Consider the following 72,089-nt stretch of genomic DNA (forward strand, 5'->3'; position numbering starts at 1 on the left):
TTCGCATCACCTACTTTTCTACTTTGATGAATCCTACTCATATGATGGAAACATTGAAACATGCCCTCGTATTAACACTTATTGTGGTCAACATGTATCGAAAAAATATGATGTCCATCTACAATGATGATGAAGACAATGATATTTGTGAGATGGAAATGTGTGTTTAGTCATCATCAATGCCTTCCTTATCTTTTAAACACATGGACTATACTCATTGGTATGCATGCATGATTCTAATCATTTAGGCAATTCAAGCACTGATTTTGGAAATATGATAAATGTTTCCTCCCTTGGATATTTATGTGAAACCTTACTCTATTGATTACTGGAACCTCTGTATCTATGCCACAACATGAGATTATGCACGATTCAGGGAGGTTTTCCACTTTCCAATCTCTTTGTTCATGTGCCTCTCAAACATGATGCACGCACATCCAAAACAAGGGGATATTCCACAATCACTATGGACTATTTGTGGTAGAGTTATTTTTTTCAAGAAAATGGTGGCTATTGCTATACTTTGCCTTGCAAGAGTGGAACAAGGTATATAGAGATTAGTGAACACTTTGGGGTTGGGAAATCCACGTTCTCTAAGACTATGTGCAAGTTTGTTGATGTTTTGTTACATAGATCATGTTCATACAATGCCATGTGATGCTGATAGCATTGATAGAGTCAAGGATGGGTTCGTGCTACACAAGGGATTTGCCAAATTGTTTGGGGGATAAGGATGTGACACATGTGAATATGGATAAGCCCAGAGGTCTTACTACATTCAATTGGTTTGTTAGGAATAAGAACTACTCAATGTTAGTACAGTGAATTGTGGACATAGACTTGCGCTTCTTGGATGTCTATGTTGGATGGCTTGGTTCAATGCATGATAGTCACATTTTCTGCAACTTGGGGTTCTATGCATGTGCACTTAGTGTTCAATACCTTCTGCAACTTGGGGTTGTGTATGAGGCTAGGCCAATGCCTGCACCGGCAAGAGCTTGTAGTGTAGAGATACAAAGAGATTGTTTGGCTCAATATCTTGGTCAACATCATGCTTGAGATAACTCATCTTCCCTACATTTCATTGGCCATTTAAACATTTCATGTTCCATCCACAATATTGGTTCCTAGCCAACTAATTCATTATTTAATCTTTACTTATTTGTGTCATATGAAGGAAGAAGTGTTAATATCATTTCATGTTTTCATTTTGTGATAAACTCATATCTCAATAACTATTCACATATGTCTTTACAATCCATTAACATATGGGTAAACTTTTAAATTTACAATACAAATAATTATAACAGACATTTGCAAGCAATAACACAATTTCAAAATGACTAGTGAGGAACAATATTTCATATGGCACTCAACTTAATTTGATCACAAAAAAAGAACAATCATAGAAATTAACACAATTTTGGTCAATTTAGAAAACTTTCAAGTCCTGTTTTTTATTATTTAAGAACATTGGGACTCAAATTAAGACGCCTTCAAGTCCCCCAAAGCTATATCTAATACATAATTGGAAACCTTATGAAAAATGGAATCTATTGAGCTATTGAACACTAAATTCGGAGCCATGATGTGAGAGTTATAGCATAGAGAGAGTTTTTTGACCATGAGTCCTAAACTTGTGGAAAAGTCCCAAATTCACTAATGGCATGTAAAATTCATTGTGCAATGCTTAGAATTGGAGCCTTATGATGATGCAATGCAAACTGGAAGGGTACTGTGTATTTCTGTGATTGGAAGAAGTGGTAGCCTTGTAAAGAAGACAAATAGAAGCTACAAGCTCATGCATGACTTCATTCGCATCTCTCTCATTCTGTCTATGGGCCCTGTCATTCTCAATCTAATGATTCAGCCTATTTCTTTGTATTTCCAAGGTTGCATCTAAGGACTCTCGCTGACTAGTCAAGGTGGCCTACACTACCTCCTGCTCCCACGCAGCTCACCTATCCTTTATCTCTGAGAGGCACTCCATTATTTTCCTTGTAGTTTCCTCTAGATCCCTTCCTAGTGTTTTTCAATTTGGTTTGTGGTGCTTATGAATACATGTCATAGAATTATTGGTAGCAATTTCCTCCTCTATAGTGGCACCTCCTCCTTCTTGTAACACGACAAAAGCATTCCTCATGTTGTTCTACATCTCCTGTGTTCTTCAAGGCCCTACAAAAATCAATGCACAAGGAAAGGACTTTCAAATTATATTGGTAAAATAATGTAGCCATGGACCAAAGATTTCTTGTGCAAAATGTAAATAATCCCTAACCACATTAGAATATTATCTAAACTTTGTAAGTTTCACCTGGAATATTTGATGGCATGTCCACAAAATCCTCTCCGAAGTCCACTACACAATGCCTTCCACATCGACTCTCTGTGGCATTGTAATCTCTAAGTCAAAAGTTGTTGGAAACTTCCTTGTCTTCTTTTCCTTGCTTGACATGTTCCAATATAAAGGATGGCCTGACCGAGATCTATGGCTCATAGTCAAATATAGGCTTCCATTCCATGTTCACCCAATTCCAATGGGTTTTGCACTACTTTACACACCACATAGGGGTAATATTCAAGGTTACATTTTGTTATTGTGATTTTTTTGAATGATTTTCATAAATGATAGCAACATTGGACCAAAGTTGAAAATCAAAATGTGTGATGCTATTTCATGGAGTGTTGCAATTCATGCACACAAATCATTTAGATGCAAAGGTAGGGTTGAAAGGAACATGTCTCTGACTGTTGCAAATTTTGTATGGTGCCAATGTTTGTGACCTTTGGAGACATCTTGGAAATTGTAGGAGGGTGCAAGTCAAGCCTACATTATTAGGTAATATCACCAATGTCATAATTTCATTTTTATTAATGATTGATAAATGACACTTGGCATGCATCTGTTTTTCTCCCAAATCCATCACACTAATGTGCGGCTCAAATGTACATTATAGAAATGCATTATACTATGTATTTTCTTGTTTCCACTTCCATATTTCATGTGACATTAACACTCCTTGCTTGCACATCCATGAACCTGGGATCGACATATGAAAATCAAGAAAATAATCACAAAGCAAGGGCATATCTTGGGGAGCAATACAAGCATGCATGCATGTAATGCATTGCATCAATCAACTATCAAAAGTGCAAGCAATAGGTGTGCATATCATGTGTCATCACATAAGCTATTTAAAATTCATATCACTCATGTTTGACCTTCATAGTTAGTGTCTTGGCATTCCCATATTTCCCAAAACATCGGCCCTCCTTTTCTTTGAGCATGTTACACTCTAAACCAAGCATTAGTATGTGTTTCAGTTCTCAGAATATATGGAATGCATGTCCAAGTTACATTTATCTAGCCACTCCAAATGTGGTTCATTGTTTGTATCATTTCATACCATTTTCCATGCCATTCAAGAATGACCAATTTGCATTGTCCAACATGAAAATAGTGATAAATGTTTAGGAATTTGGCCTACCATTCAAGAATGACTAGTTTGCATATGCCTTGGAATTTAGTGCTAAATGTTTATTCATCATAATGTTTATTGAGTGATAAATCGTTTCATCATAAAGTTACACCTGTCTAACCATGGCAAATGTAGCATCGTTTCATACCATTTGTCCTACCATTCAGGAATGACCAATTTGCATTGTCCAACCTAGAATTCAATGATAAATGTTTATGCATTTGTCCTACCATTCAAGAATGACCAATTTTCATCTACCTTGGAATTCAGTGGTAAACATTTATGAATCATAATGTTTATTCAGTTATAAATAATTGCATCTGCCTTGGAATTCAGTGATCAATGTTTATGCAGCATAATGTGTAGGAGCAATATATAATGCAAGTGAGAAGGCATTCGAATTCTAACAATTCAATTATACAAGTCCAATACCATTCTTTTGATAAATTGATGATAATGGGTATAAAGCATCTTATGTTTAGATGATATCTATCTAAATGTCAAGTATTTGCACAATCATCACATCAATATTTGCACAAATATTAAATGAGCTGGGAATTCTTATCAAAGCATCGGTTACCAAAAAAATGTTGCCAAAAATTGATCTACCAAAAGGTAATAATTACATACTACTTTAAAAATTGACTTTTTCTATATGTGTACAATGGATAGTGTAATGGTTGAAAGTTTGTTGCTCTTTATAAGAGATTACATGTTCAAACACTCCAAATCTTGAACTTCTCTCTCCGTTTAAATTTTAGTTTTTTTTATTTCTCCCTATAATTTTTAATGTTTAACCCTTGTCTTTTTTAAGTTTACATTTTTGTTTTAAGCCCCTCTTCCAAGCTTTCGAAGCCCAAACTTAAGGAAATAACTTATAGGGAGAAACAAAATTCTAAGAAGAAACAGAAAATTACTAAAGAGAGAAGTTTAAATATTATTTTAAAAATAACCTTCAAAACACTATATTAGGGAATTTGGGATTTCTCATATAGTTTTGGGATTTTCCAATATATTTAATATTTGGCTACATGATCAAATCTTGTCCCCTTACTTGAAAGTGGAGTCTACCCTAATTACTATATAAGTTGTCTTTCCAAGTCCCGATTTGAAGCATGGGTTAAGATTGAGCCATATGGCCAAAGCTTTACCCCTTATTTGAAAGTGAGACTTGGGAGATTCCCAAATTCTCTAATATGGTGTTCTAGGGAGAGATGAAAGTTCCAAGGAAATAACTTGTAGGAAGAAACAAAAACTATAAGGAGAAACAAAAGATTACGAAAGAGAGAAGTTTAAAGATATAAAATTCGGCAAGATTTGAACCTATAACCTCTCAAAAACAAGGCAAATCTTCAATTGTTACACTATCCATTATACACATGTTAGAATCAGCAAGTTTTGATGTATTATATAGTAATTACCTTCTGGCAAATTAGTTTCTGATCCATTTCTGGCAACAGCTCTTTTGGTAATCACTTTTCAGTGGGTTGGGTTTATTTTCATGGTTGGGTTTGCTTTATCAAAGAGTGCAGGCTGGGTTTACTTTTTCAAAAAATAGCGGGATTTGAACCTATAACCTCTCAAAAACAAGGCAAATCTTCAATTGTTACACTATCCATTATACACATGTTAGAATCGGCAAGTTTTGATGTATTATATAGTAATTACCTTTTGTCATATTAGTTTCTAGCCCATTTCTAGCAGCAATTTTTATGTAATCACTTTTTAGTGGGTTGGGTTTGCTTTATCAAAGAGCGCAAGTTGGGTTTACTTTTTCAAAAAATAACGGGTACTATTGCTCATGTGTATCAATGCAATTTGGGCCCTAGAGATCCCAACTCTTTAGGGTCTTTAAGACCCCATGATGAGAGATAGTGCTATGGTTGTGCCACCCTCAAATGGAGAACATGGTATCGACACATGACAAGCATTGCTAGACTACATGCCATCATCCAATCACACGATACTAGCATTCCCGTCCTAGCTGGGAACTCACTTGTGCTGGTGGGTATTCCCATGACAAGTAACATTGTGGAAACAGCTTCATTTAGGTCTTTGGCATGAAGCCATGTTGTGGAAAACCAACATAGGTACTATAATTTTTATAGAATGGGCTATAACAACTTCCATTTGTTGAAGTCTAAAATAGAGCCATTTCTACCGTCCACAAAGACAACACATTTTGCAAGAAGCCCAATTCTCAGCAACTTGGCACTTACGTGCATCTTATGGTGCTTTGCACACGGTCTGTTGAAGTCTGAAATAGAGCCATTTCTACCGTCCACAAAGACAACACATTTTGCAAGAAGCCCAATTCTCAACAACTTGGCACTTACGTGCATCTTATGGTGCTTTGCACACGGTCACTTAGCTATAGAGCTAGAGCAATCACAAAAATCTTTGTGTTGGGTTATAGCACAATCAAAAAGTATACTAAGGCCATTGTGGATATTCTTTGTTCTAAAAGAATGTTAGCTAGGCATGGGCTTGCAATTCCCTCGGGTGATCATTTACATAGAATTACCTTAGAATTTGAAGCTTTGATGTATTTACCAAACATATGTAGTGCAATAGATGGGTCTGACATTAGGTTGCAACATCAATTGGATGAACATAAAACCCCTTTGCATTAATATGCAGACATGGTTTTCCCAGTGTGTTGACACAAGGCATTGTTGACTCAAGGAAGACATTTTGGAGTGTTGCATGTAGTGCCCCTATAGGTGTGCATGATTCAACACACTTCAAGGATTAGGAAAGAGATATTGCAAGAGCTAGTGATCAAATTGCAAGGTGAATATATTCAACATTATACTGTTGCAAACTCTACATATAAGATTGAATCATTTGTACTAAAGGAATTTAGAGCAAAGGGTGGATCATATTTGGATGAGAAAATGGTTTTTGATCATCAAGTTAGTAAATCAGCCAATTTTTTCCTTCGAGCATGTGAGGCCAGTAGAAGTTTTGGTTGGTCCAAAAGAAAACCACCTTGTTGTTTTCAGATAAAAAGGACTCACATCGAATTCTGCCACCTCATGTGAACCCAACCTCTTTCATCCTATGGGATGGAGGGGGGGCTTTGCCTCAGTGTAACCCATGAGTATCTATATATGGGATGGGGGAGGGGCTAGCCTTATTGTAGCCATGTGACTGTGGGGGAAATCCGTAATCTTCAAATGCATGCATACGTTTTGACAAAAGTACCCTTGTTACATGAAGGATACCACTCTACTAGTAGAAGATAGCTTATATAAAGTATGGAATGAATATGGATGGCTCATATATTGCAATATCATGGTTTGGACACCCTTGATGGTTTGCAAACCACGGTTCTTGCTAGTTGTAGTAGTTGTTGTAGTTAATTAGAAGATCACCCACAATTCTAAAAGGAAAATCAATTTTTGGTGCATAGATAAATAGAGAATCATTTAAAGGGACTAGAAATTTCCATAAGATCCCAAACATCATAAGAGCCTTTAAAAAATGTAACACAATAGTAGGTAGCTCACTTCAAATACGAGAGAAGGACGTAGTGGCTCACATGAAAACCCAAGTGAAGGAGGTAGTAACTCAAATCAAGCAAAAGAAACTTGTCTAATTACAAATTAAGCTCAATTATTTAACATATATTTTCATCTTTAATGCAACTACCAATATTATCAACTCTAATGCAACTACAATGTGTTTAGCTATGATATGAGTATAAACACATTTAACAATATATTGTATAGCCTGAACATACTTTGTAATATAGCTATCATGGGATCTTTGGTAAGCTTACATTGTTTAAATGTTTTGGTGGAAACTAGTCTTCAAGCATGTTTGTTAGTTTCTCTTAATACGTATAGTGCTTGAAATCACTATGTGTAGAGTGCTTAAAATTGTTGCTTTCAAACATTCACTACTATCAAAGTTATTTACATGGTGCTTTCAAGGACCATGGACTAAGCTATGCATCGATTCCTCACAAGCATTACATCATACCATATAGAAAAATGCATACCATTTAGAATTTTTTTAACTTAAGCATGCAATGAGCACTGTTTGGAGTGCTTTTAAGCACTTTGTGCACTTTCTTAAAGCACTCTATACGATGCTTCTAATCAATGTGGAGCATTGTGCTTTTTTGGAGCAAGATCTTGCAAAGTTGGTTATAAATGAAGTTCAAAGCCTTTGGGAAATAATTAACCTTTTAAACAAATAATAGACACTAGTATAGAGCTAAAGTAAAAGGATTCTAACCTTTGCTTGTTGACATTCCAAAACCACTATGCCCAAAGTGATTGTAAACTGAATTTTTTGTCACATTGTATTGCCAATAGACCTAGAGAGTGAAATAAGGAGGAACACTAACTGTGCGACTCTTTCATTTCCATATATATTTTGCTCATGAAAGTGTGCATATCAAATGTTTTATAAAGCTACAATGAGAATGTTTATATAGTTGTGCATATGTATATGTAACTTTAGATGATAAATGAGCTTTGGTTGCCACATTTAGTAGATAAGTTAGCAAGTTTTCTTAAATTGGCTCTAGAAAAAACCACACTATCATAATGGAGATTACTTGAAAGCATTGTATCATGCCTTAAACATCCATATGGAACACTTTGTGCAATGCTTTTAGCACTTTATGTGTTGCTTAAAAGCACTCTACGTAAATGTAAAATGGTTTATCTAAGGCTTAAAATCATTATGTCACACTTTGAATAAAACTTTAGCATGTGTGTGGTGCACTCTATGCAATGCATGAGAGGCGCGAAACAAGTACACTTTAAAAGGATGCACCACTTTTGAAGTTAAAACGATGTTTTAGATGAAACGATTCAGACATTTTAGATAACATCTAAAGGTTCCGTGGAGGGTTTTGTAGCTCTTACTAAATGAGAATAGATGTACGTATTAGGATTATGAGAATAAATAAAAGAAAGTGGAAGCCGTTTTTAACTTAAGTGTATACACAATGCACGCACTTTATGTCATAGTTTACACTATCATGTGTAGACATTGTGAGGGATGCTACGATAATCCTTGCGAAACTTGAGTTGTGTAGCCAATGTCATGGTATTATAATTGACTCATACACATTTGATGAAAGGGTGTATATATTTTGGACATTATCCTAGGTTCATGGAGAACTTGATAATTTTCACTAGTTGAAAACTTAGAAAAAGACCACGTTGTAGGTCTAGGTAATGTATTTCACCCTCTTTACTTTCCCACACTAAAATCCTTGGACAATATGTAAGTTTCTAGCAATAACTTTTCCATGTTCCTCTCTTCAATTACTTTTTTGGCAATCTCTTTAGTAGTTGTTCATTTAAGTGTATGAAGTTTGAAGTCTCTCATTGCCCACTTTAGCATTAATAGCAAAGTTATCTTTCACATCAAGAATGTTTCTAAATTAATCATGAGGAATGTATAGGTGGATGCATCCTCTTCCTATTTACAGGAAATATTATTATCAATAGGTTCCCAAAAGTGTGACCTAGTGAAATTATACAAGTTGTATATGGATTTTATGGAATTAACTTTCTACATATGTTTTGATTAACAACTCACCACAACTTATATATACTCCATCAGTGTAGGTAGATCAAAAGGTATTCGAGCAATTTTTTCTAGCGCCTCAATCAATCTATTTGTACCTCTATATCAAAAATAATAAATTTGAGAAAACAAAATTTCAAATGATCAATGAGGCCCTAGATTATTTAACTTACATCTTCACCTTTCCATGGGTTCCCTTTAATGAATTAATGAGATAACATTGTTTGTCAAAGTATAGTCTATCAAGCTCCAATGAGCCCTGAAAATAGTCATATATTAATAGTATAGTTTCCAAAAGAAAAAAATCTTATAGAATGAGATAGAATAGAAAAGGACTTACTCCTCATTGTATGGATCCAAAAGAAACTCTAAAGTCCTGAAGTCAATTGCATTCAACCAATGATCAAGTCCACTTGCATTTATATCATTCCTCCTTATATAATGGGAGTTTTGAAGAATCAAGCAATTGAATTTTTTACTATATATGGAAAGGGAATTCATGCAGTATTTTTGTCTCTCCTTTTATCCTTGAGGATCTGAATACACTCTAAGTCAAAGGTAATAATATATGCTCTCTTGCCTATGTCACAAGGCAAGAAACAATACACATTGAACTCTTCTAGATCAAGAGTTTCAAGGAGGTCAAATAGCTCATCTTCTAGTGATTTTACTTGCTCTTCTTCTTTTTCTCATGCCTTTTTCATCTTGCACTCCCTCCATTTCTCTACTTGTTTTTCTATAGCCTTTTCATGCAATCTTGTATCTTTTTCATGTGTAGTATCCTCAATCTTAGGATCCATATTTAGCTTTTTTTTCCTATATGATGGCACATTTAAAATATTATATATATTCTCATCTATAAGAGATACTTCTAAAATCTTAGAGAATTTGTATATTAGCCTTCTAAGGATGATCATATCCTTTTCCATGAGTGTCAATCTATGTGCATGGGTAGCATAGATGTAAGCATCCTAAAGAAACCCAATCAAAAAATCTTCGATAGCCTCCTAGATGTAGTTAAGAGCTAATCTTATCCAAGTAAAACTAATCACACTATGGTTATTGCAAATCTCCTTAACATGTCTTTTGAATGGTGTACCACATTGTTGAGAGCTTTCACCCTTCCTAATATCCCTTAGACATATACCTTACATTTATGTATTGATTCAATTATGGAGTATGAAAAGAAAGGTGTCTATAGAACACAAATCCATAGAGGTTCAAAAAAGAATTGGTATTGAAAACATGGGATATGAAGACAAACTAAAGCCTCCATTAAAGGAGAAGACAAAAAAACTCAATGAATCTTTATTACAACAAGAGCCTTTTTGAAGAAGTTGAAAACTCCAAGGTATGGAAGATATTTTCAGGATTTTTAGTAGGCTTAATACTAGAGTCTTATTGTGCTTAATAGATAGGTGATATAATATTTTTATATATTGACACCTTCAATTATTTTTGTTATCATGCAAATTTAAATTGAAGGTCCCCCACAATATTCTTAGAAAAGTCAAGGTCTCTAGACCATTGAAGCTTAGCAAAAGTCAAGGCCTTAGCCACTACAGTGATTGGATATGTTTTCAACAAAAGAACAAAGAATATAATTTTGGTGGAGAAGGAAGAAGCTATAAGAGTGTTTGGTTACATGCTTGGATACATGGATCTAGAGCTGGATACTTTGGAGTTCTTAGCTCTTATTTACTCTCCCACGTGAGAGATGCAAATGATTTGAAGCTCCTCCAAGGCTACAAAAAATAAGAGTTTTTGAAATATAGAGGCATTATTAAGTGGGATGAAACCAAAGATTCCTTTAAAAAGAATCACATTGAAATATATCAAAGAGTCAAGGGTTTCTTAAAACTCATTATTTACCCTCTGTTTTCTTAATTTGTAGCCATTATAAACATCTTTGCTTTGCATAAGAGTGCAAATATCCCTCTTTCTTCTTTTGGGTAACCATTTGTATAGGTTTTGTCAAAGATACTATATTACATTATGTGGTTGTGCTATTAAGCTTGATTTTGTGCCAAATTTATCTATAGCACCATTGAAACACATCTAACAAACTATTTGCTTCGATTCTTCTTGTGTATCTAAAGTATTTTGCCCTTGCTTGTTGATAATGTGATTTTTCCATGCCATGGATTGATCAAATAGATCTTCCATATTTTTTAATGAAATATGGGGCATGATTGTACAAAATGATCTACATAATCATAGAAAGCTAATTAAAAATCTTGTATAAGTTAGACAATGAAGACACATAAAAGTGCAAACTTCTTGCCATATAGTGAGTGAAGTACTAATTACCCCAAGCTTCTGTCATTGCCTTTTTTAAAAGGTTCAAATGGTCCTTGAAGTCCTTAAGATCATCATCTTTCCATTCACTTTTAGCACAATAAAGAAATATTTATTCTAGTATTTTTCAAACTTTAGCTTTTCTATTCTGAGCTTGTCCATTAGTAGCATGATCCTTAACTACATTATGCAGGGATTTCCATTAATTGTATTTGATGGTTGAGCCACTTTAAGTTTATCTTGCCAAGTCTTCATGGAAAACCCAAGAACCTTCTAATCTTCACCCCACCAATAGATGGATTTTTGAAAACGCAATTTTCATCCTTGGATCGACTTCTGAGGATCTAGTTTAGATAAAACTTGCTTCATCTTCATTATAGCATCATCTTTAGCTAATAAGGGCTTTAGCTTCCAATCAAAGCCTACGTAATATAAACAAGCTTTTAAATTATTATGCAAAGTGTATGAAGTGTATAAATGTGAGCATTGGTCGAAGGAAAGTATAAAGCTTGCTTGAAGTATGGGTCTTTGATGTGCCTCGAGGGAGCTCTATTTTAGTTGCTTGAGTTCAACTCTACAGCTAGAGACATGCAATACAAGAAAAGATATCTAGAGTTTGATCTTGTTTGCACATTGTACATGCATTTGAGTGTCTTCAAGTCACCAATTGTGTTCAAATTGAACACTAAATAATATTGAATCATTGTAATTACTTGATGAAAGTAATCTATTCATTAAGCTAATAAAGATGCTCTTTAATTTTGTACACTTCAAAATCTCAATTTTATCAAGTTTAATCACAAACATGGCTGCTCCTTGAGTCTCTTCTAGAGATAAATCATAGAATTTGATCATTAAAAATTGTAGGATGGGCAAGTCAAGAAAAATTTTATCAAATTCATTATATAGAATCTCTTTTTTCTTGCTCTTGAACCTACCTTTGATATGAAAATGCTCACCCAAAACTTCTATTACTTTACCACTAACTATTTATGTAATAGTATTCACTAGAGATATCCATGGAAGTAAATTGTGTACCTAACCCTATTTCATATTTGATTGCATTAGCTGAAAATTTTGGGTATATGCATCTCAATTAATACCGATACTATCCAAAGTCTTTTACACTAACTTACTATCTAAAGTATGATGCTTAATGAAAGAATCCAAGCATTGTCTTTTGCTTTTATATTTCTTCCTCTCAAGAATATGATTTGGGATTAAGAAAGGCAAAAGATGATAACAAAATTGAGATGCCTTTGAAGCATCTCTCTCACTTACATTTGGCTAAAGAAGAGACCTAAACAATATCAATATCACAAATCAAATACAATAATAAACAAAGTCATAATTAATATTTTCGAAGTAAACGGTGTACCTTACTACTTGGATTCTTTTGCTAGAGCCACCTCCTTCTTCTTTGAGATTCTCAATATTTCTAAGTTCATTATTGGTTTCGAAGGTCTAAAAGAGTTTATTTTCATTTATATGCTTTGATACATTTCTCTAAAAAGAAGGGATCTTCTATTTACAATCCTATAGTGTTTGCAACAACTCATCTCTATGCTTTGTTAATGAATTATGCTTCAATCTAAGAATATTTTTCTATACAACAAGATTAAGTGCATAACCTAAAAATCCATTGTGAGCTATTATAGAAAGGAGGAGTGTTATTTTTTATGGGATCTTTGGGAATAACCTTCCATCCAACCAAAGATTAAGATTTTTCTTTCCTTCAAAACTAACCACATGTTTCATGGATGCTAAAAATTGTTGGGTTTTTTTCTTTTCTTGATTGGTTATACTCACTTTCTGTCTCAAAGTGAAGATGATAGAAAGTACTGTTGAAACATTTGTATGTGCATATGCAAAAAGAAGAATCCCAAGGAATGCTACCACTTTAGAAGGAAAGGACACATCAGCACAAAGTGCATATTGAAACACCTATATAAATGCAATCATTGTAAGAAGATTGGACATCATGAAGATGAATGCAGATTCAAAAAGTAATCAAACTTCATGGAGGAAACTAGCCAAGACAAAAAGACAAAAGGGCACCATTTTTTAAGACAAGAAGACCCAAATACCTAAAGACAAAGAGCTTGACCACCCACTAGCAGTAGCCATAGAATGCACTTACTGAGGGGGATACAATCAATCATCCAATGTAACTAATATACTCATCCACCTGACCACCTTGTAGTAGCCGAATAAGGCACCAATGGAGGTGTTGAAATATTTATATGTGCATATGCAAAAGTTGTGCCTTCTTTGTATGCAACATAATATGAACTGAACCTCAAAGTGTGGAGAGATGAGGATGTTGAGTTGGATGGATATGGATATGAGGTGGCAAGCCAAATTGAACTCAATACAATGTATCAAATGTTCTCATGTGCCTATTTAAAGAGACAAGCTCTATACAATGGAATATGTGGTTTTCTTTGCTCTCTCAAATCGATGGCCTATCTTGTCTATGAGCCTCCATGAATCTCTTCTCCTTTCAAGTTCTTTTACCATTGCAACAAAGATCATTGGATGATTGATCCATAGCTATCTGAAGCTTTGAATGGAAAATTTTTGAGAAATTGAAAATGAAGAAAAATGTGGAAGAAACTAATAAGGAAGAGGAGAATAAGGATGGAGAAAGATAATTGAATGTCGAAAAACAATTCAAATTGAATCTTCTCTTTCACTTTTATGAGGAGAAGGTAGGATCTTCATTAAGTAAATTATTGTCACTTTATTGTAGCCTAGATTTCTAGGCTTGATGTAAGACACAAAAACATTATAATATTAATTTTTAATATTTTTAGATATTTGTATTTATCAAAATATAAAAATTTTAAAAACCATAAAATGATTTTTATACCCTAAAATATTTTCTCTCTCTAGGATCTCTTACAAGGCATTTTCGAGACCTCAAATCTCCCCTTATGATTTCTCCAAATCTCAAGGTGAATTGACTAGTTGACTTTACTAATAGTAGGTGTTTCCATGTCTTCATTTTGTGATCTACAAATTTCCTCAAACACCTTTTCCAAAATTCCAACTTTTCTACACCACAAGTATTATAAGTTAGCATTTGTATTGGTGGAAGGTGCTACCTACCACTAGTTTTGAGACACTATCTAACCACCCACATTATGTTGATAATTGCTTGAGAAGCCTTTAGTCCCCTTTAATTCATAGCTCATAATCACAATTCAACATATACAATGTCAAATTTCACCATGAAGACAAAATTATTGAAGATGCAAACTACTCAATGCATATTGAGAAAGATCACTTGGATATTCGGATGCAACAAGTATATCTTTCCTTTAGCTTACACAACAGACAGTTATGGATACTCTTAAGAGTTTTTGAATGTTTATATTTGGGTGGGCATCCTTGAATCTTTTCAAGAGCTCAACCTAGGTTATCATAACAATTGTCAAGAATAAGTTGGAAACTTGCGCTCATGTACAAGCATTTGGTGATATTTCATGTATAGGTGTGCCCCCCCCCCCCTTCTTCTTTTTTTCTACGCATTCCTCATTTTCATGCATAGATGTATCCTTTTTTTTTCTATGCATTCATCATTTTCATAAAGCACGCACACAATGGTCCTAGAGAGTGGCAAGAAATCATTGAATCAATAAATGCAATTCATACTACTACAAATTGCAACACTGCCAACTAAAAAGTATTGCATACTTTAGAAAATTCTCTATAATGATTTTAAGCAGTACTTAGTATATAATATGAAGAAACTCACATATCCCTCTTCAAAGATGAGTGTGGAAGAAGTTATGGAAGAGTCTCTCTTCTTATGATTGAGTTCATTCCTCTAGTTTGTAGATCAAAATCAGTTATCACATCTTTGCAAATGTTGATTTTCGTTTTCTCATCAACAATAGGGTTTTCATCTTGCATAAAACATGCATGACTCTTTGGTTGCTCCTTTTTTCTTAAACCTTGAATTCCTTGATGGTATTCTTTGGTGCTATTAGTTGTACAAGCTACACATCCATCTCTTGACTAAGATATATCTTATAGGTGCAACTGCATTGCCACCAATCCACATGATTTATGCTACATCTCCATGAACTTGAAATTGCCCTCCAAGGTTCAATTGCATGTCCTCCATAATGCTCTATAGGTTACGATGAATGTCTTTAAGACTTGTGAGGACCATAGAGTTATCCCCTTAAGAATAAAATTTCATTTTGATACTCCAAAACAATATCTAGAAAACAAAGCCAATAGCAGATGCCACATTCTCTCTCTCTCTCTCTCTCTCTCTCTCTCTCTCTCTCTCTCTCTCTCTCTCTCTCTCTCTCTCTCTCTCTCTCTCTCTCTCTCTCTCTCTCTCTCTCTCATATTACATGAAAACATGAAAATTTGTCAAATTTTCACTTATTTTGTAGCTAAGAAACCATACTAAATAGTGATATCCACCTTAACATGTTTTCCATCAAAGTGCCATCCAATTCCTTGGGTGTTCCATGGTAAGTTGGTACAAATATAAGGATATTTGTTATAAACCGACGGTTAATGATACCTTTGGAAAATTTATATATTATAGATTTATCACACAAAATAGATAAATAAAAGAAAGCTATCAACGAAAAGCTAGATCTCGCTAGGTTGGTACATTTAATAGACAAAGAACTTCCAACAAGTTTATTTAATATCTAAGTCTATACAAGACATGTTATCCAAGGAAATAACTTGCTAGCATTGCAAGCATGTGTACCTTATGCCTCATACTTGGGTAACAAGAGTGCAACAATTGGATAGACCAAGGATATATCAAGCATCCAAGATTGAGAGACTCCAAGGCTTATTTTCAAGAGAGCAAACCAAGATGTTGAAGACACGAGCTAAGATGAATTTTCAAATTTTTTGTTGAAATTTTTCACATTCTTTGTTAAGTTCAATCTTTGTTTGCTTGAATTCTTGGATTGGAGTGGAGTGGGCAAAGAAAGTGAGAGAGTAGGGGGTAAACCAACCTAGATGAGAGGTAGCTTAACCAAGAGAGTAAAATCTCTTTAAGGAATAAGTTCATCAAGCTCTCTCCGTTAAGCGTGGATGCATCAACACCACTCATTACATGTCATTTGAAAGGTAAATTGGCACATCAAAGTTTTTTATCCATGTTTCAACTATCTTAACAAATCATAAATGGTTACTCCCATCTCATTATTCTCCTCTAGCAAAATCTCGACTAAGTTTTAATAACAAGCTGCCAAAGCTTCCCTCTCCTCATCAGTGCAAATTCCACAAAATTGTGAACACATCTCACAATAAACAATGTCTTGGTATTATTGAGCCATATAGACCATTGAGCTCCTTAATTCCTCCAATTATCACTTGTCTAGACACTCCAACCATATTTAGACTACCTTTCACACTAAAAATTCATCCTAGGAATTAAAAGTTATCATTACATGGCCATGTTAAAAGCATCTCTAATGTATATGTAACAAATCCTCATGTTGCATGTCCAACATGCTGTTTCTTATGACCTAACCTTGAAATTCAAAGAATATATGATTTACTTACATGTCCATTTACGTTCTATAACACTCATATCTAAGACATGTACTACTTTATGTAATATAACTTTCTTAGATCCTAACATCTGAATTACTACCATTGGATTAGAATCCTAGGCATAGACAGTATCACAAGCTTGTATTTGAATTGAAACTTCAAAGAGAAACATAACCTCCACCGATTAATTTTTTTCAAAAAAATGAGCACGCTCAATTTAAGATTTTTATACACAGGTGTTTACATGTTCTAAGCCTCATCATTTGTATGGAGATTTTACTCTCCTTTTGGAGGTAAATTGTAACCAGAACCAAACGTATGGATAAATATGAAATTCATCTACCCATATAAAATTATATGGCTCTCGGTCAAGAACTGGGACTATTATGGTTATAACTGGCTACATACACTTCAAAACCCATATCTTAACGGTGGTAGTGCAATGTTATACCTGTGAGCATGAGATAGGCATATACTTGCGATATGAAATCATATCTCAGCTGTTTTTTTGTGTTTGAACCTTACATCTTCATATGCTGCAAAATTCTTTTCTATGTTTTAGTTATGAACAATTAAAAGTTCAAATTATAAGGTTACAAAAAGTAAGCTTTCCTGAGTACATAGCTTTGGGTAGACCTCAGATAGAGATGATACATATACGTACTTTCAATTTTAGAGTAGCAGCTTAGCTGTGGCAAATTTGTTATCTACTAACACGGCTAATAAGATTTGTATCATTTAGAAAATGAGCCAACAAAGAACAACCATTTAGTTCCACAGACTCTTCAGTCTCCTTGAATGGGCTCAACTCTTTAGAGAATCAAACAAAAGAGCTTGTTTATAGCCCTATTTTGATGGAAAATCTTAGAGCTCATTCATAACTATTTTGATGGAAAATCCTTTTTCCCCTCCACAGAAGCAGCCTTTTTGGTGCACATGCAGTACATCAATGTGACGAAACCATGGTACCATATTGAAAATCATACCATGGTATCAATCTTTGCAATATATTGCAGTGAATGCAAACAAATAAGTGACAAAATAGGACTTGACATTAATCATGCTTCATTGACCATTTTCAGTTCATACATTTACATCTGGAACAGAAGGAATAAGCTTGCTTCCAGTTAGATCTTAATCAGCTGCATTCAAGCTGCCCTTATTACTTTCTTCTTGCGCCTGTTTTCAAGTGGCCACTCAGCTTTTCGAGGTGTATTCCTCATCTTGTCTGCCTAAGACCAATCAATCTCGAACTTCTCGCAACATTTCTAAGGTCTCTTTTTTACACAACAGCAGCATCAGGAAAAACTGCAGGTCACCAAATGACATTGGCTTGCTTCTTGGGCATTTGTATGCTCCAAATCTCAGCTTCAACCACATTTTTTTCATGAAGTCATCTCACTGGTTAAGAAACTAATCAGGGCCAGTGTCATCTTTAGAGAGAGAGAAAGACAAAAGCAAGCTTCACAAGACACACTAAAAATAAGAGGTTGACTCACTTTCACTCCTCAGACATTGGAGCCTTCCCTTTGGAGTCTGCCTCTGATGGAACACCTCCATCAGCAGATTCCCTTTCTTTATGATCGCCCTTTTCCAGGTTTATCTGACTCTGTAGATCAACCACCTTCTTTAGCCTGCGTTCTAACATCTGCATGCATCCAAAGATAAGAGGGTGGTAGGAGCATCTAGTTATTCCCTTACAGTAATGTTACTTAAAAAACCCCAAACAGCTCAATCTCCAAAAGAGCAAACAATCAGTTGACTTACAGCTATGCTTTCCTGCAGTTGTTTTTGCTGAATTTCCAATGATGTCAGCATCGATGGTTGACTAGATGAAGCTTCAGCTTTTGGGTTCTGTTCGGCACCGGCTTGTTCAAACATGACAGGACTGTAAGCGCCATTCAACAGCCCAGGCATGATGGCATATGGTAGGACATAAGGACCTTGCTGAAATCTTTGGGCACTAGTTGAACCTCCATTCTCTTGCCCAAGAGGATCTGAATGGCCAGCCTCCCTTTCACCTTCAGCATTCAGCCTGTGTCCAAGAAATGGTGCCAGATATGCTTGTGGCACAAAGTACACATACATAGGATACCTGAAGAAAAACAAACACATCGAGCTAGTAAGATGCAGGTATATTCCCCAACTTTCATGCAACAAACAGATGGAACTTGCAAGGAAAATACAGTTGAGAACACCTGCTACCAACATGAGATTACATACCCAAAGTATTCTCTCCCATTCATAGCAGGGTACACGTATGATGAATTGTACTGTGAAGCAGCAGCTGCTGCAGCTTGCCACCAAGCCTCTGACATATTATAGAATCCCCCAGATATGGTGCCTCTAGACACTTGGCCCTGTTGGTGGTGTTGCATATTCATGCCATGTAAATGAGATGTACCATCCTGCCCTGCTTGCAATAAATTAGCCATAAAAAGCAAGAAACTCACTACCTTAGTTGGGTAATAATTGCTAATCAAGAGTACACATAGCTAAGTATTCTTCCTCACTACCTTAGTTGAGTAAGAATTGCTAATCAAGAGTACACATAGCTCAGTAAAATTAAGTACCAGGTAGCAAAGGGGGCGGCTGTAGCTGTTGCTGCTGAGGCTGCTGCTGAGGTTGTAATGGAGCTGCTGCAACCTCCCCACCAGCTGCAGCTTGGCTGCCTTCAGGTACGAGAACTGGAGATCTACATGTGGGGCAGGTTTGTTGCCTTTCCAACCAAGATCGAAGACAATGAACATGGAAAAGATGCCCACAAGGTAGCTTCTTTGCTGCAACCATCTCCTCGCGACAAATGATGCATGTGGCATCACTCCTGGGAAGTAGGATATCTCAAAAACATGACAGAAAAACCAGGCCAACAACTATAATTACTTGCCTTACCTGCCAAGTTCTTCAGGAGTTGCATCTGGAAATCGATCATTCATATTCGATGTTATCTTCCGATAGCGAACAAAATCTGCAACTCTTGATTTGAAGTTGCGGAAAGTCTCATAAAGTTCCCGAACAAGATGCAGTGGCAGACCATAGTTTCTGGATTGACCAATCCATGAGACACTGAACCAGCAACTCAAACTAGTACACTTGAAGGCATCTTTCAACAAAGTTATTTAGAGCTTGTATGCATACTTACATAAATATGACGAGAAAGAAGAACAAGTACATGGAGAGATGAAGAAGATCCCGCACAAGCTCCAGATAAAAAGTGAACACTGCTTTGTTTTCCCATTGCCCCTCCAGAAGCATATCACAGACGTAGAATGCATACTTTAAAAATATAGCAATTGTGGAAGTTGCCAATATCATGTACCTGAAATATTTTCAAGTTCATTGAAAATAAATTATATGCTTTTTCAAGCAGTCCAGGCTAGTCGACAACTTGGCCATTTTTAACTACTACATCCAGACATATACATTAATAAAAAAGGTCAAAACTTCTGACCTTCTTTGATACAAATCTTTTCTTCTTTCTTTCTTTCTTCTGTGGGGTGTGTGTGGCAGTGAGTGGGTGGTGGTGTGTTTGTTTTTTTTTTTTGGGGGGGAGAGAGAGAGAGAGAGAGAGAGAGAGTGTGTGTGTGTGTGTGTGTGTGTGTGTGAACACAAGACTGAGCAAGAGTGGGCAGCTGTCCTGCACTCAAAAGATGCAAGTACTAGAATGATAGAATGAAAATACAATAGGTCAAATAAGTTGACCTATCCCTAACTTGAGTTACACTAACTCTAGAAGCAATGACACAACTTGTTAACTTGTGTGTCCACAGCAGACACTAAAACATTGGACACTGCCCATAATTGACCAATTCCAATGCCAATGTGATGAAATACAAGGAGTAAATCAATCATCAAAAGGTAGTAAGTTCAAGGATTTTCGAAATTCCTCAAACTTTTCACGTGATAGTGCCTTGGTGAAAATAGTTGCAACATTCTCATGTGTGGGGATGTAGATCATGCTAATCTCCCTTGCATGTGATCTCTCTCTGACATAGTGACAATGTATCTCAATGTGTTTCATACAAGCATGAAACACAAGATTCCGTGCCTACTACAATAGCACTTTGACTGTCAGAAAGAATAGGATTGGGTCCCTCCAAATGAACATGAAGATCAGCCAATACATGGCACAACCAAACACATTCAATGATCATTGTGAAAGCTGCCATGTACTCAGCTTCACAATATGAGATAGTCATAGTAGGTTGCTTCTTGCTTAGCCAAGAAATGCATGACTAACCTAGAAAGAAACAATGTCCACTAGTAGACTACCTCGTGTCATGATCACTAGCCCAATCTACCTTCATAAGATTCATTATGGGATCTTTGCAGCACCACCTATTTGACCACACTGATATGGATTAAGTCTCTCCTTGATCAAACACAGGTTGTAGATGTAGGGGCTATTCTAAGTGCAACTAACAACAAGGAAGATGAAGAAAACACATCACCCTCCTCTTTTGTACCATAAACACAAGAAAACTCTTACCTAATGATGGGACCTACTAGTTAGAACAGTAGACAAACTCCTCTTCGAAGAAGCTCTAGCTACCACGTGTGGCTCTAATACCATGTGAGCGTGCAACAAAAAGGAAAGGGAAAGTAAACACAAAGAGGAGGAGATTGAATGAACACGAGAGAGAGGGAACAAACTAACTACAATGGTTGAAAGATACAAGGCTACAGTGGTCAACCCCAACACGCAGCACTAGCATCAATGTAGGCGCAAGAGGATAGCATGGGGATGAAAGAGAATGAGAAGGACTGGCTGAATGATCACAATGATGCGATGAATGAATGAGAGGGCAGGCCACCAATAAATAGGCAAACTGGAGTCAAGTAGTAATAAAGTGACCAATCCCATAAAGTGGATGCCTAGGACAGCCTATAGTGCCCGAAAAGAAATGCACTGATATACCCTCCATCTAAAGCGCCTAAAGCACATAAAATGACTCACAAAGACAATGTCAGAGCTCTTAATGTCCTCATCTGACTCATGCAACAATATGATGGAGTTTGGGGCCTAAAGCAAGTAGAATTGGGCAAAAGCCTCAAAATTTGCAGCAGATTGAATATGAAATTACAGAGATTTTGAGAGAATTTTTACCCAAATGTCGCCTTGTGTCACATTGGATGTTGAATTAAGCCTCAAATGTGATGAGTTCCAACAAGATTTGCAAGGCCCCAAAATATTTCCAAAAATGAAAGGGAGATTTGAAGAATTTCACGCTAATGATGCTTGATGTTGCATCAAACATGAAATTAGGCCTCAATTTGGATGAATCAGACAGAAATTGACAAAAGTCCCACATTTGCCAACAAAATTAAAGGGAAATTTAAGGCATATGGTGAAAAACCCCAAAAATGACGATCGTTGGTGACAAATTTTCAGAATTTTGATGAAGATTTTCTTCAAATTGATGAAAAGCCCCAAACTTTTTGCCACAATGGAGCCCAATTGGGTGAATTTGATTAAAACCCCCAATTTTAACCCAATTGGTGCTTGGAAAGGGAAGACATGAAAACATGGACTTGTTGGTAAAGAAGTGAATCAATGACTAGCATCAAGGGTGTCAAGCTAGTGGAGCTTGACTAATGTGGCAGCCGAGCAAGTGGGAATGTGGTCTGGGGACCATGTTGGTGGCTTGGCAAGCTTGAGGATGCAATGGCATGAACTGAACAATGGTACATCATGTGGTCAATGGGATGGTGCATATGGATGTTGTCAACACGACAAGGGACACCTATTGTGACATCATCTTTGTAAGACGATGACCTCTTTTTTAACAATGTCGTGATGTGGCGCTTTCAAAGGGGACAAGTTGGCGATTGGAAAGTGTGTGGAGTGAAAGACAATAGACGTAACATGCTCGATAAGGGGGGCCACTTGCTACGCAATAGGGTGCTCCTTAGTCGAGCACAAATCCAAGTAGTATTGTTGGAGTGTAGAATGGCATGCAAGTGATACACACAATGGCCCAAAGCATGTCTGTGGATTCCAATAGCCTCCTATGTGATGCTATCACTAGGTGACAAGCAGCTGAGAGGTGCACTAAACTTGGGAATTGTCTGAACTAAGGATGGTAGCAACCAATCTGGGCAATGTTAGTTCTAGTTGAGGCAACGACTAGGGTGGATGTTGGAGACTACATGGACAGCGATGCACCAAGTGGCAAGGGGTTGTTCATGGCAATCTTGCGGTAGAGCCACCAAATGGCAGCAACAATGGCAACATGGTGAGGTGCAACCATTGGCAGCCACTCATTGGAGTTGATAGAAGCCAACGCAATGTTGAGCTAAAATATGCATTACTTGTTGATTAGCCTCTTAAACAGCCCCAAAACACACTAAGAATACAGAGTAAAACCCTAAAACAGGGAGCGGTTCAAGAGAGTTCACTGGAAACCCAAAAACGAGAAGCAGTTTGAGAGAGTTTAGTGGAAACCCTAATTTTTGGGGCGCCCTTCCACATCTATAAATAGACAGGCTGCGCCCATTCAGTGATCATCCTTATTTGCAGGTTACACCAGCCCACACACCCTCTGCTGCTGTTAGCGCCCAGTTTCCAACCTACAGCCTGCCTCCATCTGTTGTCTGGCCATCATCGACTACAGCCACATTATCTTCAGCCTGTCCATTGCTGTAGGCAACAGCTCTCAGCTGCTGGCGACTGCTCCAGACTGCTGTTCAGCCTGCTGTCCATCATCTCCAAGGTCAGCCAACCTGCGTTTTCAGCATTGCAAGCCCTAACACTCTCAAACACTATTTCAGCCTGCTGTTTACAGCAGACTGTGCACAGTTTCCAGCCTCCGATCAATGGTGCACTACTGCATTTACCAGTTTCCAACCTCCAGACTGCTGCGTTTTGGTGACCAACCTGCTACCATTCACTATTTAGCACTCCTACACTCTGACTGGTGGTCACAGACTTGGGATCTATCTTCGGTGGACGTCACACTCCGACATTGCTCTGCCCTTGAGCACACTGTATACTCTTACATTCATTTACAGCATTCCTTCACTTCAGAGTTGTGTTCTCCCTCTCCCTTCTTCTGTTTGTGTTTGAGTTTTTGTGTTTGAGTTTTGAGTTTTGCGTTTAGGGTTTGAGTTTTGCCCTCTGTGTTTGTGTCTGTCTCTTTGTGTTTCTGTCGTGGTCGTGCGTTCTGTGTGTCCTCAGTGCAAACCCTAGTAGTTTCCTTCACATGGTATCAGAGTCCGTGCTCTTGTAAAGAGTATCTTGCGGATATTGTGGAGAGCTAGTCTTTGTGCAAGGCACACAATACGACTCGTAACCGAATCACAATGTCCCAGACACCTTCTTCTCCAGTTACTATGATGTCTTATCAGGCTTCTCCATCATTGGAGGCCCTAAGACGGCGTTATGGACTCGGTGAGGACGACACTCCACCTTCACCAGATTTCACTAACATGATAGAGGACTTTGAGGAGTACTATCGCAATAAGTATGGTGATGTTTACACCCCTCCTACCAGTTTTGCTACCACATCTGGACTGGTTGGTGAGGCTGGCCACCTCTCCGATCATGGAGGACATACAGCATTCGAAACGTTTGGCAATCCATCTTCATCATCTCAGCCAGGTCCAATGTCAAGTTTGTACAATTCTTTTGTGTTGCATGAATCAAAACCCTCGCCTGTTTCTTCTTTTGAGCTACAAGATCCGGATGGCTTTGCGTATGTGAACTTCAATAGAGGGCGCTCACGAAGCAGACGAAATTCAGATACATCTACAGCTTCCGTTTCATTTGAGCATATCACACACACTTCTCACTTCCCTCCCATCCCACCCTCTTCTATATCACACCTCTCATCATCTTTCCAAAACCTTGGATTACACTTCACATCTGCATCACACACCCTAGGGTTTGGAACTTCCATCTCCGCTCCTAGCACCTTTTCCTTCTCCGCCCCATTCTCTACCTCTTTGCACCATGGTACTTCATTAGGGCGAACGCCACCCTTTAACACAGTGCCTCTCACCTTTCAGCACATGAGCACACCCATATCTCCTGGGACAACTGTGATAGGCATCCACCTCACTATCCCCAGCTTCACATCTCCCATGACCACTCATACGCCTCAGCTTATGGTGCGTCTTCACACTCTCTTTGGGTTACACCTACGCAAGGATTCCCCTCTTCTTCTTCCCGTGTTCCCATCCCACCTCCTTGGGTTCCTCATGTGGCTACCATGCCCATGCCTAGTCAACCCATCCCTACCTATGGACCCACCTTGCACACTACACACATGCCTAGTAGGCACTCTGGGACCCATTCCCAAGTGTACTCCACTCCCCCATCCTATCCACATTATACTTTTTCACACTATCCATCTCCGAGCACTATCACTCCAGTTGCAACGGCCACGAATACCTTCACGGATAAGACACGTTTTAACAGGTCGAATTTCATCACTTGTGGTCTAATTTCATGCAACAAGTGCGTTGGAGTCACCTTCTCGACCGCTATGCTGCTCGTGATCGTACTTGGCGCATCAATCTCGACTTTGAGCTTCAAGAGTTCTCTATTAAGGAAGGGGATGATCTGAAAGTCAAGCTCCCTAAAAATAGGTGGTTACTTGTTCGCCACTATTGGCTCTCCAAAGTCAAATGACGATCAGGTTACATTCTTCTTGAATGAGTTGCATGACAAGTATTTCAATTTCATTCAACACATCATCTCCCAACCTAGATTGCCAACCTTCTACGAGTTTGAGTGACAGTTCTTGCATTACGCAAGACTGTACGATCAAGTCCACAAAAAATCCTCATCACAGCCTTATTCAGAGCAAAGGGGGGTGGTTGCCTCTTCTTCGGGAGGGACAACCACTAGTGGCAAAAACTCGCTAGATGCGAAGGCAAGCCAATCAAAGGGTGACTCCTCTTCCTCACATGGAACCAAAGAATCTAGACCTATCTGGTAACAACTCCCTAAAAAAAACCGGTTTTGCACACACTGCTAGAGAGCAGGCCATGTAGACGAGGAGTGTCGCTCCAAGGCCCAAGGTCTTCCACCTAAAAAGCCTCAGCAAACCGCTGCAACTGCACAGTCCAATGGGGCTACACCCTCCGCTCCGGCTTCATCTGCTCCTTCAGCACCCGTTGTTGTTGTTGTTGGACATGTGGCTTGAGTACAACCTCAACAGCCCATCTCTTTCACTACCCCTGAGGGATTGGCTGATTGGTCTACTAATTCCGATCCTGTTGTACTTCATGCATCTATCTCACATTCCTCCCCACCTTGTCAGGCGTTCCCTTGGCAGAGCCATGCTACTCGACGTACGCAATGGTGGCCATCTTCTTAGACTAGCATGACTCTAGGTCCTTTCAAATACCCTAGGTCAGTCTAGCATTCATTTTTCGCACTCTTAAAGTCGGACCCATAGGATTCATTATCCTTAGTTTTTCCATTTTTTTGTCTTCCGCTACATTTACTCACACACATGCACATTCATTGCATTTATTTCAGCTAGATTTTCTTTCTGTTCTGTTTTGCTTTGGAGCATCTCACCACTAACCTCTGTGTTTGCAAATTCTCATCTCTTTTGAAGGGCTTTTTCTTTCAGTGTAGAGCTAACTTGCAAATTGCTTTGATCCTTCCTAGACTAGAGACGTGGAGATGCGCACCGTTCCTTTTATGGTTTCATCATCCTAGGAGTGCTTGCTCTTCTTCCAACATGGCGGTTTCCCCTCCCAAGACAGATCGTGCAACATCTCTCTCGATGCTATCATGGCGATGACTTCTACCTTGCTCTTATAGCGGGGTGCTTCATCCACTTCATCTTCTTTCATTCCTTATGATTCTTGCCACCATATGAAGACTTGACATTAGGCTCCTCTTCCTTCTTCAACATCTACATCCAGGTTGAGACGGGGTTCCTACCCTTCTTGGTATTCTACAGGCTTCAACACTTTGTCTTCGACATTGGCTTCTTCCCCCTGTTGTACCTTACCCTTTGCATTGCATAATTGCATCATCCTTGTACTAGGGCGCTTGGGGAAGTGAACAATTTTCCCACGAGGGACACTATCCAAGTGGGCACCTGCTGCATGAGCATTCTTCAGCATATAGCATACTTTGCATCTCATTGTACACAGCACCACTTGCGCGGGTCCTAAGTTGTTTCCACCGGTGGCTGTTGTTACCACATCACCATCCTTCTTCATCACATGGATACCTCATCACCTATTTTTCCTCGTCGTCGACACCCTGAGTGGATGGGTTAGCTTGTACTATTTTGTGATGTGTTGGGTGTACCCTCCCTACTCCCGTCTTCTGGGTCACTTTTACTCAATCGGCCGCATCCCATCAAATTTACTTCACTTATTCAACAAAAAAAAAAAAAAAAATCCATGTAGTTCAATCCGCCTTTGTAGGGCTTGGTAGGCCATTGGGCAGCCGACTTGCACCCTTTGTCCAATGCCTTGTCCTCTCTAGGGTGCCTACTTGGATTCCCTTGGTAAGATAACCATCGCCTCTGTAGTCTTGGTAGGCCACTGAGCAACTGACATGCACCCTTTGTCCGATGCCTTGGCTGCTTTGGGGTGGGACGCCTTGGGGTACATAAACATCACAATGGCTTGCCTAACCTTTCAGCTCAATTTTAGGCCTGAGAGGGGGTGTTGAGCTAAAATATACATTACTTGCTGATTAGCCTCTTAAACAGCCCCAAAACACACTAAAAATGCTCTTTTAGAGTAAAACCCTAAAACGGGGAGCGGTTCGAGAGAGTTCAGTGGAAACCCTAAAACGAGAAGCGATTCGAGAGAGTTTAGTGAAAACCCTAATTTTTTGGGACGCCCTTCCACATCTATAAATAGACAGGCTGTCCCCATTTAGTGATCATCCTTGTTTGCAGGTTACACCAGCCCACACACCCTCTACTGCTATTGGCGCCTAGTTTCCAGCCTGCAGCCCGCCTCCATCTGCTGTCCAACCATCATCGATTGCAGCCACATTATCTTCAGCCTGTCCATTGCTGTAGGCGACAGCTCTCAGCTGCTGGCGACTGCTCCAAACTGTCCCAAACTGCTGTTCAGCCTGCTGTCCATCATCTCCAAGGTCAGCCAGCCTGCTTTTTCAGCATTGCAGGCCCTAACACTCTCAGACACTGTTACAGCCTGCTGTTTACAGCAGACTGTGCACAATTTCCAACCTTCGATCGGTGGTACACTGCTGCGTTTACCAATTTCCAGCCTCTAGACTGCTGTGTTTTGGTGACCAGCATGCTGCCATTCACTATTCAGCACTCCTACACTCCAACTGGTGGTCATAGACTTGGGATCCGTCTTCAGTGGACGTCACACTCCAACATTGCTCTGCCCTTGAGCACACTGTACACTCTTACATTCATTTACAGCATTCATTCACTGTCTCTCCCTTCTTCTGTTTGTGTTTGAGTTTTGAGTTTTGCGTTTAGGGTTTGAGTTTTGAGTTTTGCGTTTAGGGTTTGAGTTTTGCCCTCTGTGTTTGTGTCTGTCTCTTTGTGTTTTTGTCGTGGTCGTACACTTTGTGTGTCCTCAATGCAAACCCTAGCAGTTTCCTTCACACGCAATGGTCTGAAGGCAATCAAGCAACAACCAGTAAGGTGTGGTGCTCGATGGCAATGGTTGCATTGGAGGTGATTACAAGTGATGGCTATGGAGGAAAGCCGCTTTGATGTCATTGTCCCAAGTGTGAAGTAATTGTGTGGGATAGATGTGAGCCAGAGAGAGCATTGTGTTAGCAATCATAATTGTCATGCCTTGCCATCTCTTGCCTGTGAGCCTCAGTTTGAGTCAAACAAGGACTTAAGGAGCTCTAACCTATCTGTCACTTGTTTTGATGGAGGAGGTAGCTCATTCTAGAGCACTCACTTTATTGCCTTTCAATGTATTTTCTCCTTCAGTCAGGATTTCGTGTGCATTTCCTAAGTAGTTTTTACATACCTCAGCCTGCCATACCTACCAGACATTATACACATTTTCCAAGTTTTTTTTCTGAGATTTCCTAGCATTTTACGAGCATTAAATGTTGATCGGCCATATTTTGGCCCCAAATTTCAAGTCGGCCATATTTGGGGGTATTTGGCTATTTATAGTCTCCCCCACTCAATTGGCAAATCATTCATTCATCTTCCTCCTTCCTTGGCACGTGCACACTCTAACTCTGTCATCTTTCTCCATCTCCGGTGTTACCGTCATCATCAACCTGATCTAGTGCCCTCACTAATGCAGTGGACTGCGTGCAGGGACTGATTAATCCTTCTGCATTCGGTATTTTTTTATTGTCTAGTGCAGATTTCTTTCCTTCTTTTCTTGCAATCTCTCTTTTTTTCTTTGTCTTTGTGTTCGTGTTTCTTCTTTCGTTGCGCAATCACATGATATCATTGCCTAAGAGAGCAACAAAGTTGATTTATAGCAAAGGAGACCACCCCAAATTGCCAAGCGGCCTTGCCACATCAGCATTTTGCCGAAAACGCAGCTTTCTTCTTGCAAGTGACAGTATTTCTCCCCAGGCGGACCCTCTACATTGACTTCCTTGTGATCCTATAGCCATTTCCTCCTGTTTTGGGGTTGTCCACAACCAAAACACAGGTTTCTTGCGGGTCTCTTACAGGATTTTGAATGTCTTACAACCAATTTCACAGCTTTGTTGATACAAATGAGGAGCCTTCTCCATACTCCTTCGGACGCGGCAATTACTATAAAGACTATCATGCAAAATGTGAAGCTCAGTCACCTAGCCTGTTTGTTCGGGAACCCCCTCCTCCCCATTCTCTCCATATTTCACAAAAGGCATGTTCTACTGGCATCCATATGCCATCAATGGCACCCTCTATACAAGTGCTCATACTCCCTTCTTTACCCAAAGAGGACCGGCTTGATGGTTCAAACTACTCACTTTGGTCATGCAAGGTGGAGTGTATCCTTGATACCTTCAATCTTTGGGAGTTTGTTACCCACCCTATTCCCTATCTAGTGGAGAATCCCACAATTGGATCACCAATGGATCATGTGTCTTTATGGGATCAGCTAAACTTTAAAGCCTGATCTTTCCTCTTTATGAGTTTACATGATTCTATCCTAGTGCATGTGCACAAGTTGCAAAAAATAGCAAAAAGTGTGGACAAAGCATTGTTTCTTTGTACCATCAGAAGACATTTGCCCATCGGATTACTCTCGAGAAGAAATTGCGGATATTTGTGTCAAAGTGCAGCAATGCGGAAGCGTAGGACAAAGACTGAGAAAGAGTGAACACAGAGAGGAGAGAGAGAGAGAGAGAGAGAAAAGGAGACAGTGTAAACGCAGAAAATCTGTGGTGTAGTATGCTATATAAGAGTGCAAAAATACACAAGGGGGCAGAGGAAATATCTGCGTATGTCTCCGACTTGATGACCTCGATCTCCGTCAGCCCAAGCACAGTCTGTCTCAACCAACAGATCTTCAAGATCACAATCTGAAATCACTGAAAAATGATAATCAAGTGTGCCACAAGAACCGGCTATAAATAGCCAAGAAATAATAAATAACAGCATCAGGTCGGCTGCATTTAAATGCAACCGACAGCAAAAAACTGGCCGACTGTGCAGTCCGACTGCACTATTGACGTGGCACTGATGATGTGGCACCTCCTTTGTTGTACTGTGCTGACATGGCACTGACTGTCCAAGAAATGACTGGCTAACATCCCCTCTCAGATCCTGGACGGGTGAAAATACTGAGGGATCTGGAATGCTGCAGAAAAAGAGCCTGGGTAAGCGCCTTCGTAAACAAATCTGCAAGATTATCCTCTGTCTTGCAATACTCCACATCAATGGTCCCATCCAAAAGTTTCTCCCGAATGAAGTGATACTGGATCTCAATGTGCTTCATTCGGGCATGGAATACTGGATTCTATACCAAGGCAATGCAACTCTCATTGTCGCACCGCAGAAGAGTAGGACGAGTCTAAGGGCAGCCAAGCTCCTCCAACAATCTCCGAAGCAACACAACCTCACATGTGGTGGAAAACGCAGCCCGATACTTCGCCTCAGTAGAAGAAAGGGCTACCGTAGGCTGCTTCTTGCTACTCCAAGAGATAACACCTGTGCCCAAGATAAAATAATAGCATGTAGTAGACCGTCAGTGGTCCACATCGCCAGCCCAATCTGAGTCACTCCAACTTCCAAGAACCAAATCTAAAGCATCTATAACCTGCACGATAAGAAATCCCTAAGTTAGAGGTCCTCAAATACCCAACAATCCTCAGGGCAGCCTACCAATGCACCTAGTTGGGTTCCGTCATGAACCCTGCCAAAAGGCCCACAGCAAAACAAAGATCAACACGAGTGTTGAGAAGCCAAATCAAGGATCATTGATCAACTGACGGTAGCGTGAAGTATCCATCACGGGAGAATCTGAGTGTGAAGTGGCCTTCCAATTCGGATCCTTAGGAGTAGTAATGGGCCGACAAGTCTCCATCTCAAAAGTCACCAAGAGCTCCTGAATGTATCTCTCCTGAGACATGAAAATCCCCCTCTGAGACTAATAAATCTCGTGACCCAAGAAGAAATGAAGGAGCCCCAAATTCATCATCTCGAATGCCTAATGTAAAGCTATCTTGGTCTCTCGGACCTTCTGTGCATGATTCCCTGTCAAAATCAAATCATCAACATACAACACAAACAACACACGACCAACCTCGGAAGTGTGCACATAGAGTTGCAGATCGGCCTTGGAGCATCAATATCCCAACTTCGACTGAATGAACGAGTCAATCTTCTCGTTCCATGCGCATGGAGCCTGCTTGAGGCTATACAAGGCCTTCTTCAACCTGTAAACTTTCCCATCCGAGGATCCAAAGCCAGGAGGCTACTCAACATAGATCTTCTCCTGCAAGTCACCATTTAGAAAGGCCGACTTCACATCCAACTAATAAACAGGCCATCTCCTATGGCCAGCCAAGGCAAGAACAGCTCAAATAGTCGCCATACGAGCAATGGGGGCAAAAGTATCATGGAAATCAATGCCTGGGCGCTGAGCAAAACCTTTAGCAACAAGGCGCGCCTTGTGCTTGTTCAAAGAACCATCACTAAGGTACTTGGTCTTGAAGACCCACTTGACACCAATCACCTTCTTGTGAGAGGGACGAGGCACAAGAGACCAAGTGCCATTCCTCTCAATAGCCTCCAACTCGGCTTCCATGGCCTTCCGCCAATGACCAGACTGCAAAGCCTCCTTCGCTGAGGTGGGCTCTCGATCCTGCATAACACCGGTCAGTAAACAATAGTTGGAGCAGACAAGCTCCAAAGAATGTGCATAGTTCCTCCGTGACCTCTGCGGTCCACCCTGCGGTTCCCACTCCTCAAGGACCCCCTCGATCCCTGAATCTCAAAGTGTGTCACAGGCCCAACGAGGAGGAGGACGAACCTCTCCCCGTTGCTCTCCATCTGCTGAAGACTCAGGAACATCCACCGGCGGAAGCTCCTTGGGGGTGGCCGGTGGAAGAGAAGACTCTGAATCTGAAGAAGAATCTCCATCAAGAGGCTCTGGCTCCAAAGAAACTGTCTAGGGAGTCCAACTCTCCCCTGGATCTCCAAGGACGGGGTGCTCCTCACCCCCCTCTGTAGCCGGTACTTCCACGAACCGCACATCTCGGCTCGTATAGATATCCCACTTAACGGGATCAAACAAACGATAACCTTGGGATTGGGAGCTATAGCCAACAAAAACCTGTCATCGGGAGGCCGCCTCGAACTCATCACGCTGCGTCTTCGGCATGTGCACATAAGCGTCACACCCAAAGATCCTGAAATAAGAGACATCACGCCTAGTCCCGAAGTAAGCCTCAAAAGGTGTCATCCTATCAATGGCCGAAGTGGGAGATCGATTAAGGATGTGAACTACGGTAGCCACTGCCTCGGCCCACAGAAGCTAAGGTGTCTGTCGGCGCTCCATCATGGTGCGTGCCATCTCAATCACACTTCGGTTCTTCTGCTCCAAAATGCCATTCTCTTGGGGAGTGTTGGTGTTAGCAAACTCCTGGTGAATGTCCCTATCTGCACAAAAGCGAGCAAACTCATTAGACATAAATTCACCTTCCTTGTCTCAACGCAAGGTCTTCAGTCGCTGGCCAGAATGGTTCTCCTTAAAGAGAAGCCAATCCTTGAAATGAGAGAAAGCCTCCGACTTCAAAGTCAAGAAATAGATCCAAGTCACCCTGCTGTAGTCATCTACAATCAACATGAAGTACAAGCTCCCCTTCAAGGACTCGATCCTTATCAAGCCACAAAGATCCGTAGATACAAGCTCCATGGGTGAAGTAGACCGCCTAGAAGCTTTGTTGGGAATCGCGTCCCGATGCAGTTTCCCACGAATGCAAGAGATACATGGCTGATGACTCACCACTATGTCCGGCAAGCCTCGGACAAATGAACCTCGCGACGCCTTCCGAAGGTACTCGTAGTTCAAGTGGCCAAACCAAGCATGCCATAGCTCGGACTGTGTCTAAGAAGTAAAAAGAAGAGAAGTAAGAGCTGAAGAAGACTTCAATTTGTAGATTCCATTCTCCTCATACCCTATAGAGAGAACCTTCCTCGATCCACGATCAAGGACTCCAACAATATCACTGTCAAACTCCACCAAGAGGCCAAGAGCACAAATCTTATGAACTGAAAGTAAATGATACCCCAATCCTGGCACATGCAACACCTCAGAGGTGTGGATACCACCACGTCCATCTGGAATTAGTTGCATCTCACCCCGTGCAACAATAGACACAGAAGAGAGCTGTCTCCAATGAGAATCTACCCACGCGAAGGTCGCAAATAGGCACCACTGTCCACAATCCACTCGCGAGCCTGGGAGCTGTCATCGCAGCATCAGAAGTTGTCGGTGTAGAGTCCTCAATGACTGCTAAGTGTAGAAAAGCAGCTATTAAGGGTACAGCCACCGCTCCAGAATCCTTCGTGTCCTTCTTGGTATCCTTATTGTCTTTGTCGGGGCAATTCTTCTTCCAGTGACTGGTCTTTCCACAAATATGGCAAGTTGATTCCTTCTCCTTGTCCTTCTTGGATTTGTTGTCCTCCTCCTTTTGGTCCTTCCCCTTCTTCTAAGAGGCTTGACCAACCAATGCCTCTGATTTGAAAGCATTATGTCCCTTCAATTGTTCCTCCTGGTCCAAGACCATAGGAACCAACTCTTTCCAACGAAGAGTCGACTCTTGCCCTGAAGCAATAAGAGTGGAATAAAAAGTACCGAATCGTGGCGGCAACTGGGATAGTAAAGTGATTGCCATATCTTCGTAGAAAATAGGCTTCCCCGCATTTTGAACCTGCATCTGAAGCTGCCGAAGCTTGTTGATGTATTCTCGAAGCGAAGAAGACTTGTTCACGGACAAAGTCCGCATCTGCACCTCCAAAGAAACCCTCTTCATCAGGGTCATCCAGTTGCACATTTGGTCGAGCTTCAGTCATATCTCAGGAGCCACCATCAAGTGCTTGATGTGAGCTATCACAACTGTGGTACAAGACGGAAACACAAAAGATCCAATCCTAGCATTCAATTTGTCCCAATGAGACTAGGCCTTAGTCAACTCCGCACGAGCATTGGAAGAGAGTTTGGACTCATCCCTCACCGAGGGCCTGTTAATCTCCTCCATCACCAGTTCCGCCAAATCATAAGACTCTAAAATGGCCAACATCATCACCTACCAAATGCATTAATTGTCACCATCAAGCTTTTGATCCGTTGGAAGAGTCAGTAGAACGGGCATCTTCCTTTCCATGATCGCCTGAAACTCCAAATCAGTCTCTATAGACATATTAACCTGCAATACCTACACAACGCAAAAGCAACCTCTTTTGACTGTGAAAACGCAGCCTTCTAGGACTGATTCCTCCGCTGCCCAAGCCTTCTTCACCTGTCGGAGGCAATGAAAAGGTAGAATCTGCAATGGAAGGCCTCAAACGCAGCCTTCCTCCTCTTCGAACAGCAATAACCTGCAGCAAATTCCCCGATTAGACTCCTTTCCTGCATACCCACGCTCGCTTCAGCCTTCATCCAATGCGCAGCCCTCCCGCTCACCCTCAAAACCTGGAAACACAGCCTTGTGTCGCGCTGAAATTTCCTCTTCAAATAGATTCAGCCCTCAGTCGGTCCATCTTCACCACTCTGATACCATGTCGGAGTGCAGCGATGCGGAAGCGTAGGACAAAGACTGAGAGAGAGTGAACACAGAGAGAAGAGAGAGAGAGAGAAAAGGAGATGTAAATGCAGAAAATCTGCGGTGTAGTATGTTGTATAAGAGTACAGAAATACACAAGGGGGCAGAGGAAATATATGTGTATGTCTCCGACTTGATGACCTTGATCTCCGTCAGCCCGAGCACAGTTTGTCTCAGCCAACAGATCTTCAAGATCACAATCTGAAATCACTGAAAAATGATAATCAAGTGTGCCACAAGAACCGGCTATAAATAGCCAAGAAATAATAAATAACAGCATCAAGTTGGCTGCATTAAATGCAGCTGACAGCAAAAAAATGGCCGACTGTGCAATCCGACTGCACTGCTGATGTGGCACTGATGACATGGCATCTCCTCTGCCGTATTGTGATGATATGGCACTGACTGTCCAGGAAATGACTGGCTAACAACTTGTTGATGATTCCTCTTCCATGAAGGATCATATTAGCAAGTTGGAGGATATGAGGGATGAGCTTGCGTCTCTTGGTAGGATGTTCTCTTCAAAGGATATGGCTATGATTTTCTTGACTCAGCTGCCGTCTACCCAGTTTGATGTCTTCTACACCAACCTTCTTACATCGAGGACCCATAATAAGCTTTTATAGGAGGAGCTTGACCCACTTGTTTTGAAGCATAACGAGTACGCCAAAGAGGTTGCCAGTGGATCCACCTCCACCAAAGCTTTTGTTGCAGGTTCGTGATGGGGGGAGAAGAAGAAAGAAAAGTCAAAGGCTAAACAATAGGAGAGTTCTTCAGGCTCTGACTCCCATTCCAAGAAGCCTAAATGCCCGTAGTGTGGGAAGGGGACACATCTAGAGGAGAAATGTTGGAAGAAGTACCCTTACCTTTATCTGAGAACAAAGGATGGACCTAAAACATCCGAGCCTTCTACCTCTATTCCAACGGTTAGCCATAAGTATGTGTTCCTTCGTATTGTTGGATTGGGGGAGCCTTCTTCAGAGGTTGCCTAGTCTTCAGAGAGGCCTTAGCTAGTTGATAGTGAAGCTTCTGGTCATATGACTCCACAAGGTGATTTGTTGTAGGATCTATGCTCTTCTAAGGGTTAAATCACTGTTGGTGACATTGTACCGGTGCCTATTAGTGGTGTTGACACTTTGCCTTTGTTTCCCAACCACGCTTCGAGCTCCCTTTCACAAGCCCTTTATGTTTCAAACTTGGGCTTTCCACTCCTCTCAATTTATGGCCTTACTAGGCTTGGGCCGAGCAAGCCATTTATTGAGGATTCTTCTATAGGGGCTATTATCGTGACAGGCTTGCAAGAAAGCGGGCTTTACGAGCTCCATTTTCCTTCTCTTATGCGTGGTCCTCTGCGACAATCACTCTTGCTAAGCCCATTCCTACATATGCACCACCTATTCCATAGGTTCCTTCCCATCCCCCTGTCATACAGCGATGCGGAAGCATGGGACCAAGACTGAGAGAGAGAGTGAACACAAAGGGAAGAGAGAGAGAGAGAAAGAGACAGTAGAACAAGAAGATCTGCTGTAGGAAGTATGCTGAATACAAAGGAATGCAGATCTATACACAGGAGCAGTGTGTATGTCTGCGTATCTCCTCCTTGATGATGCCACCACATGAGCACACCTCGAGGACAGCAAGGCCTGATTACGATATGATCTCCACGAACTGCTGAGAGTGCCTGTAAATGAATGAGAATGTGCCAAAAGACTGGCTATATATAGCCAAGGAAAAAATAATGTTCAGCATCGACTGCATTAAATGCAGCCGACTGCATAAAAAACTATCCGACTGCACAGTCCTCTACCACATTGCATTTGCAACATCTCCCACCATATGTGTGACTGCTGATTTGGCAGAAATGATGATGTGGCACCTTGCTGCTGACGTGGCACACAAACTGACCATAAACTGCTCTGCACACTGCCTGAAAGAGGAAAATGCCTATGTCCAAGGGATGATCTCTAACACACCCTCTCAGATCCTAGATGAGGCATAAGACTGAGGGATCTAGCATGTCTCCGAAGAAGAGCTTGGGAAAGCGCCCTCATAAACAAATCTGCAAGACTATCCTCCGTCTTGCACATCAATGGTCCCATCCAAAAGCTTCTCCCTAATAAAGTGGTACTTAATCTCAATGTGCTTCGTCTGGGCATGGAATACAGGATTCCGTACCAAGGCAATGCAACTCTCATTGTCACACTGCAAAAGAGTAGGACGAGTCTGGGAGCAGCCAAGCTCCTCCAACAATCTCCGAAGCCACACAACCACACATGTGGAGGAAGACGTGGCCCGATACCCCACCTCAATAGAAGAAAGGGCTACAATGGCTGCTTCTTGCTACTCCATGAGATAACACTTGAACCCAAGGTAAAACAATAGCTTGTAGTAGACCACCGGTGATCCACATCGCCAGCCCAATCCGAGTCGCTCCAACCTTCAAGAACAAGATCTAAAGCATCTGTACCTGCTGGATAAGAAATCCCTAAGTCAGAGGTCCCCCTCAAATACCGAAGAATCCTCAAGGCAGCCTACCAATGCACCTGTTCGGGTTCACTCATGAACCCCGCCAAAAGACCTACAACAAAACAAAGATCAACACGAGTGTTGAGTAGCCAAATCAAGAATCCAACCGACGGTAGTGAAAAGCATCGAGCAATACCTTTAGCAACAAGTCGGACCTTGTGCTTGTCCAAAGAACTATCACTAAGGTACTTGGTCTTGAAGACCCACTTGACGCCAATCACCTTCTTGTGAGAGGGACAAGGCACAAGGTACCAAGTGTCATTCCTCTCAATAGCCTCCAGCTTGGCTTCCATAGCTTTCCGCCAAGGGTCAGACTACAAAGCCTCCTTCACGGAAGTGGGCTCTTGATCCTGCATAACACGGGTCATCAAACCATAGTGAGAGCAAACAAGCTCCGTAGAATGTGTCTGATGCCTCCGTGACCTCCATGATCCATCCTACGATTCCCACTCCTCAAGGAGCCCCTCAATCCTTGAATCGCGGAGTGTGTCATGGGCCAAACGAGGAGGAGGTTGAATCTCTCCTCGTCGCTATCCATCTGCTAAAGACTCAAGTACATCCACCGACGATAGCTCCATTGGGGTGGCCGATGGAAGAGAATACTCTATATCTGAGGCAGAATCTTCATCAAGAGGCTCCAGCTCCAAAGGAATTGTCTCGAGAGCCCAACTCTCCCTTGGATCTCCAAGTACGGGGTGCTCCTCACCCCCTTCTGTGGCAAGAACTTCCACGAACCGAACATCACGACTCGTGTAGCCATCCCGCTTGACGGGATCAAACAAGTGATAACCTTGGGACTGGGAGCTGTAGCCAACAAATACTTGTCTTTGGGGAGCTGCCTCAAACTTGTCACGTTGTGTCTTCGGGATGTGCACATAGGCGTCACACCCAAAGACCTGGAAATAAGACACATCAGGCTTAGCCCCAAAGTAAGCCTCAAAAGGCGTCATCCTATCAACGGCCGAAGTGGGAGATCGATTTAGGATGTGGACTACCGTAGCCACTGCCCACAGAAACTAAGGTGTTTGCCGGTGCTCCATCATGGTGCGCGCCATCTCGATTACACTTCAGTTGTTCCACTCCAAAATGCCACCCTCTTGAGGAGTGTTGGTATTAGCAAACTCCTGGTGAATGCCCTTATCTGCACAAAAATGAGCAAACTCATTAGAAACAAATTCACCACCCTTGTTTGGTCGCAAGGTCTTCAAACGCCGGCCACATCACTTCTCCTTGAAGAGAAGCCAATCCTTGGAGTGGAAGAAAGCCTTCGACTTCAACGTCAAGAAGTAGGCCCATGTCATCCTACTATAGTCATCTACAATCAACATGAAGTACAAGCTCCGATTCAGGAACTCATTCCTCATCGGGCCACAAAGATCTATAGATACAAGCTCCATAGGTGAAGTAGACCGCCTTGAAGCTTTATTGGGAATCGCATCTATCATGAGGACGTGAAAATTTGATGCTTTGCTTATGTTTAATTGACATTTGATTAAAGGATTAATCAAATGTGCAATTAAAAGATGCACATGTGTTACACATGTGAGATGTAAGCTACTTTTTCACAGTTGAAGGCGAAAGGACCCTGTGAAAAATATGGGTGTCAAAGGCAAAAGTTGTGAACAAGTTACACTTGTTAGATTCTAGGTGAATTTTGGTGTCAGTTTGCCCTTAGGACCATTAATTGGCCATTAAGTGTCAGTGGTAATACTAGGGACTAGGCATTAATTAATGGATTAATGCTTGTCCAAGGGTCAATTAATACATGGGACCACTTTGGGTTGCAAATGGCCTAGCCAATTAATTTTTGGATGGGTAAGGTCAATTTTTGGGCATGGATTAAGGGCTGAATTAATTTTCAGAATTAATTAATTCTGAAAATTAATTAAATGGCTGGAAATTGCTGAAAATGGATTAAGAAAGCTGCCACTTGGCAAAACTTCCCATGCAAGTGGGGGAAAGGTTAAATAGGGCTGAAGGGAGAGGAGCTGTTGGAAAGAGATGTTGGACTGTTGCTGCCAGCTTTTGGGGCCAATTCCCAGCCATTGGAGACCATTTTGGTGATGGAGATTGCACATTCTTGACCTTGGGAAGCTAGCAATTGCTGCTGATGCACTTTCTCCTGAAGATCACACGATGCTCCTATTGTTGTTGGCGCAATAGTTTGGGGCTGGTACAGCAGGGCAGCAACTGATTTTGATCAGTTCTTCGTGACAAATCTCAGAATTTTCTCTCTCTACAGCATTCTCTCATCTCCTTCAGCCTATGCTTAGCCATTCTCAGCCATTCGGAGGAGATATCAGCCATTTTTGGTGGGCTGATCTGTAATTTCTGCAGTAAACCCTAATTTACAACAAAAATTAGGGTTTAGCAATCGCATTGGGATCCGTGCCAGAGATTGAAGGCTCAAGGGACTGAAATCAACAGCTGATAATTGAAGATTATCAAGGGATTTTAGGAGCCAGCCCATCCCGAATTGATTTGGGGCAACATTTGGCCAACCAAGGGTCAAATTGGAGAAGAAGTCCTGGGTGAATCAAGGGGCAAATGACCCAAAAGGCTTGCTGGTCATTTACAACAACAAGAGCAATTGGTTAGCAGGAGGAGATTGAAGAATCTCGAGTTGTACTCCTTCCAATTGAATGAAAGCTAAAGAAATACCGCAAGGGGCGCCAATTTTGGGGCCAACACGGTGTCTACTGTCCAAGAATGTTATGGTAAAGTGTGTATTTCATTTTATGTGCATTTATTTATTGCTGTAATTAACTCTTAAATCAGGTTATCACCACCCATTCCAAGAAGGAAGGCTGGTTTCAAAGTTCCGTTGCCGGGATACATCAAATCTCTTGACTTGGTGAGCCCGAGGCACCTAATTGCAAGCCAAAGCTTTGTGCTAGTGTTGATCTTTGTGCTCAGCTGAGAAATTACAGCAAGATGTCTTCGTACAGTGGGATGTAATCAAGTAGTAATGATGCCTCTCATGATGTACAGTCACATGTGAATGAAGGAAATGCAATGCCTAATCTTGGACAAGGCTCTCATGATGGACAACAAGCTGAAAATGTTGCTGTCGGGCAAGATGCAGGGCCTTCAAGCCGTCATGAGGTAGATGACCAGCAAGGTGAAGAGAAATTTGATGACCAGTTCAAGAATCGAATGAGGACAGAAACAAATCTCTTTGCTGAATTGGCAAAAGATCCTCGGTTCACCCGATTTTTGAATGCTCCGAAGAAGGACAGCAAGGGCAAGAAGAGAAAATCCTCTTCTAGAACTTTGGGACAGTCAGATGCACCAAAGAACAAGCCAAAGCCTTCTCAAGATGCTCCTAAAGATGCTCATGGTCAAAAGCAGTTGGTGCCAGTTGGGCAAGAAATGCATATCCAAGTTCATGATGTAAATGCTAATCCTATGGTTTTTGGACAGCAAGGTTTGCATGAGAATTTGGGGCAGCCAGCTTACTTTGGTGGTAGCACAATTTTTCATGCTATGGTGGGTGAGCAACCGAATGTGGGAATGTATGGCACACCTCCCCATAATTTTCAGCAACCAATGCATGGCTTGCATAACCCAATGTACTCGGGCATGGCTCATGGAATGCATAATCCCATGTATGGCGGCATCGGTATGATGCCTGTTGTGCAAAATCACACATATGGGCAAGCATCGGTACCCCGTTGTGCTTTTGGGGCTCAAGGAATAAGTGCTGGTCATGCAAATGCTCCGTTTAATGCTAGCTATCATGGAAATTGCCTCTACACTAGCGGATACACTATGCCTTTCATGTGAGCTTGTTGAGGCCTTTTTATGTTGATGTGCCTAAGGATGTATCTGCTGACATTCAATCCAATGTAGAGGAGCTGAATGAGATATTGGTATCTGAGCAGATTTTGGCACATAAAGAGAAAAGGTCAAAGGTAAAGCTTCCATAAGCTATTGGGTGAAGTTTCTGATGATAAATGGATGGAAGAGGATGACTTGGCTAACCATCCTCAGTTGTTGCAGCTTTACCTTGATGCCTTTCAGTTAGAGCCGACTTTGGATCGGGCTCTTTCAGGTTCAACAGGGCAAGGGTCCAAAGTACCACCTGATACTCAAGGGAGAGGTAGCACTTCCACTCCTCCTCCACGAATGGACTGCTCTCGTGTATAGTGGATCTTGGATGTATTCAGCATGCATCCAAAGTACTGTGCTGACAGTATGTCTACCATGAGGTCACTATTCAGTGTACTAGTGTGACATTAATGTGACATTAAAAGTGATATTTAATGTCACATTAAGGTCATAAGTGTGGAATGTGACATTAAAAGGGATATTTAATGTTACATTAAGGTAAATTTAAGGGAACATGCGCGAGAATGACCGTCCGGGCTCTTGGGCGCCCGAACAGGGTTAAGGGGAGCCTAGAGAGTAAGGGAGTCCAGGAATAGTAGGACTCCAGGAAGTTGACGGCTGGCAAAGGGATCAGGTTGAGGGCCAGCACTTATCTAGGCATGGCTGGGAGGAAAAACTCACTCGTGCTTCCATCAGTTTCAAGAAATCGGTCTCCGTAATCTAACATTGGTATCAGAGCCTATGTTTCTGATCATTAATCGAACAGAAATCCGTCAGGTCGTCAGTTTTTGTAATACCGCGTGAGCATCAGGAGACGGGCCGAGAAGAATAAAACGGACGGAAGCGGAAGGAAGAAGTGATATATCATATCGCGTGAGCAGCCGGAACCAGGAGCCGTGAAGACGTGACGTGACTCGTCACGAAAATAATCACTGGAGTCGTTGGTCATTCGAGACGTCGATGATGATCGACGGATCTGTAACGACCCGTAAGTCACTAGTTAAAAGTGACGTGACACGTCACTAAAGTTAATGTGACGTGTCATTCTAGTCACGGACCATATCGAAAGGGGCAGCCGTTCTGTTTTACGTTTTTTTTCTTCCTGGATCGTGGACCATCGAAAGCTGATTGTGGACCACCGAAAGTTAATCGTGGGTCAGCTGCATCAGTCGTGAGGTAAAGCTGATCGTGGATCATTGAAAGTTGATCGTGGGCCAGCTGCATCAGTCATGAGGCATCAGCCGTGAGACAATTGCTGTGAGACAGACAGAAAAATATTATACACGACTGAAGCTACAGCCTGCCATTAAAAATCAGGGAAGTATTTTATCTTGTATGCAAATTTCTTATTTTTGCTTTCCAATTCCAGTGTATTAATGGCAGAAAAAGGGAAAGAAAGGGTAATGGAAAGTTCTAGTTCCGGGGATCAACCTATGGTAGATCCCCATGAACCAGACATACAAGAAGAACAATGGGAAGAATTTTTTGCCACGAGAGAGCAATTTGATGATCTTTCTGCTCGTGTGCAAACTCAGGGGGTTCAAATGGAATTTTTAACTCAAACACTTACTGAAATAAAATCTCAGTTAACTTTATTGTTGGAAAAAGATAAAAATAAGATAGAAATCTCAGATGTCCCATCTTCATCGAAAGATTTAGATGCGACCATTCGAGATTCTAAAGAACCCCAAACCTATCATAAATTGAGGGATAATCTGGTTTTAAAGGATATGAAACCACCTCAATTTTACGGGGAGGAAAAAGATAGGAATAAAGATACAATCTTTAATTTCCTCCAAAAATGGGAAGATTTACATAAATTAAAAAATACCCCACCACATCTCCAAGCACTGGAGGCCAGTTTAACTTTGGGACCCAAAGCATATAAGTGGTGGCGAACTTTAAAGGAGGCGAATAAAATACCTGAAACTTGGGCTCAATTTGAATCTGTCTTTTTAAAAGAATTTCTTCCTGAAAATGAAATGGAAAGAAATTGGGAAGATTGGGATTATGTCAGACAAAAGGGACGGCCCCTACTGACATATCTGGAGGAATATCGTGAGATAATCCTCAAACTGGAAGGAATTGATGAATTCCAAAAAACAAGAGGATTCATTAGGGGACTGGATAAAGCCTGTAAAAAGGAAGTAAAACGGAGTTTACCTAAGACGCTTGAAGAGGCAATTAAATTTGCATTAATTTATGAAGATAGTACGCGTCCAGGTACACTCACCAGTCTCACTGATATGGAGCCCAAGTCTAAGGAATTAGAAACCTCAAAATTTGTGGGCAAATTTAAAAGAAAAATGCCATTTTTCAAGGGTAAAAAACAACCTTTTGAAAAGAAACCATATATGAGGCCAAAGTTAAGTCTTGATGACTTTGATAAGGCCAAAAAAGAAAAATTGTGTTTTAATTGCCTATCCCCTAACCATGCTGCTTGGAACTGCCCTCAAAAGAAAAAGGGGGAAGACAAAGGAAAGGACAAGGGCAAGGGAAAAGAAAAACAAATCCATGTAGTGCAGACCTTAGAATTAAAGGGCCATGAAAAGTATAAATCTTTAAAGGTCTTGCATATGGATGTACAACATAAGTGTTGTATGTCAACTTCTTTGTGGCAGCCTACTTTTGGGCCACATGATTTACTTAGAGTACATGGATTGATAGCCGGAAAACGGGTTAGAGTCATGATTGATGACTCTGCCACACATAATTTTATAAATTATGCACTTGTCAAAAAATTGAAACTTCCCCAACAAAACAGTGAGCATCAATATGTTGTTCGTATGATGCAAGGCCAAGACAATAAAATATGGGATACAATGGTATCCAATTTGGAAATCGAGATTCAAGGATATAAAGATAAGCTTGATTTCCAAATAATGAACATGAAAAGAGCTGATATTGCTCTAGGGAGGGAGTGGCTATGGGGATTGGAACCATCCTTAAAATGTAGCTATCACCATAATACACTGGAATTTGAAAGGGATGGTAAGACTTTTGTCATTCAAGGTGAACATGAAGTATCTAATAATCCTTTGCTGTGTTCTACTGAAGTTCAGAAGCTGATAAAGAAGGAAGTTTGTGAGGTATATATGCTATGGTCTCTTCCTGTACAGAGTACTTTTACTTTCTGTAATATAAAGCAACAATTTTCTTATGTTTGCAAATTGAATGTAAATAATGAATTGAACAGTTTGTTAGATGATTTTAAAGATGTGTTCCCTTCTGATTTACCTAGTGGCCTTCCACCTGATAGGGGTGAAATAAATCACCCAATTGATATAAATAAGGATACACACCCAATTTCAAAACCACCGTATAGGTTAAGTGAAACACAGCATCAAGAAGTTGAGAGACAAATTAAGGATTACCTGGATAAAGGGTTTATTCAACCCAGTAATTCACCTTGGGCTTCACCAATTTTATTGGTAAAGAAAAAAGATGGTTCTATGCGACTTTGTGTTGACTATAGAGCACTTAATAAAATAACGGTGAAGAATAAATTTCCTATGCCCAGAATGGAAGATCTTTTTGATCAATTGCAAGGGGCAAAATTCTTCACAAAGATAGACTTAAGATCAGGTTATCACCAAATAAGAATTAAGGCACAAGATATTTCCAAAACGGCATTTCGTACTAGATACGGGCATTATGATTTTTTGGTGATGCCTTTTGGCCTCACTAATGCACCAGCTACCTTTATGAAGCTGATGAATAGTGTTTTACGGCCCTATCTAGGACATTTTGTAGTAGTCTTTTTGAATGATATCTTGATCTTTAGTAAATCAAGAGAAGAACATTTGGAACACTTACTATTAGTATTCCAACTGTTAAGAACACATTCCCTTTATGCGAAGAAAACTAAATGTGAATTCTTTGCACAAGAGGTCAAATATCTAGGGCATATAATCTCGAAAGAGGGAATCAACATGGATCCAGAAAAAGTAAGGGCAATTATTGAATGGCCATCTCCACGGAACCTGGAAGAGCTGCAGATCTTCCTAGGTTTATCTGGATTTTATCGTAGATTCATTCGAGATTATGCCAAAATAGCTGTTCCAATGACAGACCAACTTAAAGGGAAAGGGAAAAGTTTTAATTGGGAAACAGACCAAAATGAAAGTTTTCAAAAACTTAAGGTAGCTATTGCTACAGCTCCAGTATTATTAATAGTGGATCCCAATAAACCATTTGTGGTTGAAGCTGATGCCAGTGATAAGGCAATAGGCGCGGTCTTATTACAAGAAGGTCGACCAGTTGCTTTTGAAAGCAAGAAATTAGATCGTGCAAAACAAAATTATTCTGTTTATGAGAGGGAGCTGTATGCAATAGTACATGCAATGAAGAAATGGAGGCACTATTTGTATGGTGCCAAACTTTTGATTTTATCGGATCATGAAAGCATTAACTGGCTTAATGATCAACCAGATTTACACGGGCGTAAAGCCAGATGGGCCGAACTCCTCCAAGAGTTCGACTATGAGATAAGATATAGAAAAGGAAAGTATAATATAGTAGCTGATGCACTCAGCAGAATGCCCATCATTAATGAATTGAGTTTTACTCAGTTCACTTCCAACTTGCTTGAATCTTTAAAAGGGAAATGCCAGGTTGATCCGGCATATTCCAACATATGGGAAGCAATAAAAAATGGAGATCCAAATGAAAGTGCTTCTACTGAGGAAGGAATATCTGAGGATGTTCAACTAGGAAATGGAGCATCAGGGGTTGCTCAAACTGGATTCAAGTGGAAGAATTTTACCATTGATAATGGTTATTTACTCTACAAGGGTAGGGTATGTGTCCCGAAAGATATAGAAATAAGGCGCCAGATACTCTTTGAGTGTCATGATACCCCTAGTGCGGGACATCCAGGAGTTAATAAGACTTATAGTCTTATTAAAAGGCAGTTCTATTGGCCTGGAATGAATAAGGACGTCCTTGACTATGTGGTCAAATGTAATAAATGCCAGGTTAATAAAGCTGAAAAATTAAAAATAGGAGGACTTCTCCATCCATTAGAAATTCCTTCGGGAAAATGGGAGAGTATCTCCATGGACTTTATTGTTGCTCTACCTAGAACACAGAGGGGGCACGACTCTGTGTGGGTGATTGTGGATAGGTTAACCAAAATGGCTAGGTTTATTCCAACTTCAACTGATGTTAAAACACCAGAATTGGCTAGATTGTTCGTAGAGAACATATACCGATTGTATGGCCTTCCGGCAAATATAGTTTCTGATCGGGATAGAAAATTTGATAGCCATTTTTGGCGTGCGGTATTTAGGAAATTGGATACTAAACTTAGCATGAGTACGGCGGATCACCCGCAAACTGATGGGCAAACTGAAAGGGTTAACCAAATTCTTGAAGATATGCTTAGGGCATATGTAAGCAAAAGGCAAACTAATTGGAAAGAGCATTTACCGATAGCAGAGTTTGCATATAACAGTGCCAAACACTCTTCCACTGGATATAGTCTATTTATGTTGATGTATGGGTTTTAGCCCAGAGCTCCTTTTGCAGCAGGACTGCATAAGGAAAAGGTTCAGGCAGCCAAAGATTTTTTTGAGGATATGAATAGTATGTTAAAATTTGCTCAAGAAAATATTAAAAAAGCTCAAAATCGAGCTAGAGCATATGCAGATCCTCACCGAAGAGACATCTCCTTTGAAGAAGGAGAATTGGTCTATCTTAAGGTGCCTGAACAAACTAAAACTATGAAAAAGGGACATTGTCCAAAGCTTTCACCAAGGTATTGTGGTCCTTTCATAATACTTAAAAGGGTGGGAGAATTGGCTTACAAGCTCCAACTACCTGCTGGTAGTAAAATACATCCAGTTTTTCATGTAAGCAAATTAAGGAAGAAGCTGGGTGATTTGGATAATTTAATCTTAAATGATGATATTGAGGAGTTATTCTATGACCAATCTAATCCACATGAACCAGAAAAAATATTAAATGTTCGTAATAGACGAACGAGGAATACTATTTATCAAGAATGCTTGGTTAAGTGGAAAGATTGTTCAGAAGAAAGCTCAACATGGGAGCGAGTAAGTACTTTAAAGAAAAGGTTTCCCGATTTACAATTAGACCTTCCAAATATCGTTTTCGAGGACGAAACCGATTCTTAAGGGGAAGGAAATGTGACATTAATGTGACATTAAAAGTAATATTTAATGTCACATTAAGGTCATAAGTGTGGAATGTGACATTAAAAGGGATATTTAATGTTACATTAAGGTAAATTTAAGGGAACATGCACGAGAATGACCGTCCGGGCTCTTGGGCGCTCGAACGGGGTTAAGGGGAGCCTAGAGAGTAAGGGAGTCCAAGAATAGTAGGACTCCAGGAAGTTGACGGCTGGCAAAGGGATCAGGTTGAGGGCCAGCACTTATCTAGGCGTGGCTGGGAGGAAAAACTCACTCGTGCTTCCATCAGTTTCAAGAAATCGGTCTCTGTAATCTAACAACTAGTCACTGTGGTATGTATGCAAATGGGTATGGTTTCCATTGCAGCTCTGAAACTGTACATTTGCATCAAGTTATGATCATGAGAGACTGATTATCGAGTGCTGGTTTTCAGTGTATGATCATTAGTTTCAATGGTATTCAGCTGGTTCTATGGACAGCAGCATGTGTACTGAATGCCATTGACAATTCAGCCATGGTTTCGGCTCGGTTTATGCTTTACTATGGTTGTGTAATCAGCACTGTTGAGAAACAAGAGTTTGGGATGCATCCCATGAGTTTCTAGCAACAGTTCTAGACTATTGTTGAGCTTTATGCTATGTTTATGCTGGGTGGAAATTTTCAGCAAATGGTGAGCATATGAGATAGTTAGCCAGCAGTGGGCAATGTTGTGTTGACTATGATGCCTTGTGGAAATTCCAGTGCAGTATTGTTTACTTTGACACATTACAGTGCAATCGAGGACGATTGCAAGGATTTCAAGGGGGTGATCTGTCTCACGAGGACATGAAAATTTGATGCTTTGCTTATGTTTAATTGACCTTTGATTAAAGGATTAATCAAATGTGTAATTAAAAGATGCACATGTGCTGCACATATGAGGTGCAAGCTACTTTTTCACAGTTGAAGGCCGAAGGACCCTGTGAAAAATATGGGTGTCAAAGGCAAAAGTTGTAACAAGTTACACTTGTTAGATTCTAAGTGAATTTTGGTGTCAGTCGGCCCCTAGGACCATTAATTGACCATTAAGTGTCAGTGGTGACACTAGGGACTAGGCATTAATTAATGGATTAATACTTGTCCAAGGGTCAATTAATGCATGGGACCACTTTGGGTTGCAAATGGCCTAGCCAATTAATTTTTGGATGGGCAAGGTCAATTTCTTGGCATGGATTAAGGGCTGATTTAATTTTCAGAATTAATTAATTTTGAAAATTAATTAAATGGCTGGAAATTGCTGAAAATGGATTAAGAAAACTGCCACTTGGCAAAACTTCCCATGCAAGTGTGGGAAAGGTTAAATAGGGCTGAAGGGAGAGGGAAATCTCATTTTTTCATTTTGAAGCTGTTGGAAAGAGATGTTGGACTGTTGCTGCCAGCTTTTGGGACCAATTCCCAGCCATTGGAGACCATTTTGGTGATGGAGATTGCACATTCTTGACCTTGGGAAGCTAGCAATTGCTGCTGATGCACTTTCTCCTGAAGATCACAGTCTCTAATGCTCCTATTGTTGTTGGCACAACAGTTTGGGGCTGGTACAGCAGGGCGGCAACTGATTTTGATTAGTTCTTCGCGACAAATCTCGAATTTTCTCTCTCTACAACATTCTCTCATCTCATTCAGCCTATGCTCAGCCATTCTCAGCCATTCGGAGGAGATCTCAGCCATTTTTGGTGGGATGATCTGTAATTTCTGCAGTAAACCCTAATATACAACAAAAATTAGGGTTTAGCAGTCGCCTTGGGATCCGTGCCAGAGATTGAAGGCTCAAGGGACTGAAATCAACAGCTGATAATTGAAGATTATCAAGGGATTTTAGGAGCCAGCCCATCTCGAATTGATTTGGGGCAACATTTGGCCAACCAAGGGTCAAATTGAAAAAGAAGTCCTGGGTGAATCAAGGGGCAAATGACCCAAAAGGCTTGCTGGTCATTTATGACAGCAAGAGCAATTGGTTAGCAGGAGGAGATTGAAGAATCTCGAGTTGTACTCCTTCCAATTGAATGAAAGCTAAAGAAATACTGCAAGGGGCACCAATTTTGGGGCCAACAAGGTGTCTACTCTCCAAGAATATTATGGTAAAGTGTGTATTTCATTTTATGTGCATTTATTTATTGCTGTAATTAACTCTTAAATCAAGTTATCACCACCCATTCCAAGAAGGAAGGCTGGTTTGAGTATCCCTATGTTGTTTCCCACAAATGCAAGAGACACATGGTTGCTAGCTCACTACGATGTCCGGCAAACATCAAACAAGCAATCCTCGCGCCACCTTCCAAAGATACTCATAGTTCAGGTGGCCAAACCGAGCATGCCATAGCTCGAGTGGTAAGAAGAAGAGAAGTAAGAGTTGTAGAAGACTTCAATTTGTAAATGCCGTTCTCCTCATACCCTGAAGAGAGAACCTTCCTCGATCCAGGATCAAGAACTCGAACAGCATCACTGTCAAACTCCACCAAAGGGCGAAGAGAACAAATCCTGTGGACTGAAAGCAAACAATACCCTAAACCTGCCACATGCAACACCTCGAAAGTGTGGGTACCACCTCGTCCATCTGGAATCAGCTGCATCTCACCCCGTGCAGCAATAGACACAGAAGAGCTGTCTACCCACGCAAAGATCGCAAATGGGCAACACCAATGGGAGGAGGAGTCATGTGCCGTGAGGCGCCACTGTCCACAATCCACTCTCGAGCCTAGGGAGTTGTCATCGCAGCATCAGAAGTCTTCGGTGTAGGGTCCTCAATGACCGCTAAGTGTAGAAAAGTAGCTGATGAGGGTGCAACCACAGCTCCAAAATCCTTCGGATCCTTCTTCTTGATGTCCTTCTTATCCTTGTCCAGGCAATCCTTTTTCCAATGATCGGTCTTACCACAAATATGGCATGTCGATTATTTCTCTTTGTCCTTGGATTTGTTGTCCTCCTCCTTCTTTTGATCCTTCCCCTTCTTCTGAGAGGCTTAACCAACCAATGCCTCCGATTTGGAAGCATTCTGTCCCTTCAACCGTTCCTCTTGGTCCAAGGCCATAGAAACCAACTCTTCCCATCAAAGAGTCAACTCCCGCCTTGATGCAATAAGAGCAAAATAAAAGATACCAAATCGTGGCAGCAACTAGGATAATAAAGTGATCACCATGTCTTTGGAGGAAATAGGCTTTCCCCGCATTTTGAACCTGCATCTGAAACTACCGAAGCTTGTTGATGTGTTCCCGAAACCAAGAAAACTTATTCACGGACAAGGTCCGCATCTGCACCTCCAAAGAAACCCTCTTCATCAGGGTCATCCGATTGTACATCTGGTCGAGCTCCAACCATATCTCTCGAGCCACCGTCAAGTGCTCGATGTGAGCTATCACGACTATAGTACAAGACAGAAAAAGAAAAGAATGAATCCTCGCATTAAGTTTGTCCCAGTGAGGCTGAGCCTTGGTCAACTCCGCACAAGCATTTGAAGAGAGTTTGGACTCATCTCTCACCGAGGGCCAGTTAATCTCCTCCATCACAGGCTCTGCCAAATCATAAGACTCCAAGATGGCCAACATCATCACGCACTAGATGCGGTAATTGACACCATCAAGCTTCTAATCTGATGGAAGAGTCAGTAGGACAGGCACCTTCCGGTCCATGATCGCCTAGAACTCCAAATCAGTCTCTATAGACATCTTCAACTGCAATGCCTGCACAAACGCAAAAGAAACCCCCTCTAACTGTGAAAACGCAGCCTGCTAGGGCTCGTCTCTGATTCCCGAATCTTCTTTAACCGCAGGAGGCGATGAAAGGTAAAATTTGCAATTGAAGGCCGTAAATGCGGCCTTTCTCCTCTTCAAGAGGCAGCAAACAGCAACAAATTCACCAACTGGACTCCCTTCCCGTGTGCCCACGCTTGCTTCAACCTTGTTCCAATACACAACCCTCCCGCTTGCTCTCGAATGCTCGAAACACAACCTTCTATCGCGCTAAAATCTCCTCTTCAGGTAGGTTCTTCACTCAATCGGTCCATCTCCACCACTCTGATACCATGTCAGAGTGCATCGATGCGGAAGCGTGGGACCAAGACTGAGAAAGTGAGCACAGAGAGGAGAGAGAGAGACAATAGAACAAGAAGATCTACTGTAGGAAGTATGCTGAATACGAAGGAATGCAAATCTGTACACAAGAGCAGTGTGTATGTCTGCGTATCTCCTCCTCGATGATGTCACCACACGAGCACACCCTCGAGGACAGCAAGGCCTCATCACGATCTGATCTCCACGAACTAATGAGAGTGCCTGTGAATGAATGAGAATGTGCCAAAAGACTAGCTATATATAGACAAGGAAAAAATAATGTCCAACATCAAGTCAGTTGCATTAAATGCAACCGACTACATAAAAAACTGTCCGACTGCTCAGCCTCTGTCCGACTGCACAATCCTCTACGACGTGGCATCTGCAACAATATCTCCCACCACATGTGTGATTGCTGTTTTTTCTGAGATGTTCAGCCATTTTAGCAACATTAAATGCTAGTTGCGGATTAAAAACTGGTCGGCCATATTTTGGCTCCAAATTTCAAGTTGGCTAAATTTGGCAATATTTGGCTATTTATAGCCTTCTCCACTCAATTGGCAAGTCATTCATGCATCTTCCTCCTTCCTTGGCAAGTGCACACTTCAATTCCGTCTCTTTCTCCATCTCTGGTGTTGCAATCATCATCAGCCTGATCTGGTGCCCTCACTTATGCTATGGGCTGCATATAGGGATTGATCAATCCTCCCTCCTATATTCAGCATTCTTTCCTTGTTCAATGCAAATTTCTTTCTTTTCTTGCAATCTCTCTCTATTCTTTTGTCTTTGTATTCATATTCGTTCGTTCTTCCATTGCGCACTCTCACACATTGAAGGACAATGATACTCACTAAAGAGAGCTTTGTACTTTCATTCAACATACTAATGAATGAATGAAAGTACAATGCTCAAAAGACAAAAAAGAGTAGTGCCACACCTACTATACTAAGGGTTGCATAGAGTATCTTTTTATAGACAAACCTAACCCTAAAACAACTTAATCATCATAAGAAACTCTAACCCTAGTGACACTAGTCCTAGGTAGGTGTAACAACTATCTTAAGTCACAGATTGAACACATTAATGAGGCCCAAAACATAGAATGAAGGGTATCAACATAGAGCCAATGTGATGGCCTACAAGATAATATCACCATAGCAATAATCAATAGGAAAAGATGCTCCAATTCAGTCGCATCTAACTCCGAATTTGGCGATTGATACCATGTGAGAGTGCATAAGAAGTAACAAGAGAAGATGGAGACAAGATGAGTGCAGTAGAATCAAAGGAACAAACCCAAATGAACACAAAGTACACAAGGCTGCGACTACCAACCTCTTCACAAAGCTCAAGCACGTTAGCAAGGGTGCCAAACAAATGCAATAGATAAAGATGGTGAAGATGAGGGAGGCTAGACTGAAAAGATGCAACGCCCTGTGGAGTGGGGATTGGCAATAAATAGCCACCCCCCTAGAAGCTAGCCAACCTACTGCTGGCCTACATTTTATGCAGATCAGACCAATCAAATGCTACTACCATGCTTGAATATGGCCACAAAAGTCTATCCACCCATAAAGAAGATGCCCACCCAAGCAACATGGCTCAAATGTCTACCCAAAAAAGAATAAGCAAGCTGCCCACTGATATTGTCTATCTTGACATGCACACAAGCTAAGCCAATGCCATTAGCAAGAAGGATCTCCAACTAAAATGCCTAGGAGAGATGAGCTGACAGGGCAAAGACTGTATCAAAGCTCCCATGTTCTTTTGCCTGACTCAAACCGAGGCTCACAAGCAAGGGTTGACCATACAAATAAAAGACGCAAAGACACGTCTACTGACACTTTCTAGGTTGCTCCATCCATCCTAAGCTAAAGTATATTGATCTTCAATCTTTCTTTTCCTTTTCATCTACCTTCAAAACAATATTGGGTAAGAAAGCTAGCTAGTTCACCACTTCAACAACCTATGATTGACCTTATCCACTTAATGAGTGTAGCATTTGTTGTGTTCACCTAGGGTGTTGCATTATGAGGAGGCTGATATTATGACATGCAAAACATGCTCTTGCAAAAGCTTCCTATTTGAGCACATGTCTAAATTGAGTATCAAGTATTGAGAATGTATTTGGCAATACTCGTGGACAATATAATGATTGTTAATCACTTTCTTTATGGCAAATGTCTTTCACTTGCACTTTATAGCACCACTTTTACCACCCCATGAATGCATTGAGCAACGTTGTACTATCTTCTATAAATGAATAAGCCATTAAATTGATGGAAAACCTCTTTGACGTTGCCTGGCCAATAGTGTGCCCTTTCCAGCTCATTGCATGCCAAACCTTCTTCCCAAAGATTTAATACGCAGTTTTTGGCATGCTTTCTTCCGCATTAAAGAAGTACTCCCAACTTCTTGAGATGGATTAGATATTGGATGCTTAGGACAATGTGCAAATAAAAAAATTGTGCACTTCTTAGAGCCCAGTCTTTTGGTGCCTATAATGCTTTGAATGCTTATTGCAGCTATCCCTACATGGTACCTGCTATGTCATAACATGATATTTCTCACTTGCATGTTTGTTCTCATTGTTCCTAATGCTTTTTGAATCCTTGCTTTGAATTATTCCCTTTCCACATTATTGCATGTTTGTTCTCATTGTTCCTAATGCTTTTTGAATCCTTGCTTTGCATTATCCCCTTTCCACATTATGGCTTAAAGAATGATTCTCTCTCTCTCTCTTTTTTTGTAAAATGATTCTCTCTCTCTCTCTCTCTCTCTCTCTCTCTCTCTCTCTCTCTCTCTCTCTCTCTCTCTCTCTCTCTCTCTCTCTCTCTCTCTCTCTCTCTCTCTCTCTCTCTCTCTCTCTCTCTGTGCGTATAAATATATAAAATATGAGGTTGCAACATGAAAGATTTTAGATGATATGAGCCAATCCTGTACTGTTTGGTCTTGTACATCCAAACAAAGCCCCACGTGAAAAAAGCAATGCTTATATAACAACTCCCAGAAGCAGGAAACAGATGCCATTTTGTAGCCCGGTAGGCGTAGTGATTCACAACTTAAGAAACAGTTAAGAGACTCCATGTAATTCAACATCAATCAACAACTTGCCACACACAATTCTCTACTACGTGCTGAATGGAATACAGTACTTAGATCTTCACATGCATGCATCTCTTCTCAGTGCAGAAAGACAACAGAATCAGGGATCTGCTAGCTTACTCAAATGCAAAAAGCAGGGACACCGATGGTCGCTTGGTACGCAGCAAGAACGAGACAGAATTGTAGAGGAAGGCCGAATCCAAGAGGAGGAACAATCCCAGAAAGGAAATCATGCGGAAGTGTGACAGCCGGGACACTGCAGGTGTGGTTTCTATATACTCCACTCTCTTCTGAGCGAGCCAATGGAAGGCTTTAATGAAAAGGAGAACAGTGACCATGGCGACAAAGGGGATGTTGAATTCTTCTCTGAAAATGGTCATGGCGAACAGGATTTCCATGAGCTCACGCCACGACTGCTCATTCAAGCGCTCGATCTCGGCTTCGCGCAGGGTCCCCAGGAAGAGGAGCTTCAAGAACTGCCAGACCGCGCACATGAGGACCAGGGCCATGTTGGACAGCAGAACCAGGCTGATCTTGGAGGTGGCCAGGTAGACCATGGCGGGATAGAACTGGCCCCGGCTCTGGAATGCATGGAAGACCACGGCGACGGCGCCAATAGCACTGGCAGCGGCATAAGAGCCAAGCTTCACCATTGTTGAGAGCTCTCTATCGTTCTCTGTGTGTGTGTGTGTGTGTGTGTGTGTGTGTGTGTCTACGTCTTCTCGCTCTCGCTCTTCCTCTGCTGCTGCTGTGGCTTCTCCTGTCTTCGTGCGTGGTGGCTCTCAGTGTCTTTCTCTCTCTCACTCTCTGCTGCTTGTCCTTCTCCTTTCAGTGTCTCCCTCTCTTACCTTCTGCTGCTGCTGCCGCTGCTCCTGTCTTCGCGCGAGATCGCTGTCGGTATCATTCTCTCTTGCTGGTGCTGCTCCTCGTCCTCCTGTCTCTCGCCCCCTTCCTTTCTGACGGGCCTTCTGTGTCTGCCTCGCTTCCCTGGTCTTTACGCGAGATCGGTCGATAGGATCCCTGCGTTTTCTCGACTGGTTCTGGTTGGACAACCGATGAATTTACGAAGGCCTCTTCATTCTAACGTGTGACGTAGCCTTTCCTTACTGGCAACCTCCCATTGGCTTTCCGTGTCCACGTGATATTTTCTGCTCTTTTATATGAAGTTTCCAAATTCCGAGTCCCGACCTTGCAGATTCGCCCGGGGCGGACAAGTTCTCCCATACTGCTAGGCACACACCCCATACAGGTCATCGCTTGCAGAGCGTTCACATGCACGTCAAGTATGTTGTTTGCTTAGTCAATGGGGTCAAAGCTTGGTGGCTTGGGTTTGTCGGGTGCATGAGATCAAACCTTATACATCGCATCTCTTATGGCATATTAAGAGTCATTCTTCAGTAACTTTCACTTGCACAAGTTTACATAGTCAAGTTTAATAGCGTGTGACTGGTTTATTTCACTACTCTTAACTTTGTATTAGAACTTTAGGGAGTTTATGAAGTACCTCTAAAAATAGTGGTACTCCTAAAGACTTGGTAATCAGTCATTGGTAGAGATCATGTTCTCTCTCTCTTTGAGACTTTTTTGTCTCTCCTCAAATGGCTCTCTCTCTCACCTTAAGCATCCTCTCTCTCCTTGTTGGCATAAGTGGGATTCTTACATAGTCAATCTATTCGCATCTATGATGAGTCCACTTGTTTTTGCAACTTGCCAACTAGACCATGAAGAGTTGCAACCATATTGTCATAACTTCAATGAGTTATTGAAATACCACCTTTTGAGGGAGCTATGTGCACTTCCAAAAGTCATGTCTTGGATGGAATCAATTTGAAATCAAATTACAATCCCTTGTCAATACATGCTCTTGACTTCGCTTTGCTAACTCATGAAATGGAATTGTCATACATGTGTCATGGTTCTTAGACTTGTCATCAATGGGTGAAACAAGAGGTAGATGGACACCACAAATGTGGGGCTAATTATCAATAATGTAATAAAATGTCCCAATACCCAAAAGTGTCAAAAAGTATCATAACAAAAGCCATTGGTTTAGGTTTAGCCTATGTTGATGGATGAGTGCAAGAAAATGAGAAAACGAAGAAGGAGAAGGTGACAATAGGAGGCTCTCTCTCTCTCTCTCTCTCTCTCTCTCTCTCTCTCTCTCTCTCTCTCTCTCTCTCTCTCTCTCTCTCTCTCTCTCTCTCTCTCTCTCTCTCTCTCTCTCTCTCTCTCTCTCTCTCTCTCTCTCTCTCTCTCTCTCTCTCTCTCTCTCTCTCTCTCTCTCTCTCTCTCTCTAGCCACACATTAGATTTTGAGTTGTTATTTGTAGGCATGTTGAGAAGTAGAAAAGGTAATAGCCAATTGTTATCGGTAGGTGTAATTTTGGATTGGACGCCATCGTGTTTGTGAGCATTCACAACACAAGAAAGTCATCTACCATTTGTTTTCCATCCTGCAATTTGCTTGTATGTGTTTTTCCAAGCTATAGGCATGATTTTTAATTATAGATGTAAGCATAGATTCATACTTGAGCTATGATTTGTACTTGCACATTGCAAATGTGATTGGTTTGTGATGCTACATGCATTCTTTTTGCAAGATTGAGTTGTGATTGTGAGTAATCACTGAGATTGGAACACAATGCATCACACTAAACTAGGTGAGTAATGATTGCATTCCTATCTTTTTACTACTCTCTCCTACATCAATTTTCTTTTTAGATTGGCACCAATGATCTACATTGGCATGTAAAAGAGTCATGAGAGGTTACATCTTCTTTGGCATCAGTGTGCCAAAGATGAAACTTTTAGTATGAGTCACTTTTTAGTGATCACCAATCTATACATGTTCCACTCATTAAAAATTTTATAGAATGTGAAAAAAACATGCGAGTTATGCTTCTCTAATGTTGTTGATAATTCTCTTATTGCTTCCTTACTTGTGTGATATCAAGGCTCTATATATACACTATTGAGCTTACTATGTGAGGTTTTTATTTGTGCCATGCTATGGCCATTGTGAATGCTTATCTCTAGGCTAAAGTTCAAACATGTAAAGTTCAAGCACTTGGATGGATCATATAACTTTCAACTTTCTAGCAAAAAGGGCCTCATAGAGGATGTGCATCCTTAAACCGGTCCTTCTTAAATTTTCTTACTTTTGCCCTTACTTCCTGTAAATGTTACAAGCTACAAGTGACAAGCTATGATGGTCCCATCCTTTTAGGGATGTCTTTTTATCATTCATGCATTAAGCAGCCTCATTTTCTTGGATTCTTCCATAGTATCATCATTGGTATCTTTAGCTTCTATTGTGCATGATTGGTTTAGGTTCTATTCATTGAAAGAATATGTTTATGGTCATACTTGACTGATGTTCCTCCCCACTTGCTCCATCATATGGTTTTCTATCAAGTCTACATCTTTGATTTTTTGCTTTCAAAGACCCTACACAATTATAGTCATAGGTCATGGTTTGAAATTGACTTCTACCACAACTAGTAATATATCAAACCTCTAAGGATTGGAGAACGTAGATCTCCATGCTACTAACTTGCACACCTTTTGAGCCTTGATGTCATCACTAGTTTAAAATCATAAAAAGTATTCAAAACATGTTCTCTCTATGCTTTTTAAAATCTCATGTGTGAGTTGGAAAAGCAAATCGCTATCAAATTGAATATTGTAGTAGTCCTCCAAACTTGACAATAATCTCTTTTCACGATCCTACATCATGGCATAGAATGTCTCTAGCTTGATCAAATTTCTAAACGGCATATTTTCATTTGCTCAATCACATTTTTGTCCTTTAATGGTCACATGTTTGGCTTTTACTCCAATGCATCAAATCCAAATTTAAAAAAGGAACCTACGTTTGGTTATGCCCATCAACACTCTCCATGGTCTCTAATATGATCAGCTTCATTCAACTTCAATGATGCCAAGGTATATATTCTCTCCTCATTTAAAATATCTCTAGTCTTTGAGCCCTAATCTAAGCATTAGACCATTCTATAATGGGGAAAAAACATTTTTATCTTGAATCAATGTGCCACATATATACATATCTAGCAACTATTGAGAGGTCGAAGCTTATTGGTACCACTTCTTTTCAAGGCTAGGATCAACAACTCTCAATAGATGTTGAGTTTTCTTTACTAGCTTCTTATTGACGCTCTAGTATGCTTTATTCCACTTGGATCTGAATTCGGAGTCAAAGAGTTGTGCCCAATTGGCCACATGGCCATATCGTGGTCATCTTGCACTTAGTAAATTGTAGTTATGTTACTAGTATTGACTTGGATATAATGTCTAGTAGACAATGGATTACATACTAAGCTTGAAGGAAATACCTTCCATATGATATGGAAGAGAGAAATCAATGGTGCTTGGTACCATGTGGGAATGGGTGTCACTTTCCTGTATGCTTTCACTCATGCGTTTGCATCCTCATTCAACTTCTCAAATATTGATGAATAGTTAGTTTGCCAAAGCATTCTTGCTTTGTACACAAGATCTGGATATGAAGTGTGGATGACCCACTTTTGTACCAACTTATATAGTGCCAATCTATCTAGACACTAGACATGTTACAAGCATGTTGGCTCTATCAAATTAACTAAGTAAAAACAGCAATCCAAACATTCAAAAAATTTGATGTTAACACAAGAAGATTGAGCAAGACAAAGAAAATCAAGCCGTATAAATTTTGTATAAATTTTGAAAAACATTTTTTTTACAAATTTTGTATAGCATCATTTGTTTTTGTAACACTTGGTGCCACTATTTTATGAGAGCAAGGCTCCCTCCCGTGCAAATTATACTTGGTAACTATCATTCCATGTTTAGTAATTGTTTGTGAGTGTTTCAAATTGCGTACATGTGCACCCCTCCTATTCCATTATGCAAGGCATGCAAGCAACTTCGTGATAGATGTGTCCTTCATGCCAACAATGGAACCAAAATGTCGCGCTATATGAGCTCAATAGCAAGATTTTGGATACCCTCTTATTTGTTCAAGAGGCTAGATCCATGAAGTATGATGACTATCTCTCACCTAGCCTCTCGCATGTTCCATGAACACAATGACTTGCATGTAGTAAGCTTTCACAACACTTCATTGAGTCATAATGAATGTAGATGGTAAACTCCACAATCTATGCTAGCTCTTTAATCCTCAACCCTCTAAGGTCTCCACATGCATGAGAGGAGCATGAATTTGGCAAGAGAGCGTAGAGAGAAGATAAAGAGCTTCACTCGATTGGTCCCTCACTCTCACATGCAACACTTCTTCTCAATCTCTCACTCTATTTCTCTCACAATGGAAACAAGAAGGCAAGTATACTGAGTTGGCACACACATGAATAGCCTCTTCTATTCTTTTCCATCCTTTAAATACACAAAGTTTAGGGTTAGGGTTTTCCCACCCCCCGTGGATATGCTGACCCTTTTGTGGCCTTTTCTAACTAGTCATAGCCTTGTGTACATGCAAGTAAGCTATTGCTTTGTTGAAGATTGACATTGAAACTTGGATTTTTTAATTAGATGAGATGGTTGGTTACATTTGTTTGAGGACTATGAGCTTTAAGAGAATAATAAATTGCACATCTCTATAACAAAAGAAGAAAAGGTAAAACTTGTGAAGATTCTTACAAATGAATAAAGAAGAAATGACTTATTCCATGAGTCAACTTTGGTACATTGATCATAAGTTGTTTTGCCTCATAAAAGAAAAAAGATTACGCTCGCATGGATGAGGAAGCTTAGAAGAGATGGGAGGAGTAAGAAATAGGTCCGCACAAGAATCGGAGTCAAGAGGTTGTGATCCATCTAACCCCTCCCATATTGGGAGTTCTAGGCAGAAAGAGGGGATTCTTGTTGCATTCTTGATTTGGTTATTATTATTATTTTAATTTTTATTAGTATTATTATATTTTTTTCAAAAAGCATGAATTTCTCACCTTTTGGGAAGGGGGCTATAACCCTAGCCCCCCATCTCTCTCTCTCATGCCCTTAGAGATGCCTATCACCTTGCCCTCACATTGATGCACTTGCCTCCTCATCGGCTACAACCCTATCACCTTGCTTCCATTCATTGCCTTCCTTAGCATGGTCACAATAGCAATGTGGGGTGTGGTCACAACAAGGGTCACCATAGTAGTGTGATCACTCGTAGCAATATGGTCACAGTAAGGGGGCTATTGTGATGCTCACAATATAGCATGGCCACCATCATTGGACTAAACCATTTGTGCCATCATCTTCTCTGTGGTTATCATCCCTTTCGCAATCAACATGCTCCTAAACCCAATTGCACCATGAATATTGAAGATCCACAGCCAAAGTCCTTGCTACTGCGTGCTTCTGACTACCATACAACCATCGCCACCAAGCCTCATGGTGCAGATTCATCATCCCAATAGGGACTCACCCTACTCTTAGCATTGACGTCAACACTGCTATTACCTTCCCTTCAGGAATATTAGTGGAAGTCAAGGATTATGGTAGAGTTGGTATTGGTATACTTAGCCTCCCTTACTCCACATGAAGATGTAATCTACCTACTACTCATGGTGCCTTGAAGCTAATATTGTATTGACACTCAAATTGAACATATAAACATCCCTAACTTATGCTTTGATTAGGTTGAGCCCTTGGCTTGCTCACAATCACACTCTCCAAAGAAGCATATTATTTGTTATGTACACTTAGTCAGAAAAGCACATCTAGAGTGGCTCATAACAAGCCTATGGCAACCCATGTAATGGACTAAGAGGGGAAAGAAGCACATAAACTCTTGCTAGAGTCCATGGAAGGACTAAGGAAGGAAGGGGCATAAGAAGAAGAAGACACCATAGAGGAAAATGTGGCTAAGCATTTGTGTTTCCTTGAATGGTAGGTGCAAGAAGTCATTAGAGAAGTGGGAAAGCACACCACGGCATAAGGACAACCCACATGTACCTTTCTAACAATGGAATATGCACTTCTTGAGCACTCCCTATGTTGTGACACCCTGCACCACCCCACACCTCTAATGCAATACACATACCTTGCATCCCACACCTCTAATGCAATACACATACTATGCATTTTTTTCCACTTACTATCCCCACCCACCCCCACCACTCTAAACATCTTCCATCTCTGCTACTACTAATCCCACTATTTTCTACTCATCTCTAACGATACCCCATCTCCACTACTTCCACCACATAGCCATCCATTATCAGTAGCACCATTGAGCCAACATTACCATTACTAGAGGAGCTACAAGAGAAGACGAGCTACAAATGAAAGGAGGCAATGCTGCCAAGTGAAAGAAGAAGCCACTAATAAGGAAGTTAAAGAGAAAGTGAAGGTATGAGTTTATGGTTGCATACCCTCGTACATTGAATATTGTTTTCATTGAATCATTAGGAGATATTACATCAAAAAAGGAAAATAGAGAGAGAGAGCCGGGGGGGGAGTGTATTAGGGTTAAAGGCTGCCTATGCCTAACCACCTATGTTTACTTTATACATAGTGTTGGTACACTTGTATACTACAAGTGACAATTGCCCATTAATGTCACTTTGTTCTTTATTTTTTATATGACAATAGAATAAGGGAAGGTAGGTCACACATTGTGTGGTTGGAGCTTCCACATATAGTCTTGCTCTCTCTTCTTACTCCAACCTCCATAGCTTACTTTCCCTTACTTTTGCTTGTGCTCACTCTTATTTCACCTTTCAACTAGTATTAGAGTGCACATTCAAGGAGCTTCATTGGCATTCACTTTAGCCTGGGAAGAGAGTTGCATTCTTAGCTTTCATAGCAGCCATTTATTGAGGTATGTATCAGTTCCATTGCTCTAGGATTAGTCACGCACCTTCTAGCCTTGATTTAGGCCTTTCCTCATATGGTTTAAGCTTCAAAAACTAGTCATATTTTGTGTAGTGCTTTCTGATCTAATATTCATTAGTTGCTTTATTTACTTGCTCTATTTGAAAGAGAGAGAGAGGGGGGAAGGAGAGAGGAAGAGAGAGAGGAGGAAAGGAGAGAGAGAGAGAGAGAGAGAGAGAGAGAGAGAGAGAGAGAGAGAGAGAGAGTGTGTGTGTGTGTGTGTGTATATTTGTGAGTGACACAAGGAGAGAGAGAGCAAGCGAGAGAGAAGGTGAGTGTAAGAGAGGGAGAAGCAAGAAGTTGCCAAGAGAGAGAGAGAGAGATTGCCACATGGGACTAGGAGAGATAGATAGAGAGAGAGGGAGGGGGGAGGGAGATGGGGAGAGAAAATAGAGAGAGAATAATTGGTGGAAGATGGGGGATAGAGAGAGAGAGAGAGACCTAAACTTGAGGTAATTAACATGGGGGGAGAAACATGGGAGGGGATGGTAGTGGTGGAAGCAGTGGAGGTGGTAGTGACAATGGCAGTGAAGGCGGTGGTAGAGGTAGTGGTGGTGGTGGTGGTGGAGATGGTGGTATGGCAGTAGGGGCGATAGTGGTGCTTGATATGTGTACAAGAGAATAGGAGGAATAAGTGGAATATGTGGAACAAGAAATGGAGGTTGCCCATAAAAGCTTGCTCAAAAAGATCGCTTCTTGCACTTCCCCCTAGCCTTGTGCATAGTGCACTTGCACTTAGGCATAGATTGAGTACACCCCACATGTGTAGTGGGGCATTGCACTAGTGCATATGAACTCACACACGTGTACTTGAGCCTTGTGTTCTATACCTTTCTAGTGCACCTATACTCACCTATAACACAATGCTTAGGCCACATTATCCCACCCTCATGGACAATACCCATGAATACTAGTGCAATTCTCCTGGACGATACCCAATTTAATGCACATACGTGCACTACTATGCCACTAGTCACATGAATACTAGTGCAATTCTCTTGCACACACATATTAATCCACATACACACTAAACCACTTGCATTGAGTCCATTGCACATTTGTACTATGCCTAGTGCACATGTGCACTAATAAATCCACCCCAACTATTCCATCACACTTGTCCTTATGCATCTCCATACTATACATAGTAACAGATCACTAGACATACCCTTCTACACTTCAACACCATTGCATGGTAGGACATGAGAGTTTACATGTAGTTCACATAAGTGCACTTGGACACCCATTAGTGATCATGTGTACTAACTCGTACCCTGCACTATGCACACTAGTGGGCACCCACTCTACACCATCTCTTAGAACAATTGCATTCACAACACCATGATGTAAATTGCATTCACAACACCATGATGTACATTTAGGTATAATCCCTATCCTTATTACCGCTCGCATATGTCCTAGTGCATGATAAACCTTGCGTACCCATCCTATTGCACACTACACTGTGGTGCAAAAACCTAGTGCACTCACCTCGCACACTAGTTCCGTATCACATTTGCACACACAGTCCCTTGCTCATAATACACACCATTGCACCTTAGCACACACTCCATCCTAGGGTACCTACCTTACCTACCCATGCATTGTTAACTCATTCTAGTACACCGACATGTACCTTAGTGCACATAAGCGCACTAATGCATGATCCGTGCACAAGTGCACTTTGCCCTAGGCAATGTCCACTAATCCTAGGCACTAACTTTCCCCCCTAAGTAGATCTTAGTACACCCTCCTTCTCAACTTACATCCACCTACTTTAGTGCATATTAGGAAGCTCATAACCAACCTTAATGCATTGTGATGCTACACTATCTTAGTGCACTTCCATTGTGCACTAAATTCATCCTTGCATACTAAATGTAGTACATTGCATGCTTGTGCATCACCGACCCTTAGTCTACCCTTGTGCATGTACCTTGCACACTAGTATACTAACTTCACTCTTTTGTTTGCATTGGCTAGTGCACATATAGCCGAACCCATTGTGCACACTTACTCGTATACCCACTAACAAACTCAAGAAAATTGGCAATTGCCAATAATGCATAATAGCACACTCACCCCACACATGAAACCTAGGATGAACATGCATTAACACATCCTCACACAACCATGACATTCGACCACTGCTAATAATGCATAATAGCACACTCACCCCACACATGAAACCTAGGATGAACATGCATTTACACATCCTCACACAACCACGACATTTCACCTTTGGAACATAGGCACAATGAACAAAAGAGGTAAGTGCAATATTCAAGAAAGTGGACTCACAAGGGAAAACACAAACTCAATTAATGCCCAACAAAAGTAAGTTGGCTAAAAATGCAATGGAACTCATTTAAATGAGATGACATAACAATCCCTTCCTTCATGCAAAGGTCAACAAGCTTTTTCAACCAATACAACTATGATGCAGGACTTTGCTTATCATAGAGAGAACGCATTTTATCCCATAACTACCAAGCACCACTCTCAGTCTCAATGACATTGAAATAAACATGTTAAAACAAAGACAAAGATAATGGTGGGGACTTGCATAGCTCATAAGCCGATCCCAATTATCTCTATGCCAATCTTTTAGCTTTATTCCCTTCATTTTCAATGGCCTAACTTGTTTCTTTTGCACAAATGCTCACCAAACTTGGGTCTTTTGATACTAGAAGGTATTGCCATCTAGCTTTTCTATATTAAAGATAGCACTATCATTGGAAGCATTTGAAATACCTATCATTATGTTTGCCAGTCAAACAAAGTATGGATTGCTCTAATAACATTAAATCAACTCCAAAACTAATCCAAAAAGCATACAACAAGAGGAAGACTAGGCCAATACATGGCCCATAAGCAAGAAGCACTAGAATGTTTAATACAAATATTTGCTCTCAAAGAAACTGCCTAAAACTAAATTTCAGCATAGCTATCTATAAATTTGTAGTACATGAGTGGGAATTTGTAGGCAAAATATCAGAATACAGAGCTCCCACTATCAGAGATATTCAGGATATATAGTGTAACTAGCAATGTAAGAAAAAGGCATAAGCTACCAATATACTAAATGTTGTCAAATACCCAAAGATGTTAGGTACATAGATGCAATCCCAAGGAAAAGGGTAGCATGCACATAAGCTAACTATGCATAAAACATCTCCAAAAGCAATCGAGATCCACCAACCTACAACTAAGTCATTGCATATAAACAGTGAAGCTCAAGTATACAACCAAGAATGCATCCAAAGCTAACAAACCCATTTGATAAGAGGAAGTACTAGGTGTACCAACCAAAGCTAAATCGGCACACAATCATCAATGTCTGTTCACACAATGTATACCAAAACCAATAGAGCATATATACATAGGCAAGAGACTCCCATTGTCTTGAATAAACCAACCTCTATAAGAAAAAATATATCGAAGTGCTCTCACTGGAACAAAATCCGAAATAGCAAAGAGTAATGCAAGCTCAAGATATGAATGTCATCACATCTAAGGACCCAAGAGGCATCAAATGTACATCTGGAAGCATAAGCATAGCATAATTGACCAAGAGTGTAACTAATAGAGCTCCAAAAGCAAGTAACCACTACAAGTATGTAGCCAACGAAGATCAAATCCAAAGCATGGAGCTCAACATAAGCATATACTAGCATAACAATCAATGCCAAGCATCAATACATCCATGTAGCATCTGCAAAGCACCTGTCACACATTCAAAACATAAGCTTTCATAGTGTATACTCTACTATCCATCAGGTATTATAGCAAAGAACCTTCCAAATATTGAGGTAAACAAGATCTATAATCAACCCAAAAGGCTTTCTTGAGCATCAATACATCATTTGGGCATTAGAAACTTGCCCATAAGTATTAGTGGAGCATTAAACAATCAAATAATTGTTGCATAAAGAGTATACAACAAGTTTTTCCTAAATAGTACATCAGTGTGGCTGGCCTTAACCACTCAAAACAATGCTCAAATAAAAGCCTTCAATGTTAGGGAGGATGCCAAAGGTTTGCCAATGATCTAGAGTAGTAGGTAGAGGTAGTAAAAGCTAGTGGAGCAAATTAGGAACAATGCTTCCCAAACTGATGCAGATCACATTGGTCGTCCTAGGGCCTTTGTTGCCATATTTGAAGCTTTCTTCCCCTCTTACACACACACACACACACACACACACACACACACACACACACACACACACACACACACACACACACACCCTCTCTCTCTCTCTCTCTCTCTCTCTCTCTCTCTCTCAATTAGCAACTTTTCACTCTCACCCTCTCCCTCATTGTGTGCTCACAAAGACACACACACACACACACACACACACTCTCTCTCTCTCTCTCTCTCTCTCTCTCTCTCTCTCTCTCTAAATTAGCAACTTCTCTCTCTCTCCCCTCTTAATTTTGCAAGGGCCATCCATCCGTTTTTCACAACCCTCTTATTTTTACTAGGGTCAAGGGTTTGTGTGAGGTAAATTGTATTAGACACTTTTAGTTGTCAATATCAGGACAAAAAGAATATCATATTGTTATCCCACATGCATATATACATTCATGTACCTCTCACTTTTATGTGCATGATTTGATATTATATCCTGATATATCACTTCCATTGTGCACACATAAGCGAAACTACATTGCACATGTTTTCACTACTTTCAATTGAGCATTATTGTGTGGACTTACTACAAGAGGATAGGGTATCAAATAGTTTGTTACACTCATGGCAATAACGTGCAATATCTATTGTTTTTCACTTTGTTCGAATAGTTAGTATTAAGACAACAATATTACCTCATTGTTACTCAATCCATTGTGCATATGTACATTCACATGTATGCATGTTTCTACACTCCACCCTTCCTTAGTTCTCCTCTTCCCTCTCATCCTCATTTCATTGCACTTGTAAATAAACACAATCTAATAATTCTGAAAGTACATATTTATCATGCACATCAAATATCAATTGAGTTCCATTGCTGGCGGGTGGAATTGGTGATCCCTAGCAAAGTCTAGGACTGAACCATGAAAGCATGCTAGCTTGGTCAAGTAGGGAAGCATGTGCCCCAGAAGGATAGTGTCCATGGGGTTTCCCTCAAATGGGGGTGGACATATAAAGGTGCTAGTGGGTTCATCTGCATCTTCTCCATGCTATCATCCACAAATAGTGTTGTTGTTGGGCTAAAATGCTAGGCTAAAGTGCGACCAATCAATGTCATCAAAACATTTCATGAAAAGGGGCTTTGTGTAACTTCTTTTGACAAGACGTTGTTGTGGGAGTTGCTCTGCACTTGCCTTGTCCATATTGGAATACAAAGGTTGGTGCTTGCTTTGAAGAGTTCACACAGTCACTTCTAACCAATTGGAGTAGCTCACGTAAGTTGTCTTTCTTCATGGAGCTCTAGATGGCAATGTCAAATAATGTAGATATTTCCTTCAAAAACCTTGCGAGTCCTAGCCGCAAAATCACCTAATACATGCCCACTTCTAGGGGCTTCACTAGTAACGATCCCTTGACATGCAATCTGTCTATTGGAATTTAGCACTACCGATGCAAAGTCACCACATCCCACATTGCAATCTAAAATGGTGTCCCCTTCTTTTGTGTACGTTTGCAAGAACGAGCTCCAAAAATCCTTGCCATGTTGCATGCCACCTAAAGCATTTGGTAGTCATATAACGGATTAGGAATCTACTAAATGTTTACAAAACATCTCTACAGTAGTTTAATAACATTGGATCTCATATTGACCTCTCATTGGGGATCCTAATGTATCTCGCACCCACTCATTCGCAACAATGTCATATTTTGTGAACTTTGGAGGGATGATTCCATTGTAAGCGATATCTGAACACATGTACACTAAAATATATAGCACGTGTACCTACATTTCAAGCTTGAAATACTAATTTTAGTAATTGCACTCACTAAAACGGAGCCAACAAGTGCGATACATAAACAATATCCAGCATGACCATATCATGACTTTAAAACCCTCACCTCTCTACCTCCAATGGCATAGACAAGCATCTCACAATGAATAACCTTTGCCATGTGTAAGGCCCAACAAGGACTCCATCCGTTGGTGTCCATCCTCCATAACCATATTGACAAGCTCTACCATGGAGTGTGTTGTGGTAAGGAAAAGTAACATCCTTGTGTCCTTGAGAACACGATCAACCAGATACATGGCATCGACTCAGTATGGGAGTTTCATGACAGAACTCCATCCCCCAATCCATGCATGGCACTATCTTCAAGGAGATGAACCACCATGATATTGCATGCTGTGTTTGTGGTTTCTTCGTCAACCTCGACCATCTTGTGTTGGTTGACCTCCTCCAATCCCTCTACCAATTGAGAGAATGCCTCACTTGGCTGATCATTTTGCAATGCATCTCCAATCTCGAATGGGTTGCACAGAACATTACGCTACTCTACCTTCAGCATCATAGTGGCATGGGAGACAGTGACTTGCAAGGGGTCTTCCATGGGGCTTTCAAGGTTGTGGACTTCTGCACATTGACTCCTCGATTAGTAACATATTCTTCTTACTGAATGTTAACGATAGATAATATTCTTCTTACATGTTTGTTTACCTGTATGTGTGGTTGGAACATCTTGCACCATTGTAGCTTCATGGGAGATGATGTCTTGCAAGGGGACTTCCAGGTGACTTTCAGTATGCCCCTCTACATGATAAATTCATAATTAGCAACATATTTTTCATTCAAAATATTGTTATTGTAGGTAGTATTATTGAGACATGTTAGTTCACCAATGTCTGTGGTGGCTGGCACATTCTCTAGCATTATAGGCAAAATTTGTATCCCCCTTTGCAAAAATACATACCATTCTTATTGACATTGTATTGTGGGAAAAGAAATCCACGAGTCATGCTTGTTTGCTGGTAATTGCCACGCCCCCTAGCATGGCTAGTCTGTTTTCTTGCATTCTTTCCTTCCCTACACATGGGCACACATCATTATTAACATCATATAATGATAGACTATTTTAAAGTTTTGACATCATTCAATCACGGCACGTGTGGAATTCACGAGCATAGTTTCTTTACCTCTCTGTGTATGAGCCACATCTGATGTGATCTCAAATCCAAGATACTCACTTCTTCTACCCTCTACATGTTAAAAAATATTATTGATGTTACTTTGGTGATGAACAAGAATTACGTGCCTTCACATCACGAGTTTTGCACAAAAGCAAGCTTACCATCTTGGTACTCTATAATACACGTGTCAATTCAATGTGATGCCTCACTGGTTCTCGTCATTGCATGCATCTCTCTATAACGATGTGTAAGGTAACACTCTCCACCGCAAGATCTGGAAGAACTTGTTGTATCCTTCTATCCATGCCAATGTCACAAACCTCCTCAGTGATGCCTTTCATTGTGATTCTGCTCTTCAGTGGTATCAACAAAGGGGCCTACATGGTTTGGTGGTTACGATTCATATTCAAGGAAATATTTTCACTATAGGGATACAAGAGATGCCTTGGCTATAATACTTCAAAACATCAAACCTTTTAGGTGTGGAGAAACCAAATTAATTAGTGATGAGGGCCGTGGCCTCTCTTCAACGATATTGGATGTGTGCTTGCTCTTCTGTTTTCTTTTTACAGTAATTGCACTACTAATATCAGTTTCCTATGAACCCATCATAGTCTCTTTATTAGGAGATAACAAAGTGCAATATACTCCTAAGAATGCAACTCATTTTACTTACCATGCCTTTGGATCCCGTGTCTTTTGTGTTTGTTTTTTCCTTGAGAATATTTGGTACAAACCCTTCTCATTGGAGGGGTATTCACCTTTTGAATAGTCAAGGAAAATAGGGCATCTTCAATATACCTCATCGTCCCAATTTTTTTCTATTTGGTAATCCTCATACATGCACTGGTCCTTCTGCATGTTTGCCTAGTCCTTACACTCTCCTAGCAGAGTTTGTATAGCCCCCCTTTCCATCTACCCGTACATGAACTCAACTTGCAAAGTCACCATTATAATTCTGGAATGGATTGGCAAGATAGCACTGTAGACATGCTACTAAATAAGGATATTGCGAACTACATGTACAGAAGCCTCCATGCTGCCAACTTCATTGACTTTTGTGATTCTATATCTTCATCTAGCTTGAAATCATGGAAGACAGTGCGAAACATTTGCTCTCTATGTTTTCTCTTTATCTTCTAGGTGTATTGGAAGAATAAATTGTGTTCCACTCAAATGTTATAGTAGTCCTCCCAACTCAAAAGCAATCTCTTTCTGCTATCTTGCAACATGGCCCAAAATGTCTCTTGTCTTACCTAACTTCGATACTGTGCAGTTCCATATGCTCCAATCAAAGTTATGTCATTTAATACCAACTTTTCAAACTTATGATGCACACAATTTAGACAAACAAGAATAACTTACATTTAGGCATGCCCATCAATGTTCAAATTTTCTTGTCAGAACTCTCCATGGCCTTCAATATCCTTACGTGATTTGCCTCGTTTAGCTTTGAGGATGCCAATGTGTATGCTCTCTCCTTGTTCAATACACCCTGTCTTGAAGCCCCACTCCAAGCATGAGATAGTTCTGCATTGACAAAAACATTGTTACTTTGGACCAATGTAGTTTGAGTACATATAAATGGTAGGTACAAAGAGGTAGCAACTTAATGATACCACTTCTCTTCGAGAGGCCAAGGTCTGCAACTCTTAGAAAACGTCGAGTTTTCTTGACAAGAGCTTTTCATTGACACTAAAGTATGCCTTGCCCCACTTGGTTCTAAACTCAAATTCAAAGAGCTATGCCCGTTTCTATTCGATTGGCTGCATTGCCATATTATACTCATCCTGCACTTGGTAATTAGGGACAACATCATTGCATTAGGAAAAAATGTATCATGAAAAACATTGTTTAGATAGCTTGAAGAACTACCTACCTTCCACATAACATGGGCAAGTGTAATCAATGGTGCCTTTTACCATGCGGGAATGGGCACCGACTTTCTGTGCACTTGCACCCATGCCTTTGCCTCATCAGTTAGCTTGTCAAAAATAGTTGCATGGTCAGCCTGCCCTAGCATCCTTGCTTCACAAACAAGGTCTGGATACGAGGTATGGACAACCCCCTTTTGTGCCAACCTGTGTACATTCTATATTAGGATCTCATGAATATGGTCCATTGCATACATGTTTGTATGAGAAATAACTGACAAAATCTCCCCCTCTGTTACACTTATCACTTTCACAAGATGACAATCAATGCACACATGTTGCCTCGCGTTATCTGAAAAGGCTGTTGCAAATAATCAATGATGTTAACGATGACATAAGCAACAAACACATTGCAGAATGTTAAGGTCCTACGATTTAGGGCCACTCACATGTGCAT

The 72,089-nt window shown here is 40.7% G+C and overlaps 1 protein-coding gene across 3 annotated transcripts; it reads right to left on the reverse strand.

The window, feature by feature from the left end:
• Positions 1–17,901: 17,901 nt before the first annotated feature.
• On the reverse strand, positions 17,902–55,838 carry LOC148018608 (ERAD-associated E3 ubiquitin-protein ligase HRD1B-like). Of its 3 annotated transcripts, none has more exons than XM_087661638.1 (8): positions 54,896–55,837; positions 20,014–20,190; positions 19,764–19,913; positions 19,445–19,695; positions 19,095–19,284; positions 18,639–18,966; positions 18,371–18,519; positions 17,902–18,272 (listed from the first exon to the last, which is right to left on the reverse strand). In XM_087661638.1, the coding sequence occupies exons 1-7, from the start codon at positions 55,426–55,428 to the stop codon at positions 18,373–18,375; spliced, it is 1,776 nt and encodes a 591-aa protein (XP_087517764.1). In that variant the 5' UTR covers positions 55,429–55,837; the 3' UTR covers positions 17,902–18,272; positions 18,371–18,372. The 3 variants fall into 3 exon arrangements, with proteins under 3 accessions (XP_087517764.1, XP_087517762.1, XP_087517763.1); XM_087661636.1 differs by having other exon boundaries at positions 17,902–18,284; XM_087661637.1 differs by having other exon boundaries at positions 17,902–18,519; positions 54,896–55,838.
• Positions 55,839–72,089: the final 16,251 nt, after the last annotated feature.

This window comes from Lygodium microphyllum, chromosome 21 (genome assembly GCF_053477565.2).
Source record: "Lygodium microphyllum isolate KBCC chromosome 21, Lygodium_microphyllum_v1.1.10, whole genome shotgun sequence".
NCBI lineage: Eukaryota > Viridiplantae > Streptophyta > Polypodiopsida > Schizaeales > Lygodiaceae > Lygodium > Lygodium microphyllum.

Excerpts from the sequence above, each read along its gene's own strand:
- LOC148018608 (XM_087661637.1), bottom strand. The coding sequence starts at position 55,428 with ATGGTGAAGCTTGGCTCTTATGCCGCTGCCAGTGCTATTGGCGCCGTC. Across the intron at positions 19,914-20,013 it reads TTCTTTCTCGTCATATTTAT|AAACTATGGTCTGCCACTGC; the intron begins GTAAGTATGCAT and ends TGGTCAATCCAG. Across the intron at positions 19,696-19,763 it reads ACTCCTGAAGAACTTGGCAG|GAGTGATGCCACATGCATCA; the intron begins GTAAGGCAAGTA and ends CCTACTTCCCAG.